Raw genomic sequence first — 72,089 nt, 5'->3', positions numbered from 1 at the left:
TAAAAACTAGATAGAAGCATTCTCAGAAACTTCCCTGTGCCGTATGCATTCAACTCACGGACTTAAAACTTCCTTTTGAAAGAGCAGATTTGAAACACTTTTTTTGTAGAAACTGCAAGTGGATATTTGGAGCGCTTTGAGGCCTATGCAAGAAAAGGAAATATCCCCACATAAAAAGTAGACAAAAGCATTCCCCGAAACTTCTTTGTGATGAATGCATTCACCTCACAGAGTTGAACCTTCCCTTTGATGGAACAGTTTTGAAACACTCTTTTTGTAGAATCTGCAAGTGGCTATTTGGAGCGCTTTGAGGCGTATGCTGGAAAAGGAAATATCTTCACATAATAAATAGACGGAAGCATTCACAGAAACTTCTCTGTGATGAGTGCATTCACCTCACAGAGTTCAACCTTCCTTTTGGTAGAACAGTTATGAAACACTCTCTTTGTAGAGTCTACAAGAGATTATTTGGAGCTCATTGAGGCCTACGCTGGAAGAGAAAGTATCTTCCCGGAAAAACTAAGCAGAATCATTCTCAGAAATAATTTTGTGATGAGTGCATTCAACTCACAGCCTTGAACCTTCCTTTTGATAGAGTAGTTTTGAAACACTCGTTTTGTAGAATCTGCAAGTGGATATTTGGAGTGCTTTGAGGTCTATGCCGGAAAAGGAAATATCTTCACATCAAAACTAGACAGAAACATTCTCAGAAATTTCTGTGTGATGAGTGCATTCAACTCACAGGGTTGAACTTTCCTTTTGCTAGAACAGTTATGAAACATTCTTTTTGTAGAATCTGCAAGTGTGTATTTGGAGCGATTTGAGGCCTATGCTGCAAAAAGAGAAATCTTCACATAAAAACTAGACAGAAGCATTCCCAAAAACTTCCCCGTGCTTCATGCATTCAACTCACAGACTTGAACCTTCCTTTTGATAGAGCAGTTTTGAAACACTCTTTTCGTAGAATCTGCAATTGGATATTTGGTGCGATTTGAGGCCTATGATGAAAAAGGGAATGACTTCACCTAAAAACTAGACAGAAGCATCCTCTGAAACTTTTTGTGATGAGTGCATTCAAACCACAGAGTTGAAACCTCCTTTTTTTTAGAACTGTTTTGTAACACTCTCTTTGTAGAATCTGAAAGTGGATACTTGGTGCGCTTTGAGGCCTATGCTGGAAATGGAAATATGTTCTCATAAAAACTAAGCAGAAGCATACTCACAGAGTTCTTAGTGATGAGTGCATTTAACTCACAGACATAAACTTTCCTTTTGATATAGCAGTTTTGACACACTCTTTTTGTAGAATCTGCAAGTGGATATTTGGAGCGCTATGAGGGCTACGCTGTAAAAGGAAATATCTTCACATAAAAACTATACAGAAGCATTCTCAGAAACATCTCTATGATGAGCGCATTGTACTCACAGACTTGAACTTTCTTTTTGATAGAGCAGTTTTGAAACACTCGTTTTGTAGAATGTGCAAGTGGATATTTGGTGTGCTTTGAGGCCTAATCTGGAAAAGGAAATATCTTCACATAAAAACTAGACAGAAGCATTCTCTGAAACTTCTTTCTGATGCGTGCATTCATCTAACAGACTAGAAACTTCCTTTTGATAGAGCAGTTTTGAAACACCCTTTTTGTAGAATCTACAAGTGGATATTTGGAGCGATTTGAGGCCTGTGGTGTAAAAGGGAATATCTTCACATAAAAACTAGAAGGAAGCATTTTCAGAAACTTCAGTGTGCTTTATGCATTCAACTCACAGACTTGAACCTTCCTTTTGAAAAAGCAGATTTGAAAAACTCTTTTTGTAGAAATTGCAAGTGGATATTTGGAGTGCTTTGAGGCCTATGCTGGAAAAGGATATATCCTCACATAAAAACTAGACAAAAGCATTCCCTGAAACTTCTTTGTGATGAATGCATTCAGCTTACAGAGTTGAACTTTCCTTTTGATAGAACAGTTTTGAAACACTCTTTTTGTGGAATCTGCAAGTGGATATTTGGAGAGCTATGAGACCTATGCTGGAAAAGGAAATATCTTCACATAAAAATTGGACAGAAGCATTCTTAGACACTTCTCTGTGATGAGTGCATTCAACTCAGAGAGTTCAACCTTCCTTTTGGTAGAACAGTTTTGAATCACTCTCTTTCTAGAATCTACAATAGATTATTTGGAGCTCATTTAGGCCTATGATGGGAAAGGGAATATCTTCCCATAAAAACTAAGCAGAATCATTGTCAGAAACATTTATGTGATGAGTGCTTTCAACTCAGAGACTTGAACATTCCTTTTGATAGAGCAGTTTTGAAACACTCTTTTTGTAGAATCTGCAATTGGATATTTGGAGTGCTTTGAGACCTATGCTGGAAAAGGAAATATCTTCACATAAAAATTAGACAGAAGCATTCTCAGACACTTCTCTGTGATGGGCGCATTCAGCTCACTGAGTTCAACCTTCCTTTAGGTAGAATAGTTTTGAATCACTCTCTTTGTAGAATCTACTATCGATTATTTGGAGCGCATTGAGGCCTACGATGGAAAAGGGAATATCTTCCCATAAAAACTAAGGAGAATCATTCTCAGAAACATTTTTGTGATGAGTGCATTCAACTCTGAGACTTGAACATTCCTTTTGAAAGAGCAGTTTTGAAACATTCTTTTTATAGAGTCTACAAGTGGGTATTTGGAGCAATTTGAGGCCTATGCTGGAAAAGGGAATATCTTCACATAAAAATTAGACAGAAGCATTCTCAGAAATTTCTTTGTGATGAGTGCGTTCAACTCACAGGGTTGAACTTTCCTTTTGATAGAACAGTTTTGAAACACTCTGTTTGTAGAATTTGCAAGTGGATATTTGGAGCGATTTGAGGCCTATGCTGCAAAAAGGGAATATCTTAACTTAAGAACTAGACAGAAGCATTCTCAGAGACTTCCTTGTGCCTTATACATTCAATTCACAGGCTTGAACCTTCTTTTTGGTAGAGCAGTTTTGAAACACCCTTTTTGTAGACTCTGCAAGTGGATATTTACAGCGATTTGAGGCCTACAGTGAAAAAGGGGATATCTTCACATAAAAACTAGATAGAAGCATTCTCAGAAACTTCCCTTTGCTTTATGCAGTCAACTAACAGACTTGAAACTTCCTTTTCAAAGAGCAGATTTTAAATACTCTGTTTGTAGAAACTGCAAGTGGATATTTGGAGCGCTTTGAGGCCTATGCTGGAAAAGGAAATATCCTCACATAAAAACAAGACAAAAGCATTCTCCGAAACTTCTTTGGGATGAATGCATTCAGCTCACAGAGTTGAACCTTGCCTTTGATAGAACAGTTTTGAAACACTCTTTTTTTAGAATCTGCAAGTGGATATTTGGAGCGCATTGGGACCTATGCTGGAAAAAGAAATATCTTCACATAATACCTAGACGGAAGCATTCTCAGAAACTTCTCTGTGATGAGTCATTTATGAAACACTTTCTTTGAAGAATCTATAAGAGATTGTTTGGAGCTCATTGAGGCCTGTGCTGGAAAAAGGAATATCTTCATATAAAAACTAGACAGAAGCATTCTGAGAAACTTCCCTGCGCTATTTGCATTCAACTCACACTCTTGAACCTTCTTTTTGAAAGAGCAGATTTGAAACACTCTTTTTGTAGAAACTGCAAGTGCATATTTGGAGTGCTTTGAGGCCTATGATGGAAAAGGAAATATCCTCACAGAAAAATTAGACAAAAGCATTCTCAGAAATTTCTTTGTGATGTGTGCATTTAATTCACTGAGTTGAACTTTCCTTTTGATAGAACAGTTTTGAAACAGTCTTTTTGTAGAATCTGCAAGTGGATATTTGGAGCATTTTGAGGTCTATGCTGGAAAAGGAAATATCTTCACATAAAAACTAGACAGAAGCAATCCCAAAAACTTCCCCGTGCTTCATGCATTCAACTCACAGACTTGAACCTTCCTTTTGATAGAGCAGTTTTGAAACACTGTTTTTGTAGAATCTGCAATTGGATATTTGGAGCGATTTGAGGCCTATGATGAAAAAGGGAATATCTTCACCTAAAAACTAGACAGAAGCATTCTCTGAAACTTCTTTGCGATGAGTGCATTCAACCCACAGAGTTGAAACCTCCTTTTTTTTAGAACTGTTTTGTAACACTCTCTTTGTAGAATCTGAAAGTGGATACTTGGTGCGCTTTGAGGCCTATGCTGGAAATGGAAATATGTTCTCATAAAAACTAAGCAGAAGCATACTCACAGAGTTCTTAGTGATGAGTGCATTTAACTCACAGACATAAACTTTCCTTTTGATATAGCAGTTTTGACACACTCTTTTTGTAGAATCTGCAAGTGGATATTTGGAGCGCTATGAGGGCTACGCTGTAAAAGGAAATATCTTCACATAAAAACTATACAGAAGCATTCTCAGAAACATCTCTATGATGAGCGCATTGTACTCACAGACTTGAACTTTCTTTTTGATAGAGCAGTTTTGAAACACTCCTTTTGTAGAATGTGCAAGTGGATATTTGGTGTGCTTTGAGGCCTAATCTGGAAAAGGAAATATCTTCACATAAAAACTAGACAGAAGCATTCTCTGAAACTTCTTTCTGATGCGTGCATTCATCTAACAGACTAGAAACTTCCTTTTGATAGAGCAGTTTTGAAACACCCTTTTTGTAGAATCTACAAGTGGATATTTGGAGCGATTTGAGGCCTGTGGTGTAAAAGGGAATATCTTCACATAAAAACTAGAAGGAAGCATTTTCAGAAACTTCAGTGTGCTTTATGCATTCAACTCACAGACTTGAACCTTCCTTTTGAAAGAGCAGATTTGAAAAACTCTTTTTGTAGAAATTGCAAGTGGATATTTGGAGTGCTTTGAGGCCTATGATGGAAAAGGATATATCCTCACATAAAAACTAGACAAAAGCATTCCCTGAAACTTCTTTGTGATGAATGCATTCAGCTTACAGAGTTGAACTTTCCTTTTGATAGAACAGTTTTGAAACACTCTTTTTGTGGAATCTGCAAGTGGATATTTGGAGAGCTATGAGACCTATGCTGGAAAAGGAAATATCTTCACATAAAAATTAGACAGAAGCATTCTTAGACACTTCTCTGTGATGAGTGCATTCAACTCAGAGAGTTCAACCTTCCTTTTGGTAGAACAGTTTTGAATCACTCTCTTTCTAGAATCTACAATAGATTATTTGGAGCTCATTTAGGCCTATGATGGGAAAGAGAATATCTTCCCATAAAAACTAAGCAAAATCATTGTCAGAAACATTTATGTGATGAGTGCTTTCAACTCAGAGACTTGAACATTCCTTTTGATAGAGCAGTTTTGAAACACTCTTTTTGTAGAATCTGCAATTGGATATTTGGAGTGCTTTGAGACCTATGCTGGAAAAGGAAATATCTTCACATAAAAATTAGACAGAAGCATTCTCAGACACTTCTCTGTGATGGGCGCATTCAGCTCACTGAGTTCAACCTTCCTTTAGGTAGAATAGTTTTGAATCACTCTCTTTGTAGAATCTACTATCGATTATTTGGAGCGCATTGAGGCCTACGATGGAAAAGGGAATATCTTCCCATAAAAACTAAGCAGAATCATTCTCAGAAACATTTTTGTGATGAGTGCATTCAACTCTGAGACTTGAACATTCCTTTTGAAAGAGCAGTTTTGAAACGTTCTTTTTATAGAATCTACAAGTGGGTATTTGGAGCAATTTGAGGCCTATGCTGGAAAAGGGAATATCTTCACATAAAAATTAGACAGAAGCATTCTCAGAAATTTCTTTGTGATGAGTGCGTTCAACTCACAGGGTTGAACTTTCCTTTTGATAGAACAGTTTTGAAACACTCTGTTTGTAGAATTTGCAAGTGGATATTTGGAGCGATTTGAGGCCTATGCTGCAAAAAGGGAATATCTTAACTTAAGAACTAGACAGAAGCATTCTCAGAGACTTCCTTGTGCCTTATACATTCAATTCACAGGCTTGAACCTTCTTTTTGGTAGAGCAGTTTTGAAACACCCTTTTTGTAGACTCTGCAAGTGGATATTTACAGCGATTTGAGGCCTACAGTGAAAAAGGGGATATCTTCACATAAAAACTAGATAGAAGCATTCTCAGAAACTTCCCTTTGCTTTATGCAGTCAACTCACAGACTTGAAACTTCCTTTTCAAAGAGCAGATTTTAAATACTCTTTTTGTAGAAACTGCAAGTGGATATTTGGAGCGCTTTGAGGCCTATGCTGGAAAAGGAAATATCCTCACATAAAAACAAGACAAAAGCATTCTCCGAAACTTCTTTGGGATGAATGCATTCAGCTCACAGAGTTGAACCTTGCCTTTGATAGAACAGTTTTGAAACACTCTTTTTTTAGAATCTGCAAGTGGATATTTGGAGCGCATTGGGACCTATGCTGGAAAAAGAAATATCTTCACATAATACCTAGACGGAAGCATTCTCAGAAACTTCTCTGTGATGAGTCATTTATGAAACACTTTCTTTGAAGAATCTATAAGAGATTATTTGGAGCTCATTGAGGCCTATGCTGGAAAGAGGAATATCTTCATATAAAAACTAGACAGAAGCATTCTGAGAAACTTCCCTGCGCTATTTGCATTCAACTCACACTCTTGAACCTTCTTTTTGAAAGAGCAGATTTGAAACACTCTTTTTGTAGAAACTGCAAGTGCATATTTGGAGTGCTTTGAGGCCTATGATGGAAAAGGAAATATCCTCACAGAAAAATTAGACAAAAGCATTCTCAGAAATTTCTTTGTGATGTGTGCATTTAATTCACTGAGTTGAACTTTCCTTTTGATAGAACAGTTTTGAAACAGTCTTTTTGTAGAATCTGCAAGTGGATATTTGGAGCATTTTGAGGTCTATGCTGGAAAAGGAAATATCTTCACATAAAAACTAGACAGAAGCATACCCAAAAACTTCCCGGTGCTTCATGCATTTAACTCACAGACTTGAACCTTCCTTTTGATAGAGCAGTTTTGAAACACTCTTTTTGTAGAATCTGCAATTGGATATTTGGAGCGATTTGAGGCCTATGATGAAAAAGGGAATATCTTCACCTAAAAACTAGACAGAAGCATTCTCTGAAACTTCTTTGCGATGAGTGCATTCAACCCACAGAGTTGAAACCTCCTTTTTTTTAGAACTGTTTTGTAACACTCTCTTTGTAGAATCTGAAAGTGGATACTTGGTGCGCTTTGAGGCCTATGCTGGAAATGGAAATATGTTCTCATAAAAACTAAGCAGAAGCATACTCACAGAGTTCTTAGTGATGAGTGCATCCAACTCACAGACTTAAACTTTCCTTTTGATATAGCAGTTTTGACACACTCTTTTTGTAGAATCTGCAAGTGGATATTTGGAGCGCTATGAGGCCTACGCTGTAAAAGGAAATATCATCACATAAAAACTATACAGAAGCATTCTCAGAAACATCTCTATGATGAGCGCATTGTACTCACGGACTTGAACTTTCTTTTTGATAGAGCAGTTTTGAAACACTCCTTTTGTAGAATGTGCAAGTGGATATTTGGTGTGCTTTGAGGCCTAATCTGGAAAAGGAAATATCTTCACATAAAAACTAGACAGAAGCATTCTCTGAAACTTCTTTGTGATGCGTGCGTTCATCTAACAGACTAGAAACTTCCTTTTGATAGAGCAGTTTTGAAACACCCTTTTTGTAGAATCTACAAGTGGATATTTGGAGCGATTTGAGGCCTGTGGTGTAAAAGGGAATATCTTCACATAAAAACTAGAAGGAAGCATTCTCAGAAACTTCAGTGTGCGTTATGCATTCAACTCACAGACTTGAACATTCCTTTTGAAAGAGCAGATTTGAAAAACTCTTTTTGTAGAAATTGCAAGTGGATATTTAGAGTGGTTTGAGGCCTATGCTGGAAAAGGATATATCCTCACATAAAAACTAGACAAAAGCATTCTCTGAAACTTCTTTGTGATGAATGCATTCAGCTTACAGAGTTGAACTTTCCTTTTGATAGAACAGTTTTGAAACACTCTTTTTGTAGAATCTGCAAGTGGATATTTGGAGAGCTTTGAGACCTATGCTGGAAAAGGAAATATCTTCACATAAAAATTAGACAGAAGCATTCTCAGACACTTCTCTGTGATGAGTGCATTCAACTCACAGAGTTCAACCTTCCTTTTTGTAGAACAGTTATGAAACTCTCTCTTTGTAGAATCTACAAGGGATCATTTGGAGCACATTGGGGCCTATGCTGGAAAAGGAAGTATCTTCCCATTAAAAAAAAAGCAGAATCATTCTGAGATACTTTTTTGTGATCAGTGCATTCGATTCACAGACTTGAACCTTCCTTTTGATAGAGCAGTTTTGAAACACTCTTTTTGAAGAATCTTCAAGTGGATATTTGGAGCGCTTTGAGGCCTATGCTGGAAAAGGAAATATCTTCACATAAAAACTAGACAGAAGCATTGTCAGACACTTTTCTGTGATGAGTACATTCAACTCACAGAGTTCAACCTTCCTTTTTGTAGAACAGTTATGAAACACTCTCTTTGTATAATCTACAAGGGATCATTTGGAGCACATTAAGACCTATGCTGGAAAAGGGTGTATCTTCCCATAAAAAAATAAGCAGAATCATTCTGAGATACCTTTTTGTGATGAGTGCATTCAACTCACAGACTTGAACATTCCTTTCGATAGAGCAGTTTTGAAACACTCTTTTTGTAGATTCTGCAAGTGGGTATTTTGAGCGCTTTGAGGTCAAAGATGGAAAAGGAAATATCTTCATATAAAAACTAGACAGAAGCATTCTCAGAAATTACTTTGGGATGAGTGCATTCAACCCAAAGAGTTGAACCTTCCTTTTGATAGAACAGTTTTGAAACACTTTTTTTGGAGAATCTGCAAGTGGATATTTGGAGCAATTTGAGGCCTATGCTAGAAAAGGAAATATCTTCACATAAAAACTAGACGGAAGCATTCTCAGAAATTTCTTGGTGATGAGTGCATTCAACTCACAGGTTTGAACTTGCCTTTTGATAGAACAGTTTTGAAACACTCTGTTTGTAGAATTTGCAAGTGGATATTTGGAGAGATTTGTGGCCTGTGCTGCATAAAGGGAATATCTTAACTTTAGAACAAGACAGAAGCATTCTCAGAGACTCCCCTGTGCTTTATGCATTCAAATCACAGGCTTGAACCTTCCTTTTGATAGAGCAGTTTTGAACCACTCTTTTTGTAGAATCTGCAAGTGGATATTTGGAGTGATTTGAGGCCTATGATGAAAAAGGAAATATCTTCACCTAAAAACTAGACAGAAACATTCTCAGAAACTTCTGTGGGATCAGAACGTTCAACCAACAGAGTTGAACCTTCCTTTTGATAGACTAGTTTTGAAACACACTTTTTGTAGAATCTGCAAGTGGATGTTTGGAGGGCTTTGAGGCCTATGCTGGAAAGAAAATATCTTCACCTAAAAACTAGACAGAAGCATTCTCAGAAACTTCTTTGTGATGAGTGCATTCAACTCACAGTGTTGAAAGTTCCTTTTGATAGAACAATTCGACACAATCTTCTTATAGAATCTGCAAGTGGATATTTGGATTGCTTGAGGCCTATGCTGGAGTAAGAAATAATTTCACATAAAAACTATATTGAAGCATTCTCAAAAACATCTTTGTGATGTGTGCCTTCAACTCACAGAATTGTAACTTCCTTTTGATAAAGCAGTTTTGAAACACCATATTGTAGAATCTGCAAGTGGATAGTTTTAGCACTTTGAGGCCTAGCCTGGAAAAGGGTCTATCTTCACGTAAAAACTGGACAGAAGCATTCTCAGAAACTTCCCTGTGCTTTATGAATTCAACTCACAGACTTGAACCTTCCTTTTGATAGAACAGTTTGGAAAAACACTTTTTGTAGAATCTGGAAGTGGATATTTAGAGCGCTTTGAGGCCTATGCAGGAAAAGGAAATACCATCACATAAAAACTAGACAGAAGTATTCTCAGAAACTTCTTTGTGATGTGTGCATTCAACTCACAGATTTGAACCCTGCTTTTCAAAGAGCAGTTATGAAACACCCTTTTTGTAGGATCTGCAGGTGGACATTTTTGGCGCTTTGAGGCCAATGCTGGAAAAGGAAATATGTATACATAAAAACTAAACAGAAGCATTCTCAGAAACTTCTCTGTGTTTTATGATTTCAACTCACAGAGTTGAATCTTCCTTTTGATAGCGCAGTTTTGAAACACTCTTTTGTAGAATCTGCAAGTGGATATTTGGAATGCTTTGAGGCCTATGCTCGAAAAGGAAATTTCTTCATATAAATACTAGACAGAAGCATGCTCAGAAACTTCTTTGTGATGAGTGCATTGTACTCACAGACTTTAAATTTCCTTTTGATAGAGCAGTTTTGAAACAGTCTTTTTGTAAAATATGAAAGTGTATATTTGGTGCGATTTGAGGGCTAAGATGGAAAAGGAAATATCTTCACATAAAAACTGGACAGAAGTATTCTCCGTATTTTCTTTGTGATGTGTGCATTAAACTAACAGAGTAGAACCTTCCTTTTGATAGAGCAGTTTTGAAACCCTCTTTTTGTAGAATCTGCAAGTGGATATTTGGAGCGATTTGAGGCCTATGGTGAAAAAGGGGATATCTTCGCATAAAAACTAGATAGAAGCATTCTCAGAAACTTCCCTGTGCCGTATGCATTCAACTCACGGACTTAAAACTTCCTTTTGAAAGAGCAGATTTGAAACACTTTTTTTGTAGAAACTGCAAGTGGATATTTGGAGCGCTTTGAGGCCTATGCAAGAAAAGGAAATATCCCCACATAAAAAGTAGACAAAAGCATTCCCCGAAACTTCTTTGTGATGAATGCATTCACCTCACAGAGTTGAACCTTCCCTTTGATGGAACAGTTTTGAAACACTCTTTTTGTAGAATCTGCAAGTGGCTATTTGGAGCGCTTTGAGGCGTATGCTGGAAAAGGAAATATCTTCACATAATAAATAGACGGAAGCATTCACAGAAACTTCTCTGTGATGAGTGCATTCACCTCACAGAGTTCAACCTTCCTTTTGGTAGAACAGTTATGAAACACTCTCTTTGTAGAGTCTACAAGAGATTATTTGGAGCTCATTGAGGCCTACGCTGGAAGAGAAAGTATCTTCCCGGAAAAACTAAGCAGAATCATTCTCAGAAATAATTTTGTGATGAGTGCATTCAACTCACAGCCTTGAACCTTCCTTTTGATAGAGTAGTTTTGAAACACTCGTTTTGTAGAATCTGCAAGTGGATATTTGGAGTGCTTTGAGGTCTATGCTGGAAAAGGAAATATCTTCACATCAAAACTAGACAGAAACATTCTCAGAAATTTCTGTGTGATGAGTGCATTCAACTCACAGGGTTGAACTTTCCTTTTGCTAGAACAGTTTTGAAACATTCTTTTTGTAGAATCTGCAAGTGTGTATTTGGAGCGATTTGAGGCCTATGCTGCAAAAAGAGAAATCTTCACATAAAAACTAGACAGAAGCATTCCCAAAAACTTCCCGGTGCTTCATGCATTCAACTCACAGACTTGAATCTTCCTTTTGATAGAGCAGTTTTGAAACACTCTTTTCGTAGAATCTGCAATTGGATATTTGGAGCGATTTGAGGCCTATGATGAAAAAGGGAATGACTTCACCTAAAAACTAGACAGAAGCATCCTCTGAAACTTCTTTGTGATGAGTGCATTCAACCCACAGAGTTGAAACCTCCTTTTTTTTAGAACTGTTTTGTAACACTCTCTTTGTAGAATCTGAAAGTGGATACTTGGTGCGCTTTGAGGCCTATGCTGGAAATGGAAATATGTTCTCAGAAAAACTAAGCAGAAGCATACTCACAGAGTTCTTAGTGATGAGTGCATTCAACTCACAGACATAAACTTTCCTTTTGATATAGCAGTTTTGACACACTCTTTTTGTAGAATCTGCAAGTGGATATTTGGAGCGCTATGAGGGCTACGCTGTAAAAGGAAATATCATCACATAAAAACTATACAGAAGCATTCTCAGAAACATCTCTATGATGAGCGCATTGTACTCACAGACTTGAACTTTCTTTTTGATAGAGCAGTTTTGAAACACTCCTTTTGTAGAATGTGCAAGTGGATATTTGGTGTGCTTTGAGGCCTAATCTGGAAAAGGAAATATCTTCACATAAAAACTAGACAGAAGCATTCTCTGAAACTTCTTTCTGATGCGTGCATTCATCTAACAGACTAGAAACTTCCTTTTGATAGAGCAGTTTTGAAACACCCTTTTTGTAGAATCTACAAGTGGATATTTGGAGCGATTTGAGGCCTGTGGTGTAAAAGGGAATATCTTCACATAAAAACTAGAAGGAAGAATTCTCAGAAACTTCAGTGTGCTTTATGCATTCAACTCACAGACTTGAACCTTCCTTTTGAAAATGCATATTTGAAAAACTCTTTTTGTAGAAATTGCAAGTGGATATTTGGAGTGCTTTGAGGCCTATGCTGGAAAAGGATATATCCTCACATAAAAACTAGACAAAAGCATTCCCTGAAACTTCTTTGTGATGAATGCATTCAGCTTACAGAGTTGAACTTTCCTTTTGATAGAACAGTTTTGAAACACTCTTTTTGTAGAATCTGCAAGTGGATATTTAGAGAGCTATGAGACCTATGCTGGAAAAGGAAATATCTTCACATAAAAATTAGACAGAAGCATTCTCAGACACTTCTCTGTGATGAGTGCATTCAACTCAGAGAGTTCAACCTTCCTTTTGGTAGAACAGTTTTGAATCACTCTCTTTCTAGAATCTACAATAGATTATTTGGAGCTCATTTAGGCCTATGATGGGAAAGGGAATATCTTCCCATAAAAACTAAGCAGAATCATTGTCAGAAACATTTATGTGATGAGTGCTTTCAACTCAGAGACTTGAACATTCCTTTTGATAGAGCAGTTTTGAAACACTCTTTTTGTAGAATCTGCAATTGGATATTTGGAGTGCTTTGAGACCTATGCTGGAAAAGGAAATATCTTCACATAAAAATTAGACAGAAGCATTCTCAGACACTTCTCTGTGATGGGCGCATTCAGCTCACTGAGTTCAACCTTCCTTTAGGTAGAATAGTTTTGAATCACTCTCTTTGTAGAATCTACTATCGATTATTTGGAGCGCATTGAGGCCTACGATGGAAAAGGGAATATCTTCCCATAAAAACTAAGCAGAATCATTCTCAGAAACATTTTTGTGATGAGTGCATTCAACTCTGAGACTTGAACATTCCTTTTGAAAGAGCAGTTTTGAAACATTCTTTTTATAGAGTCTACAAGTGGGTATTTGGAGCAATTTGAGGCCTATGCTGGAAAAGGGAATATCTTCACATAAAAATTAGACAGAAGCATTCTCAGAAATTTCTTTGTGATGAGTGCGTTCAACTCACAGGGTTGAACTTTCCTTTTGATAGAACAGTTTTGAAACACTCTGTTTGTAGAATTTGCAAGTGGATATTTGGAGCGATTTGAGGCCTATGCTGCAAAAAGGGAATATCTTAACTTAAGAACTAGACAGAAGCATTCTCAGAGACTTCCTTGTGACTTATACATTCAATTCACAGGCTTGAACCTTCTTTTTGGTAGAGCAGTTTTGAAACACCCTTTTTGTAGACTCTGCAAGTGGATATTTACAGCGATTTGAGGCCTACAGTGAAAAAGGGGATAAATTCACATAAAAACTAGATAGAAGCATTCTCAGAAACTTCCCTTTGCTTTATGCAGTCAACTCACAGACTTGAAACTTCCTTTTCAAAGAGCAGATTTTAAATACTCTTTTTGTAGAAACTGCAAGTGGATATTTGGAGCGCTTTGAGGCCTATGCTGGAAAAGGAAATATCCTCACATAAAAACAAGACAAAAGCATTCTCCGAAACTTCTTTGGGATGAATGCATTCAGCTCACAGAGTTGAACCTTGCCTTTGATAGAACAGTTTTGAAACACTCTTTTTTTAGAATCTGCAAGTGGATATTTGGAGCGCATTGGGACCTATGCTGGAAAAAGAAATATCTTCACATAATACCTAGACGGAAGCATTCTCAGAAACTTCTCTGTGATGAGTCATTTATGAAACACTTTCTTTGAAGAATCTATAAGAGATTATTTGGAGCTCATTGAGGCCTATGCTGGAAAAAGGAATATCTTCATATAAAAACTAGACAGAAGCATTCTGAGAAACTTCCCTGCGCTATTTGCATTCAACTCACACTCTTGAACCTTCTTTTTGAAAGAGCAGATTTGAAACACTCTTTTTGTAGAAACTGCAAGTGCATATTTGGAGTGCTTTGAGGCCTATGATGGAAAAGGAAATATCCTCACAGAAAAATTAGACAAAAGCATTCTCAGAAATTTCTTTGTGATGTGTGCATTTAATTCACCGAGTTGAACTTTCCTTTTGATAGAACAGTTTTGAAACAGTCTTTTTGTAGAATCTGTAAGTGGATATTTGGAGCATTTTGAGGTCTATGCTGGAAAAGGAAATATCTTCACATAAAAACTAGACAGAAGCATTCCCAAAAACTTCCCCGTGCTTCATGCATTCAACTCACAGACTTGAACCTTCCTTTTGATAGAGCAGTTTTGAAACACTCTTTTTGTAGAATCTGCAATTGGATATTTGGAGCGATTTGAGGCCTATGATGAAAAAGGGAATATCTTCACCTAAAAACTAGACAGAAGCTTTCTCTGAAACTTCTTTGCGATGAGTGCATTCAACCCACAGAGTTGAAACCTCCTTTTTTTTAGAACTGTTTTGTAACACTCTCTTTGTAGAATCTGAAAGTGGATACTTGGTGCGATTTGAGGCCTATGCTGGAAATGGAAATATGTTCTCATAAAAACTAAGCAGAAGCATACTCACAGAGTTCTTAGTGAGGAGTGCATCCAACTCACAGACTTAAACTTTCCTTTTGATATAGCAGTTTTGACACACTCTTTTTGTAGAATCTGCAAGTGGATATTTGGAGCGCTATGAGGCCTACGCTGTAAAAGGAAATATCATCACATAAAAACTATACAGAAGCATTCTCAGAAACATCTTTATGATGAGTGCATTGTACTCACAGACTTGAACTTTCTTTTTGATAGAGCAGTTTTGAAACACTCCTTTTGTAGAATGTGCAAGTGGATATTTGGTGTGCTTTGAGGCCTAATCTGGAAAAGGAAATATCTTCACATAAAAACTAGACAGAAGCATTCTCTGAAACTTCTTTGTGATGCGTGCATTCATCTAACAGACTAGAAACTTCCTTTTGATAGAGCAGTTTTGAAACACCCTTTTTGTAGAATCTACAAGTGGATATTTGGAGCGATTTGAAGCCTGTGGTGTAAAAGGGAATATCTTCACATAAAAACTAGAAGGAAGCATTCTCAGAAACTTCAGTGTGCGTTATGCATTCAACTCACAGACTTGAACATTCCTTTTGAAAGAGCAGATTTGAAAAACTCTTTTTGTAGAAATTGCAAGTGGATATTTGGAGTGGTTTGAGGCCTATGCTGGAAAAGGAAATATCTTCACATAAAAACTAGACGGAAGATAGGGGGAGGAGCCAAGATGACCAAATAGGAAAAGCTCTAGTCAACAGCTCCCAGCTTGAGCGACGCAGAAGACGGGTGATTGCTGCATTTCCATCGGAGTTACCGTATTCATCTCACTAGGTAGTGCCAGACAGTGGGCGCAGGTCAGTGGGTGAGTGCACCGTGCACCAGCTGAAGAAGTGGCGAGGCATTGCCTCACTCGGGAAGCACAAGGGGTCAGGGAGTTCCCTTTCCAGGGGTGACAGAGGGCACCTGGAAAATCGGGCCACTCCCACCCAAATACTGTGCTTTTCCAATGGGCTTAGGAGACGGTGCCCCAGGAGAGTATAGCCCACACCTGGCTCAGAGGGTCCTATGCACACGGAGTCTCGCTGATTGTTATCACAGCAGTCTGAGATCAAAGAGCAAGTCGGCAGCGAGGCTGGGGAAGGGCGCCCGCCATTGCCCAGGCTCACTTAGGTAAACAAAGCAGCCAGGAGGCTTGAACTGGGTGGAGCCCACCACAGCTCAAGGAGGCCTACCTGCCTCTGTAGGCTGCACCTCTGTGGGCAGGGCACAGACAAACAAAAAGACAGCAGTAACCTCTGCAGGCTTAAATGTCCCTGTCTGACAGCTTTGAGGAGAGCAGTGGTTCCCCCAGCATGCAACTGGAGATCTGAGAATGGGCTGACTGCCTCCTAAAGTGGGTCCCTGACCCCTGAACCCCGAGCAGCCTAACTGGGAGGCACCCCCCAGCAGGGGCAGACTGACACCTCACACGGCCGGCCAGTTACTCCAACAGACCTGCAGCTGAGGGTCCTGTCTGTTAGAAGGAAAACTAACAGAAAGGACATCCACACCAAAAACCCATCTGTACATCATCATCATCAAAGACCAAAAGTAGATAAAACCACAAAGATGGGGAAAAAACAGAGCAGAAATACTGGAAACTCTAAAAAGCAGAGCACCTCTCCTCCTCCAAAGGAACGCAGTTCCTCACTAGCAATGGAACAAAGCTGGACAGAGAATGACTTTGACGAGCTGAGAGAAGAAGGCTTTAGACGATCAAATTACTCCGACCTATGGGAGGATATTCAAACCAAAGGCAAAGAAGTTGAAAACTTTGAAAAAAATTTAGAAGAATGTATAACTAGAATAACCAATACAGAGAAGTGCTTAAAGGAGCTGATGGAGCCAAAAACCAAGGCTCGAGAACTACTTGAAGAATGCAGAAGCCTCAGGAGCCGATACGATCAAATGGAAGAAAGGGTATCAGCTCTGGAAGATGAAATGAATTGCAATGAAGTGAGAAGGGAAGTTTAGAGAAAAAAGAATAAAAAGAAACGAGCAAAGCCTCCAAGAAATGTGGGACTATGTGAAAAGACCAAATCTACGTCTGATTGGCGTACCTGAAAGTGACGGGGAGAATGGAAAGAAGCTGGAAGACACTCTGCAGGATATTATCCAGGAGAACTTCCCCAATCTAGCAAGGCAGGCCAACATTCAGATTCAGGAAATACAGAGAATGCCACAAAGGTACTCCTCGAGAAGAGCAACTCCAAGACACATAATTGTCAGACTCACCAAAGTTGAAATGAAGGAAAAAATGTTAAGGGCAGCCAGAGAGAAAGGTCGGATTACCATCAAAGGGAAGCCCATCAGACTAACAGCACATCTCTTGGCAGAAACCCTACAAGCCAGAAGAGAGTGGGAGCCAATATTGAACATTCCTAAAGAAAAGAAATTTCCACCCAGAATTTCATATCCAGCCAAACTAAGCTTCATAATTGAAGGAGAAATAAAATACTTTACAGACAAGCAAATGCTGAGAGATTTTGTCACCACCAGGCCTGCCCTAAAAGAGCTCCTGAAGGAAGCGCTAAACATGGAAAGGCACAACAGGTACCAGCCACTGCAAAATCATACTGAAATATAAGGACCATTGAGACTAGGAAGAGACTGCATCAACTAACGAGCAAAATAACCAGCTAACATCATAATAACAGGATTAGATTCACACATAACAATATTAACTTTAAATGTAAATGGACTAAATGCTCCAATTAAAAGACACAGACTGGCAATTTGGACAAAGACTCAAGACCCATCAGTGTGCTGTATTCAGGAAACCCATCTCACGTGCAGAGACACACATAGCCTCAAAATAAAAGGATGGAGGAAGATCTACCAAGCAAATGGAAAACAAAAAAAGGCAGGGGTTGCAATCCTAGTCTCTGATAAAACAGACTTTAAACCAACAAAGATCAAAAGAGACAAAGAAGGCCATTACATAATGGTAAAGGGATTAATTCAACAAGAAGAGCTAACTATCCTAAATATATATGCACCCAATACAGGAGCCCCAAAATTCACAAAGCAAGTCCTGAGTGACCTACGAAGAGGCTTAGACTCCCACACATTAATAATGGGAGACATTAACACCCCACTGTCAACATTAGACAGATCAACGAGACAGAATGTCAAAAAGGATACACAGGAATTGAGCTCAGCTCTGCACCAAGCGGACCTAATAGACATCTACAGAACTCTCCACCTCAAATCAACAGAATATACCTTTTTTTCAGCACCACACCACACCTATTCCAAGATTGACCATATATTTGGAAGTAAAGTTCTCCTCAATAAATGTAAAAGAACAGAAATTATAACAAACTATCTCTCAGATCACAGTGCAATCAAGCTAGAACTCAGGATTAAGAATCTCACTCAAAACCGCTCAACTACATGGAAACTGAACAACCTGCTCCTGAGTGACTACTGGGTACGAAATGAAGGCAGAAATAAAGATGTTCTTTGAAACCAACAAGAACCAAGACACAACATACCAGAATCTCTGGGATGAATTCAAAGTAGTGTGTAGAGGGAAATTTATAGCACTAAATGCCCAGAAGAGAAAGCAAGAAAAATCCAAAATTGACACCCTAACATCACAATTAAAAGAACTAGAAAAGCAAGAGCAAACACATTCAAAAGCTAGCAGAAGGCAAGAAATAACTAAAATCAGAGCAGAACTGAAGGAAATAGAGACACAAAAAACCCTTCAAAAAATCACTGAATCCAGGAGCTGGTTTTTTGAAAGGATCAACAAAATTGATAGACTGCTAGCAAGATTAATAAAGAAAAAAAGAGAGAAGAATCAAATAGATGCAATAAAAAATGATAAAGGGGATATCACCACCAATCCCACAGAAATACAAACTAGCATCAGAGAATATTACAAACACCTCTACTCAAATAAACTATAAAATCTAAAAGAAATGGATAAATTCCTCAACACATACACCCTCCCAAGACTAAACCAGGAAGAAGTTGAATCTCTGAATAGACCAATAACAGGAGCTGAAATTGTGGCAATAATCAATAGCTTACCAACCAAAAAAAGTCCAGGACCAGATGGGTTCACAGCCGAATTCTACCAGAGGTACAAGGAGGAGCTGGTACCATTCCTTCTGAAACTATTCCAATCAATAGAAAAAGAGGGAATCCTCCCTAACTCATTTTATGAAGCCAGCATCATCCTGATACCAAAGCCTGGCAGAGACACAACAAAAAAGAGAATTTTAGACCAATATCCTTGATGAACATTCATGCAAAAATCCTCAATAAAATACTGGCAAGCAGAATCCAGCAGCACATCAAAAAGCTTATCCACCATGATCAGGTGGGCTTCATCCCTGGGATGCATGGCTGGTTCAATATATGCAAATCAATAAATGTAATCCAGCATATAAACAGAAACAAAGACAAAAACCACATGATTATCTCAATAGATGCAGAAAAGGCCTTTGACAAAATTCAACAACCCTTCATGCTAAAAACTCTCTATAAATTAGGTATTGATGGGACATATCTCAAGATAATAAGAGCTATTTATGACAAACCCACAGCTAGTATCATACTGAATGGGCAAAAACTGGAAGCATTCCCTTTGAAAACTGGCACAAGACAGGGATGACCTCTCTCACCACTTCTATTCAACATATTGTTGGAAGTTCTGGCCAGGGCAATTAGGCAAGAGAAGGAAATCAAGGGTATTCAATTAGGAAAAGAGGAAGTCAAATTTTCCCTGTTTGCAGATGACATGATAGGATATCTAGAAAATCCCATTGTCTCAGCCCAAAATCTCCTTAAGCTAATAAGCAACTTCAGCAAAGTCTCAGGATACAAAATCAATGTACAAAAATCACAAGCATTCTTATACATCAATAACAGACAAATAGAGAGCCAAATCATGAGTGAACTCCCATTCACAATTGCTTCAAAGAGAATAAAATACCTAGAAATCCAACTTACAAGGGAAGTGAAGGACCTCTTCAAGGAGAACTACAAATCACTGCTCAAGGAAATAAAAGAAGATACAAACAAATGGAAGAACATTCCATGCTCATGGGTAGGAAGAATCAATATCATGAAAATGGCCATCCTTCTCAAGGTAATTTACAGATTCAATGCCATCCCCATCAAGTTACCAATGACTTTCTTCACAGAATTGGAAAAAACTACTTTAAAGTTCATATGGAACCAAATAAGAGCCCGCATCGCCAAGTCAATCCTAAGCCAAAAGAACAAAGCTGGAGGCATCACACTACCTGACTTCAAACTATACTACAAGGCTACAGTAACCAAAACAGCATGGTACTGGTACCAAAACAGAGATATAGATCAATGGAACAGAACAGAGCCCTCAGGAATAATGCCACATATCTACAACTATCTGATCTTTGACTAACCTGAGAAAAACAAGCAATGGGGAAAGGATTCCCTATTTAATAAATGGTGCTGGGAAAACTGGCTAGCCATATGTAGAAAGCTGAAACTGGATCCCTTCCTTACACCTTATACAAAAATCAATTCAAGATGGATTAAAGACTTAAATTTTAGACCTAATACCGTAAAAACCCTAGAAGAAAACCTACGCATTACCATTCAGGACATAGGCATGGGCAAGGACTTCATGTCTAAAACACCAAAAGCAATGGCAACAAAAGCCAAAATTGACAAATGGGATCTAGTTAAACTAAAGAGCTTCTGCATAGCAAAGGAAACTACCATCAGAGTGAACAGGCAACCTACAAAATGGGAGAAAATTTTCGCAGCCTACTCATCTGACAAAGGGCTAATATCCAGAATCTACAATGAACTCCAACAAATTTACAAGAAAAAAACAAACAACCCCATCAAAAAGTGGGCGAAGGACATGAACAGACACTTCTCAAAAGAAGACATTTATGCAGCCAAAAAACACATGAAAAAATGCTCACCATCACTGGCCATCGGATAAATGCAAATCAAAACCACAATGAGATACCATCTCACACCAGTTAGAATGGCAATCATTCAAAAGTCAGGAAACAACAGGTGCTGGAGAGGATGTGGAGAAATAGGAACACATTTACACTGTTGGTGGGACTGTAAACTAGTTCAAACCTTGTGGAAGTCAGTGTGGCGATTCCTCAGGGATCTAGAACTAGAAATTCCATTTGACCCAGCCATCCCATTACTGGGTATATACCCAAAGGACTATAAATCATGCTGCTATAAATACACATGCACACGTATGTTTATTGCAGCATTATTCACAATAGCAAAGACTTGGAACCAACCCAAATGTCCAACAATGATAGACTGGATTAAGAAAATGTGGCACATATACACCATGGAATTCTATGCAGCTATAAAAAATGATGAGTTCATGTCCTTTGTAGGGACATGGATGAAATTGGAAATCATCATTCTCAGTAAACTATCACAAGAACAAAAAACCAAACACCGCATATTCTCACTCATAGGTGGGAATTGAACAATGATAACACATGGACACAGGAAGGGGAACATCACACTTCAGGGACGGTTGTGGGGTGGGGGGATGGGGGGAGATAGCATTGGGAGATATACCTAATGCTAGATGACGAGTTGGTGGGTGCAGCGCACCAGCATGGCACATGTATACATATGTAACTTACCTGCACGTTGCGCAAATGTACCATAGAGCCTAAAGTATAATAATAATAATAACGATAATAATAATAATAATAATAATAAACTAGACGGAAGCATTCTCAGATACTTCTCTGTGATGATTGCATTCAACTCACAGAGTTCAACATACCTTTTCATAGAACAGTTTTGAAGCACTCTCCTTGTAGAGTCTACAAGAGATTATTTGGAGTGCTTTGAGGTCTGTGCTGGAAAAGGAAATATCTTCCCATAAAAACTAAGCAGAACCATTATCAGAAACATTTTGTGATGACTGCATTCACCTCACGGACTTGAACCTTCCTTTTGAAGGAGCAGTTTTGAAACACTCTTTTTGTAGAATCTGCAAGTGGATATTTGGAGCACTTTGAGGCCTATGCTGGAAAAGGGAATATCTTCACAAAAAAAGTGACAGAAGCATTCTCAGAAATTTCTTTGTGATGTGTGCTTTCAATTCAAAGAGTTGAACCTTCCTTTTGATAGAACAGTTTTGAAACACTCTTTTTGTAGTATCTGCAGGTGGATATTTGGAGCGATTTGAGGCCTATGCTGCAAAAAAGTGAAAATCTTCACATAAAAACTAGATAGAAGCATTCTCAGAAATGTCTTTGTGATGACTGCATTCAACCCACAGAGTTGAACTTTCATTTTGATAGAACAGTTAAAAACACTCTTTTTGTAGAATCTGCAAGTGGATATTTGGAGTGATTTGAGGCCTATGCTGCAAAAAAAGAATATCTTCACATAAAAACTAGACAGAAGCATTCTCAGAAACTTCCCTGTGCTTTATGCATTCAACTCACATACTTGGACCTTCCTTTTGATAGAGCAGTTTTGAAATACTCTTTTTGTAGTATCTGCAAGTGGATATTTGGAGCGATTTGAGGCCTATGATGAAAAAGGAAATATCTTCACCTAAAAACTAGACAGAAACATTTTCAAAAACTTCTTTGGGAAGTTTGCATTCAACTCACAGAGTTGAACCTTCCGTTTGATAGAACAGTTTTGAAACACTCTTTTTGTAGAACCTGCAAGGGGATATTTTAGTTCTTTGAGGTCTATGCTGGAAAAGGAAATATCTTCACATAAATACTAGACAGAAGAATTCTCAGAAACAACTTTGTGAGGAGTGCATTCAACTCACAGACTTGAACTTTGTTTCTGATAGAGCAGTTTTGAAACACTCTTTTTGTAGAATCTGCAAGTGAACATTTGGAGTGATTTGAGGCCTATGCTGGAAAAAGGAATATCTTCACATAAAAATTAGACAGAAGCATTCTGAGAAACTTGCCTGTGCATTATACATTCAACTCACAGACTTGAACCTTCCTTTTGAAAGAGCAGATTTGAAACACTCTTTTTGTAGAAACTGCAAAAGGATATTTGGAGGGCTTTGAGGCCAATGCTGGAAAAGGAAATATCCTCACATAAAAACTAGACAAAAGGATTCTCAGAAACTTCTTTGTGATGAGTGCATTCAACTCACAGAGTTGAACTTTCCCTTTGATAGAACAGTTTTGAAACACCCGTTTTTTAGAGTCTGCAAGTGGATATTTGAGCACTTTGAGGCCAATGCTGGAAAAGGAAATATCTTCACATAAAAACTAGTCCAAAACATTCTCAGACACTTCTCTGTGATGATTGCATTCAACTCACAGAGTTCAACATTCGTTTTGATAGATCAGTTTTGAAACACTCTCTTGGAAGAATCTGCAAGAGATTATTTGGAGCGCTTTGAGGCCTGTGCTGGATAAGGAAATATCTTCCCATAAAACATAAGCAGAAGCATTCTCAGAAACTTTTTTGTGATGAGTGCATTCAACTCACAGACTTGAACCTTCTATCTGATAGAGCAGTTTTGAAATGCTCTTTTGGTAGAATCTGAAAGTGGATATTTAGAGCGCTATGAGGCCTTTGTTGGAAAAGGAAATATCTTCACATAAAAACTGGACAGAGTCATTCTCAGAAACTTCTTTGTGATGTGTGCATTCAACTCACAGTGTTGAACCTTCCTTTTGAAACAGCAGTTTGAAACACACTTTTAGTAGAATCTGCAAGTGGATATTTGGAGCGCTTTGAGGCCTTTTATGGAAAAGGAAATATCTTCACATAAAAACTAAACAGATGCATTCTCAGGAACTTCTTTGTGATGTGTGCACTCAACGCACAGAATTGAACATGACTTTTGATAGAACAGTTTTGAACCAACCTTTTTGTAGAATCTGCAAGTGGATATTTGTAGCGCTTTGAGGCCTCTGCTGGAAAAGGAAATATCTTCACATTAAAACTAGAGAGAAGTATTCTGAGAAACTTCTTTGTGATGAGTACATTCAGCTAACACAGTTGAACCTTCCTTTTAATAGAACTGTTTTGAAACACTCTTTTTGTAGAATCTGCAATTGGATATTTGGAGAGCTTTGAGGCCTATGATGGAAAAGAAAATATCTTCACATAGAAACTAGACAGAACCATGCTCAGAAACTTCTCTGTGATGAATGCATTGAAGTCAAAGGGTTGAACCTTCCTTTTGATAGAGCAGTTTTGAGACACCCTTTTTGTAGAATCTTCAAGTGAATATTTGGAGCTCATTGAGGCCTATGCTGGAAAAGGAAATACCTTCACATAAAAACTAAACAAAAGCATTCTCAGAAAATTCTTTGTGATGTGTGCATTCAATTCACAGAGTTGAACAGTATTTTTGATGGAGCAGTTTTAAAACACCCTTTTTTCAGAATCTGCAAGTGGATATTTTGAGCGCTTTGAGGCCTATGCTGGAAAAGAAAATATCTTCACATAAAAACTAGACTGAAGCATTCTCAGAAACTTCTTAGTGATGAGTGCATTCAACTCACGGATTTGAACCTTCGTTTTGATAAAGCAGTTTTGAAGCAAACTTTTTGTAAAATCTGCAGGTGGATATTTGGAGTGCTTTGAGGCCTACACTGGAAAAAGGAATATCTTCACATAAGAACTTGACAGAAGCATTCTGAGAAACTTCCCAGTGCTTTATGCATTCAAATCAAAGAGTTGAACCTTCCCTTTGATAGCGCAGGTTTGAAACACTCTTTTTGTAGAATCTACAGATGGATATTTTGAGTGCTTTGAGGTCTATCCTGGAAAAGGAAACAACTTCACATAAAAACTAGATTGAAGCATTCTCAGAAACTTCTTTGTAATGTGAGCATTCATCTCACAGAATCGACCCTCCCTTTTGACAGAGCAGTTTTGAAACACCCTTTTTGTAGAAACTACAAGTGGATATTTGTAGGCCTTTGAGGCCTATGCTGCAAAAGGAAATATCTTCACATAAAAACCAGAGAGAAGCGTTCTCAGAAACTTCTTTGTGATGATTGCATTGAACTCACTGAGTTGAAACTTTCTTATGATAGGGCAGTTTTGAAACACTCTTTTTGTAGAATCTGCAAGTGGATTTCTGGAGCGCTTTGAGGCCTACCCTGGAAAAGGAAATATCTTCACATAAAAAGTAGACAGAAGAATTCTCAAAAACATCTTTGTGATGAGTGCATTCAACTCATGGAAGTGAACTTTCCTTTTGATAGAGCAGTTTGAAATACTCTTTCAGTGGAATCTGAAAGTGGATATTTGGAGTGCTATGAGGCATTTGCTGGAAAACGAAATATCTTCACATAAAAACTAGACAGAAGCGTTCTCAGAAACTTGTTAGTGATGGGCGCATTCAACTCACAGAGTTGAAACTTCCTTTTGAAACAGCAGTTTTGAAACACACTTTTAGTAGAATCTGCAAGTGGATATTTGGAATGCTTTGAGGCCTATGCTGGAAAAGGAAACGTCTTCACAGAAAAATTAACAGAAGCATTCTCAGAAACTTCTTTATCATGTGGGCATTAAACTCTCAGAGTTGGACCTTCCTATTGATAGAACAGTTTTGCATCACTGTTTTTACAGAATATGCAAGTGTATATTTGGAGCGCTTTGAGGCTTATGCGGTAAAAGGAAATAACTTCACATAAAAATGAAGCAGAAGCATCCTCACAAACTTCTTTGTGATGTGTGCATTCAACTCACAGAGTTGAACCGTACTTTTGATAGAGCAGTTTTCAAACACCCTTTTTGTAGGCTCTGCAAGTGGATATTTGCTCGGCTTTGAGGCCTATACTGGAAAAGTAAATATCTTCACATAAAAACTAGACGGAAGCATTCTCAGAAACTTCTTTTTGATGAGTGCGTTGAACTCACAGAGTTTAACTTTGCTTTTTAAGAGCAGTTTTGAAACACCCCTTTTATAAAATCTGCAAATTGATATTTGGAGTGCTTTGATGCCTATGATGGAAAAAGAAATATCTTCACATAAAAATTAGACAGAAGCATTCTGATAAACTTCTATGTGATGAGTGCATTCAAATCTCAGAGTTGAACCATCCTTTTGAAAGAACAGTTTTGAAACACTCTTTTTGTAGAATCTGCAGTTGGATATTTGGAGCGATTTGAGGCCTATCCTGGAAAGGGTTATATCTTTATATAAAAACTAGACAGTAGCATTCTCAGAAACTTCTTTGTGATGAGCACATTCATCTCACAGAGGTGAGACTGCCTTTAAATAGAGCAGTTGTGAAACACTCTTTTTGTAGAATCTACAAGTGTATATTTGGAGTGCTTTGAGGCCTATGCTGGAAAAGGAAACATGTTCACACAAAAATTAGACAGAAGCATTCTCAGAAACTTCTTTGTGATAAGCGCATTCATCTCACGGAGTTAAGCCTTCCTTTTGACAGAGAAGTTTTGAAATACTCTTTTTGTCGGATCTGCAAGTGGATATTTGGGGTGCTATGAGGCCTATGCTGGAAAAGGAAATATCTTCACATAAAAACAAGACAGAAGCATTCACGAAAATTTCTTTTTTATGAGTGCATTCAACTCACAGAGTTGAACCTTCCTTTTCATAGAACAGTTTTGAAACACTCTTTTTGTAGAATCTGCAAGTGGATATTAGGAGTGTTTTGAGGCCTATGATGGAAAAGGAAATATCTTCACATAAAAACTAGACAGAAGTATTCTCAGAAACTTCTCTGTGATGAGTGCACTGATCACCCTGAGATAAAACTTTCTTTCTATTGAACAGTTTTGAAACACTCTTTTTGTAGAATCTACAAGTGGATATTCAGAGCCCTTTGAAGCCTATGCTGCAAAAGGAAATATCTTCACATAAAAACTAGACAGAAGAATTTTCAGAAATATCTTTGTGTTGAGTGCATTCAACTCACAGACTTGAACTTTCCTTTTGATAGAGCAGTTTTGAAAAATTCTTTTGGTAGAATCTGAAAGTGGATATTTGGAGTGCTATGAGGCTTATGCTAGAAAATTGAATATCTTCACATAAAAACTAGACAGAAGCATTCTCAGAAACTTCTTTGGGATGTGCGCATTCAACTCACACAGTTGAACCTTCCTTTTGAAACAGCAGTTTTGAAACACACTTTTAGTAGAATCTGCAAGTGGATATTTGGAATGCTTTGAGACCTATGCTCAAAAAGTAAATATCTTCTCATAAAAAATAGACAGATGAATTCTCAGAAACTTCTCCATGATGAGTGCTTTCAACCCACAGAGTTGAGCCTTCCTTTTGAGAGAACAGTTTTCAAACACACTTTTTGTAGAATCTGCATGTGGATATTTGGAGCGGTTTGAGGCCTATGATGGAAAAGGAAATATTTTCTCATGAAAACCAAACAGAAGAATTTCAGAAACTTCTTTGTTATATGTGCATTCAACTCACAGAGGTGAACCATACTTTTGATAGAGCAGTTTTGAAACACCCTTTTTGTAGTATCAGCTAGTGGATATTCGGAGCGCTTGGAGACCTATACTGGAAAATTAAATATCTTCAAATAAAAACTAGACAGAAGCATTATGAGTAACTTCTTTGTGATGAGTGCATTCAACTCACAGAGTTTAAAATTCTTTTTCATAGAGCAGTTTTGAAACACCCTTTCTGTAAAATCTGCAAGTGGATAGTTAGAGCTCTTTGAGGCCTGTGCTGGAAATGGAAACATCTTCACATAAAAACTGAACAGAAGGATTCTGAGAAACTTCAATGTGATGAGTCCATTCAACTCTCAGAGTTGAACCCACCTTTTGATAGGACAGTGTTGAAACACTCTGTTTCAATAATCTGCAAGTGGATATTTGGAGCACTTTGAGGCCTATGCTGGAAAAGGAAATATCTTCACATTAAAACTAGACAGTAGCATTCTCAGAAACTTCTTTGTGATGAGCGCATTCAACTCACCGATTTGAGCCTTCCTTTTGATAGAGCAGTTTTGAAACCCTCTTTTTGTGGAATCTGCAAGTGGATATTTGGAGCACTTTGAGGCCTATGCTGGAAACAGAAATATCTTCACATAAAAACTAGACAGAAGAATCCTCAGAAACTTCTTTGTGTTGAGCACATTCAATTCACAGAGGTGAGCATTCCTTTTGATAGAGCAGTTTTGAAACACTCTTTTTGTAGAATCTGCAAGTGGATATTTGGAGCGCTTTGAGGCCTATTCTGGAAAAGGAAATATCTTCACATAAAAACTAGACAGCAGTATTCTCAGAAACTTCTCTGTGTTGAGTGCATTGAACTTCCTGAGTTGAACCTTTCTTTTGATAGAACAGTTTTGAAACACTCTTTTTGTAGGATCTGCAAGTGGATATTTTGAGCGCTTTGAGACCTAAGCTGGAAAAGGAAATATGTTCACAAAAAACTAGATGTAAGAATTCACAGAAACATCTTTATGATGAATGCATTTAACTCACAGACTTGAACTTTCTTTTAATAGAGCAGTTTTGAAACACTCTTTTGGCAGAATCTGAAAGTGGATATTGTGAGTGCTATGAGGCCTATGCAAGAAAAGGAAATATCTTCACATAAAAAATAGACAGAAGCATTCTCAGAAACTTCTTTGTGATGTGCACATTCAACTCACAGAGTTGAAACTTCGTGTTGAAACAGCAGTTTTGAAACACACTTTTTGTAGAATCTGCAAGTGGATATTTGGAATGTTTTGAGGACTATGCTGGAAAAGGAAATATCTTCACATAAAAACTAAACAGAAGCATTCTAAGAAACTTCTTTGTGATGTGTGCATTCAACTCACAGAGTTGAACCTTACTTTTGATAGAGCAGATTCAAAGCACCCTTTTTCTAGTATCTGCAAGTGGATATTTGGAGTGGTTTGAGGCCTATGCTGGAAAAGGAAATATCATGACATAAAAACTAGACAGAAACATTCTCAGAAACTTCTATGTGATGAGTGCATTCAACAAACACAGTTGAACTTTCCATTTGATATAGGAGTTTTGAAACACCGTTTTGGTGGAATCTGCAAGTGGATATTTGGAGCGCTTTTTGGCCTATGCTGGAAAAGGAAATATCTTCACATAAAAACTAGAGAGAAGCATTCTCAGAAACTTCCCTCTGCTTTATGCATTCAACTCACAGACTTGAACTTTCCTTTTGATGCAGCAGTTTTAAAACACTCTGTTTGTAGAATCTACACGTGGATATTTGGAGCGCTTCGAGGCCTATGATAGAAAGGGAAATATCTTCACATAAAAACTCGATGGAAGCATTTTAAGGAACTTCTTTGTGATGACTGAATTCAATTGACAGTCTTGAACCATCCTTTTGATAGAGGAAATTTGAAACACTCTTTTTTTAGAATCTTCAAGTGGATACTTGGAGCACTTTGAGGCTTATGATTGAAAAGGAAATATCTTCACATAAAAACTAGACAGAAGCATTTTCAGAATCTTCTCTGTGATGAGTGCATTCACCTTACAGAGTTGTACTTTTCTTTTCATGCAAAAATTTTGAAACACTCTTTTTATAGAATATGCACCTGGATATTTGCAGCTTTTTGAGGCCTATGCTGAAAAAGGAAATATTTTCACATAAAGACTAGACAGAAGCATTCTGAGAAACTTCTTTGTGATGTGCACATTCATCTCACAGAGGTGAACCTTCCTTTTGGTAGAACACATTCTTTGAAACATTCTTTTTGTAGAATCTCCAAGTTATTATTTGGAGCGCTTTGAGGCCTTTGCTGGAAAAGGAAAAAACTTCACATAAAAACTAGATTGAAACATTCTCAGACACTTCTTTGAGATGTGTGCATTCAACTTACATGCTTGAACCTGCCTTTTGATCGAGCAGATTTGAAACACTCTTTTTGTAGAATCTGCAAGTCGATATTTGGAGCACTTTCAAGCCTATGCTGGAATAGGAAATATCTTCACATAAAAACAAGACAGAAGCTCTATCGGAAACTTCTTTTTGATGAGTGCATTCAACTCACAGAGTTGAACCTTCCTTTTGATAGAACGGTTTTGAACCACTCTTTTTGTAGAATCTGCAAGTGGATATTTGGAATGCTTTGAGGCCTAAAATGGAAAAGGAAATATCTTCACATAAAAACTAGACAGAAGCATTCTCATAAACTTCTCTGTGATGAGTGCATTGAACTACCTCAGTTGAAATTTTCTTTTGATAGAAAAGTTTTGAAACACTCTTTTTGTAGAATCTGCAAGTGGATAATTGGAGCACTATGAGACCTATGCTGGAAAACAAAATGTCTTCCCATAAAAGTTATACAGAAGAATTCTGAGAAACATCTTTGTGATGAGTGCATTCAACTCACAGAGTTGTACTTTCCTTTTGATAGAGCAGTTTTGAAAAACTCTTTTGGTAGGATCTGAAGGTGGATATTTGGAGCGCTATGAGGCCTATGCTATAAAAGAAAATATCTTCACATAAAAACTAGACAGAAGCATTCTCAGAAACTTCTTTGGATGTGCGCATTCAACTCAGAGAGTTGAACCTTGCTTTTGAATCAGCAGTTTTGAAAAACACTTTTAGTAGATTCTGCAAGTGGATAGATTGAATGCTTTGAGACCTAAGCTGGAAAAGGAAATATCTTCACATAAAAACTAGATTGAAGCATTCTCAGAAACGTCTTTCTTATGTGGGCATTCAACTCACAGACGTGAACCTTCCTTTTGATAGAGCAGTTTTGAAACACTCTTTTTGTAGTATTTGCAAGGGTATATGTGGAGCCCTTTGAGGCCAATGCAGGAAAACGAAATATCTTCACATAAAAACAAGACAGAAGCATTCTCAGAAACTTGTTTGTGATGTGTGCATTCAACTCACAGTGTTGAACCTTCCTTTTGATAGAGCAGTTTTGAAACACGCTTTTTGTAGAATCTGCAAGTGGATATTTGGAGCGATGTGAGGCCAATGCAGGAAAAGGGAATATCTTCACTTAAAAACTAGACAGAAGCATTCTCAGAAACTTCTGTGTGCTTCATAAATTCAACTCACAGGATTGAAACTTCCTTTTGATAGAATAGTTTTGAAACACTCTTTTTGTAGAATCTGCAAGTGGATATTTAGAGGGATTTGAGGCCTATGCTTGAAAATGAAATATCTTCACATGATAAGTAGACAGAAGCATTCTCAGAAAGTTCTTTGTGATGTCTGCATTCAACTTACAGAGTTGAACATTTCTTTTGATAGAGCTGTTTTGAAACATCCTTTCTGTGCAATCTGCAATTGGATATTTGGAGCGATTTGAGGCCTATGATGGAAATAGAAATATCTTCACATACAAACAAGACAGAAACGTTCTCAGAAACTTCTTTGTGATGAGTGCATTCAACTCACGGTGTTGAACCTTCCTTTTGATAGAACAGATTTGAAATACTCTCTTAGTAGAATCTACAAGTGGATATTTGGAGCGTTTTGAGGCCTATGCTGGAATAGGAAATATCTTCACAAAAAAACTAGACAGAAGCATTCTCAGAAACTTTTTGTGAAGAGTGCATTCAACTCACTGATTTGAACTTTCCCTTTTGATCGGACAGTTTTAAAAAACCCCTTTTGGAGAATCTACAAATGGATATTTGGAGTGCTTTCAGACCTATGCTGGAAAAGGAAATCTCATCACATAAAACTAGACAGAAGCATTATCAGAAACTACTTTGTAATGGGTGCATTCAACCCACAGTGTTGAACCTTCCTTTTGATAGGACAGCTTTGAAACACTCTTTTTGTGGAGTCTGCAAGTGGATATTAGGAGGGCATTGAGGCCAATGGTGAAAAAGGCAATACCTTCACATTAAAAGTAGACAGAAGCATTCTCAGAAACGTCTTTGTGATGAGTTCATTCAGCTCACAGAGTTGAACTTTATTTTTGATAGAGCAGTTTTGAAACACTTTTTTTGTAGAATCTGCAAGTAGATATTTGGAGCACTTTGAGGCCTTTGCTGAAAAAGGAAATATCTTCACATAAAAACTGGACAGAAGCATTCTCAGAAACTTCTTTGTGATGAATGCATTCAACTCACAGAGTTGAACCTTCCTTTTGATAGAGCTGTTTTGAAACACCCTTTCTGTACAATCTGCAATTGGATATTTGGAGCGATTTGAGGCCTATGCTGAAAAAGGGAATATCTTCACATAGAAACTAGACAGAAGCATTCTCAGAAACATCTTTGTGATGTGTGCATTCAACTCACATAATTTAACACAACTTTTCATACAGCAGTTTTGAAACACTCTTTTTGTAGAATCTGCAAGGGGAGAATTGGACCAATTTGAGGCTTTCATTGGAAAAGGGAATATCTTCAGATAAAAACTTGACAGAAGCATTCAAAGAAACTTCTTTGTGATGTGTGCATTTAGCTCAAAGAGTTGAACCATCCTTTTGGTAGAGCAGTATTGAAACACTCTTTTTGTACAATCTGCAATTGGATATTTGACCTATTTGAGGCCTTCATTGTAAACGGGAATGTCTTCACATAAAAACTAGACAGAAGCATTCTCAGAAACTTCATTGTGATGTGGGCGTTTAACTCAAGTGTTGAACCTTTCTTCTGATTGAAGAGTTTTGAAACACTCTTTTTGTAGAATCTGCAACTGGATATATGGACTGCTTTGAGGCCTTCATTAGTAATGGGAATAATTTCGAATAAAAATTAGACGGAAGTATTCTCAGAAACTAATTTGTGATGTGTGCATTCTACTCGCATAATTGAACCTTCCTTTTAATAGAGTAGTTTTGAGCACTCTTTTTGTAGAACCTGCAAGGGGATATTTGGAGCATTTTGAGGCCTTTGTTGGAAATGAGAATATCATCAAATAAAAACTGGACAGAAGCATTCTCAGAAAATTCTTTGTGATGTGTGAATTGAACTCACAGATTTGAAGCTTCCTTTTGATAGACCAGTTTTAAAACACCTTTTTTGTAGAATCTACAAGAGAACATTTGGAGTGCTTTGAGGCCTACACTGGAAAAGGAAATATCTTCACATAAAAACTAGACAGAAACTTCTTTGTGATGTGTGCATTCAACTCACAGAGTTCAACTTTCCTCTTGATATAGCAGTTTTGGAACACTCTTTTTGTGAAATCTGCAATTGGATATTTGAAGCACTTTGAAGCTTTAGTTGGAGAAGGGAATATCTTCAAATAAAAGCTAGACAGAACAATTCTCAGAAACTACTGTGTGATGTGTGTATTCAACTCACAGAGATGAACCTTTCTTTTGAGAGAGTAGTTTTGAAACACTCTTTTTGTGGAATCTGCAAGTGGACATTTGTAGTGCTTTGAGGGCTACGGTGGAAAGGAAATATCTTCAAAATAAATCTAGACAGAAGCATTCTCAGAAACTTCTTTGTGATGTTTGCATTCAACTCACAGAGCTGAACATACCTTTTCACAAAGCAGCTGTGAAACACTCTTTTTGAAGAACGTGCAAGTGGATATTTAGACCCAATTGACACCATCTTTGGAAACGGGAATATCTTCACATAAAAACTACACAGAAGCATTCTCAGAAATTACTTTGTGATGTGTGCATTCAACTCACGGAGTTGAACCTTCCTTTTGATAGAGCAGTTTTGAAACCCTCTTTTTGTATAATCTGCAAGGGGATATTTGGACCGTGTAGAGGTGTTCATTGGAAACGGGAAAATCTTCACATAAAAACTGCACAGAAGCATTGTCAGAAACTACTTTGTGATGTGTGCATTCTACTCGCAGAGTTGAAACTTCCTTTTGATAGAGCAGTTTCGAACCACTCTTTTTGTAGAATCTGCAAGGGGATATTTGTAGCGTTTTGAGGTCTTTGTTGGAAACGGGAATATCTTCACATAAAAACTGGACAGAAGCATTCTCAGAAATTCCTTTTGATGTGTGCATTCAACTCACAGACTTGAACATTCCTTTTGATACAGCAGTTTTGAAACAACTTTTTTTTAGAACCTGCAAGAGGACATTTTAGGCGCTTTGAGGCCTTCAGTGGAAAAAGAAATATCTTCTCATAAAAACTAGACAGAAGCATTCTCAGAAATTTCTTTCTGATGTGAGCATTCAACTCACAAAGTTGAACCTTCCTTTTGATAGAGCAGTTTTGAAACACTCTTTTTGTAGAATTTGCAAGGGGATATTTAGACCAATTTGAGGCCTTTGATGGAAACGGGAATATCTTCACATAAAAATTGTACAGAAACATTCTCAGAAACTTCTTTGAGATGTGTGCATCCAACTCTCAGAGTTGAAGCTTCCCTTTTATAGAGCAGATTTGAAACTCTCTTTTTGTACAATTTGCAATGGGATATTTGGACAGTTTTGGGACTTCTTTGGAAACGTGTATATCTTCAAATAGAAACTAGACAGAAGCATTCTCAGAAGCTTCTTCATGATGAGTGCATTCAACTCACAGAGTTGAGCCTTCCTTTTGATAGAGCAGTTTTGAAACACTCTTTTTGTAGAAACTGCAGGTGGTTATTTGGAGCACTTTGAGAGCAATGGTACAAAAGGAAATATCTTCACATAAAAACTAGACAGAAGCGTTCTCATAACTTCTTTTTGATGTGTCCACTCAACTCACTGAGTTGAACCTTCCTTTTGATAGTCCAGTTTTGAATCACTCTTTTTGTAGAATCAGCAAGTGTATATTTTGAGTGCTTCAAAGCCTTCACTGGAAATGAAAATGTCTTCAAATAAAAACAAGACAGAAGCATTCCCAGAAACTACTTTGTGATGTATGCATGCAACTCAAAGAGTAGAACATTTCTTTTGATAGAACAAATTTGAAACACTCTGCTTTTAGAATCTGCAAGTGGACATTTGTAGAGCTTTGAGGGCTGTAGTGGAAAATGAAATAACTTCAAATAAAAACTAAACAGAAGCATTCTGAGAAACTTCTTTGTGATATTTGCATTCAACTCACAGACTTGAACCTTTCTATTGATAGAGCAGTTTTGAAACACTTTTTTTGTAGAATCTGCAAGTGGACATTTGGGGCGCTAGGAGGCCTTCGGTGGAAAAGGAAATATCTTCACATAAAAACTACACAGAAGCATTCTCAGAAACTTCTTGGAGATGTGTGCATCCAACACACAGATTTGAACCTTCCTTTTGATAGAGCAGTTTTGAAACACTCTTTTTGTAGAATCTACAAGTGGATATTTCGAGCACTATGAAGCATTTGCTGGAAAAAATATCTTCAAATAAAAAGTAGACAGAAGCATCCTCAGAATGTACCTTCTGATGTGTGCATTCAACTCACTGAGGTGAACCTTCCTTTTGATAGAGCAGTTTTGAAACACTCTTTTTGTAGAATCAGCAAGTGCATGTTTTGAGCCCTTCAAAGCCTTCATTGGAAATGAAAATATCTTCAAATAAAAACAAGACAGAAGCATTCTCAGAAACTACTTTGTGATGTGTGCATGCAACTCAAAGAGTAGACCATTTCTTTTGATAGAACAAATTTGAAACACTCTGCTTTTAGAATCTGCAAGTGGACATTTGTAGAGCTTTGAGGGCTGTGATGGAAAATGAAATAACTTCAAATAAAAACTAGAAAGAAGAATTCTGAGAAACTTCTTTGTGATATTTGCATTCAACTCACAGACTTGAACTTTCCTTTTGATAGAGCCGTTTTGAAACACTTTTTGTAGAATCTGCAAGTGGACATTTCGGGCGCTTTGAGGCCTTCGGTGGAAAAGGAAATATCTTTACATAAAAACTAGACAGAAGCATTCTCAGAAGCTTCTTGGCAATGTGTGCATTCAGCACACAGAGTTGAACCTTCCTTTTGATAGAGCAGTTTTGAAACACTCTTTTTCTAGGATCTGCAAGTGGATATTTGGAGCACTATGATGCATTTGCTGGAAACGGGAATATATTCAAATAAAAAGTAGACAGAAGCATCCTCAGAAAGTATCTTGTGATGTGTGCATTCAACTCACTGAGATGGACCTTCCTTTTGATAGAGCAGTTTTGAAACACTGTTTTTATAGAATTTGGAAGTGCCTATTTGGAGTGAATAGACCTATGCTGGAAAAGGAAATATCTACCTATAAAAAGTAGAGAGAAGCATTCTCAGAAAATTCTTCTTTGTGATATGTGCAATCAGCTTTCACTTTTGAAACCTCCTTTTGATAGAGCAGTTTTGAAACACTGTTTTTGCAGAATCTGCAAGAGGATATTTGGAGCGGTTTGAGTCCTATGCTGGAAAAGGATATATCTTCCCATAAAAAGTAGAGAGATGTATTCTCAGAAACTTCATTTTGCTGCGTGCATTCAACTCACAAAGTTGTACCTTCCTTTGGATAGAACAGTTTTGAAACACTCTTTTTGCAGAATTTGCAAGTATATACGTGGAGCGCTTTGAGACCTATGCTGGAAAAGGAAATAACTTCCCATAAAAAGTAGAGAAAAGCATTGTGAATAACTTCTTTTTGATGTGTGCATTCAGCTCACAGAGTTGAACCTTCCTTTTGATAGAGCAGTTTTGAAACCTTCTTTTTGTAGAATCGGCAAATGAATATTTGAAGCTCTTTAAGGCCTATGCTGTAAAAGGAAACATCTTCACATAAAAAACTAGACAGAAGCATTCTCAGAAACTTCTTTGTGATATGTGCAGTCAATTCATAGAGTTGAATCTACCTTTTGATAGAGCAGTTTTCAAACACTCTTTGTGTAAAATCTGCAAGTGGATATTTGGAGCGATGGCGGCCTCTGGTGGAAAAGGAAATATCTTCATACAGAAAGTAGACGGAAGCGGTCTCAGAAACTAATTTGTGGTGTTTGCTTTCAACTCACAGACTTGTACCTTCTGTTTTGTAGAGCAGTTTTGAAACACCTTTTTTGTAGAATTTTCGATTGATTATTTACAGCGCTTTGAGGCCTATGCTGGAAAAGGAAATATCTTCACATAAAAACAAGAGAGAAATGTTTTCACAAACTTCTTTGTTTTGTGTGCATTCAACTCCCAGAGTTGAACTTTTCTTTTGATAGAGCAGCTTTGAAACACTGATTTTGGAGGATCTGCAAGTGTATATATGGAGTGCTTTGAGGACTATGCTGGAAAAGAAAATATCTTCACATAAAAACAAGACAGAAGGATTCTCAAAATTTCTTTGTGACATGTGCATTCAACTTATAGAGTTAAACCGTCCTTTTGATGCAGCAGCTTTGAAACATTCTTTTTTAAGAAGTTGCATGTGAATACTTAGAGCACTTTGAGGCCTAAGCTGGAAAAGGAAATATCTTCACATAACAACTAGAGAGCAGCATTTTCAGAAATTTCTTTGTGATATACACGTTCAACACACAGAGCTGAAACACCCTATTGATACAGCAGTTTTGAAACACTCTTTTTGCAGAATCTGCAAGTGGATATTTGGAGCGCTTTGAGGCCTAAGCTGGAAAAGGGAATATCCTCACATACAAACAAGAGAGAAACATTCTCAGAAACTTCTTTGTGATGTGTGCATTCAATTCACAGTGCTGAACATTCCTTTTGATAGAGCAGATTTGAAACACTCTTTTTCTAGAATCTGCAGGTGGATATTTGGAGCACTTCGAGGCCTACGCTGGAAAAGGAAATATCTTCAATTAAAAACTATACAGAAGAATTCTGAGAAATTTCTTTGTGATGACTCCATTCAATTCACAGAGTTAAACCTTCCTTTTGAGAGAGCAATTTAGAAACACTATTTTTGTAGAATCTGCAAGTGAATATTTGGAGCGCTTTGAGGCCTATGCTGGAAAAGGGAATACCTTCACCTAAAAACTAGACCGAAGCATTCTAAGAAACTTCTTTTTGGTGTGTGCATTCAACTAACAAAGTTAAACCTTTGTTTTTATAGAGCAGTTTTGAAACACTCTTTTTGTAGAATCTGCAAGTGGATATTTGGAGTGTTTTGAGGCCAATGCTGGAAAAGGAATTGTATTCACATAAAAACTAGACAGCAGCATTATCACAAACTTCTTTGTTCTGTGTGCATTCAACCTGCAGAGTTGAATCTTCCTTTTGATAGAGCAGTTTTGAAACAATCTTTTAGCAGAATCTCCAAGTCAATATTGGGAGGGCTTATAGGCCCATGCTGGAAAAGGAAACATCTTCATATAAAAACTAGACAGAAGCATTCTCAGAAACTTCTTTGTGATGTCTACATTCAAGTCATAGAGTTGAACCTTCCTTTTGATAGAGCAGTTTTGAAACACTCTTTTTGTAGAATCTGCAAGTGGATATTTGGAGCAATTGTGCCTCTGGTGGAAAAGGAAATATCTTCATATAGAAACTAGACGGAAGCCTTCTCAGAAACTAATATTTGGTGTGTGTTTTCAACTCACAGACTTGTACCTTCTGTTTTATAGAGAAGTTTTGAAAAACCTTTTTGGTAGAATTTTCAATTGGTTATTTGCAGCGCTTTGAGGCCTATGCTGGAAAAGGAAATATCTTCACTTAAAAATTAGAGAGAAGCGTTTTCTCAAACTTCTTTGTGATGGGTGCATTCAACTCCCAGAGTTGAACTTTTCTTTTGATAGAGCAGTTTGGAAACACTGTTTTTAGAGGATCTGCACGTGTATATATGGAGTGCTTTGAAGACTATGCTGGAAAAGGAAATATCTTCACATAAAAACAAGATACAAACATTCTCAAAAATTTATTTGTGACGTGTGCATTCAACATATAGAGTTAAGCTGCCCTTTTGATACAGCAGCTTTGAAACACTCTTTTTGTAGTATTTGCGTGTGAATACTTAGAGCACTTTGAGGCCTAAGCTGGAAAAGGGAATATCCTCACATACAAACAATAGAAAAGCATTCTCAGAAACTTGTTTGTGATGAGTGCATTCAATTCACAGTTCTCAACATTCCTTTTGCTAGAGCAGTTTTGAAACACTCTTTTTCTAGAATCTGCAGGTGGATATTTGGAGCACTTCGAGGCCTACGCTGGAAAAGGAAATATCTTCATTTAAAAACTACACAGAAGCATTCTGAGAAATTTCTTTGTGATGACTCCATTCAATTCACAGAGTTAAACCTTCCTTTTGAGAGAGCAATTTAGAAACACTATTTTTGTAGAATCTGCAAGTGAATATTTGGAACACTTTGAGGCCTATGCTGGAAAAGGGAATACCTTCACCTAAAAACTAGACCGAAGCATTCTAAGAAACTTCTTTTTGGTGTGTGCATTCAACTAACAAAGTTAAACCTTTGTTTTTATAGAGCAGTTTTGAAACACTCTTTTTGTAGAATCTGCAAGTGGATATTTGGAGTGTTTTGAGGCCAATGCTGGAAAAGGAATTGTATTCACATAAAAACTAGATAGCAGCATTATCACAAACTTCTTTGTTCTGTGTGCATTCAACATGCAGAGTTGAATCTTCCTTTTGATAGAGCAGTTTTGAAACAATCTTTTAGCAGAATCTCCAAGTCAATATTGGGAGCGCTTATAGGCCCATGCTGGAAAAGGAAACATCTTCATATAAAAACTAGACAGAAGCATTCTCAGAAACTTCTTTGTGATGTCTACATTCAAGTCATAGAGTTGAACCTTCCTTTTGATAGAGCAGTTTTGAAACACTCTTTTTGTAGAATCTGCAAGTGGATATTTGGAGCGATTGTGCCTCTGGTGGAAAAGGAAATATCTTCTTATAGAAACTAGACGGAAGCCTTCTCAGAAACTAATATTTGGTGTGTGTTTTCAACTCACAGACTTGTACCTTCTGTTTTATAGAGAAGTTTTGAAAAACCTTTTTGGTAGAATTTTCAATTGGTTATTTGCAGCGCTTTGAGGCCTATGCTGGAAAAGGAAATATCTTCACTTAAAAATTAGAGAGAAGCGTTTTCTCAAACTTCTTTCTGATGGGTGCATTCAACTCCCAGAGTTGAACTTTTCTTTTAATAGAGCAGTTTGGAAACACTGTTTTTAGAGGATCTGCACGTGTATATATGGAGTGCTTTGAAGACTATGCTGGAAAAGGAAATATCTTCACATAAAAACAAGATACAAACATTCTCAAAAATTTATTTGTGACGTGTGCATTCAACATATAGAGTTAAGCTGCCCTTTTGATACAGCAGCTTTGAAACACTCTTTTTGTAGTATTTGCGTGTGAATACTTAGAGCACTTTGAGGCCTAAGCTGGAAAAGGGAATATCCTCACATACAAACAATAGAAAAGCATTCTCAGAAACTTCTTTGTGATGAGTGCATTCAATTTACAGTGCTCAACATTCCTTTTGCTAGAGCAGTTTTGAAACACTCTTTTTCTGGAATCTGCAGGTGGATATTTGGAGCACTTCGAGGCCTACGCTGGAAAAGGAAATATCTTCATTTAAAAACTACACAGAAGCATTCTGAGAAATTTCTTTGTGATGACTCCATTCAATTCACAGAGTTAAACCTTCCTTTTGAGAGAGCAATTTAGAAACACTATTTTTGTAGAATCTGCAAGTGAATATTTGGAACACTTTGAGGCCTATGCTGGAAAAGGGAATACCTTCACCTAAAAACTAGACCGAAGCATTCTAAGAAACTTCTTTTTGGTGTGTGCATTCAACTAACAAAGTTAAACCTTTGTTTTTATAGAGCAGTTTTGAAACACTCTTTTTGTAGAATCTGCAAGTGGATATTTGGAGTGTTTTGAGGCCAATGCTGGAAAAGGAATTATATTCACATAAAAACTAGACAGCAGCATTCTCACAAACTTCTTTGTTCTGTGTGCATTCAACATGCAGAGTTGAATCTTCCTTTTGATAGAGCAGTTTTGAAACAATCTTTTAGCAGAATCTCCAAGTCAATATTGGGAGCGCTTATAGGCCCATGCTGGAAAAGGAAACATCTTCATATAAAAACTAGACAGAAGCATTCTCAGAAACTTCTTTGTGATGTCTACATTCAAGTCATAGAGTTGAACCTTCCTTTTGATAGAGCAGTTTTGAAACACTCTTTTTGTAGAATCTGCAAGTGGATATTTGGAGCGATTGTGCCTCTGGTGGAAAAGGAAATATCTTCTTATAGAAACTAGACGGAAGCCTTCTCAGAAACTAATATTTGGTGTGTGTTTTCAACTCACAGACTTGTACCTTCTGTTTTATAGAGAAGTTTTGAAAAACCTTTTTGGTAGAATTTTCAATTGGTATTTGCAGCGCTTTGAGGCCTATGCTGGAAAAGGAAATATCTTCACTTAAAAACTAGAGAGAAGCGTTTTCTCAAACTTCTTTGTGATGGGTGCATGCAACTCCCAGAGTTGAACTTTTCTTTTGATAGAGCAGTTTGGAAACACTGTTTTTAGACGATCTGCACGTGTATATATGGAGTGCTTTGAAGACTATGCTGGAAAAGGAAATATCTTTACATAAAAACAAGATACAAACATTCTCAAAAATTTATTTGTGACGTGTGCATTCAACATATGGAGTTAAACCATCCTTTTGATACAGCAGCTTTGAAACACTCTTTTTGTAATATTTGCATGTGAATACTTAGAGCACTTTGAGGCCTAAGCTGGAAAAGGGAATATCCTCACATAAAAACAATAGAGAAGCATTCTCAGAAACTTCTTTGTGATGAGTGCATTCAATTCACAGTGCTGAACATTCCTTTTGCTAGAGCAGTTGTGAAACACTCTTTTTCTAGAATCTGCAAGTGGATATTTGGAGTGATTTGAGGCCTATGCTGGAAAAGGAAATATCTTCACTTCAAAATTAGACAGAAGCATTCTGAGAAACTTCTTTTTGATGTCTGCATTGAATTCATAGAGTTGAACCTTCCTTTTGGTAGAGCAGTTTTGAACCACTATTTTTGTAGAATCTACAAGTGAATATTTGGAGCGCTTTGAGGCCAATGCTCTAGAAGTAAGTATCTTCACCTAAAACCTATACACACACATTCTAAGAAACTTCTTTTTGATGAGTGGATTCAACTAACAAATTTGAACTTTTTTTGATAGAGCAGTTTTGAAACACTCTTTTTATAGGATCTGCAGGTGAATATTTGGAGTGCTTTGAGGCCAGTGCTCCAAAAGTAAATATCATCAAATAAAAACTAGACAGAAGCATTGTCAGAAACATCTTTATGATGTGTGCATTCAACTCACAGAGTTGAAGCTTCTTTTTGATAGATTAGTTTTGAAACACTCTTTTTGTAGAATCTGTAAGAGGATATTTGGACTGATTTGAGGCATTCGTTGGAAAAGGGAATATCTTCACTGAAAACTAGACAGAAGCCTTCTCAGAAACTTCTTTGCGATGTGTGCAATCAACTCACCGAGTTGAACCTTCCTTTTGGTAGAGCAATTTTGAAATACTCTTTTTGTAGAATATGCAAGTGGACATTGGGAGCACTTTGAGGCCTTCTGAGGAAAAGGAAATGTCTTCACATAAAAACTAGACAGAAGCATTTTCAGAAACTGGTTTGTGATGTGTGCATTCAAGTCACTGAGTTGAACTTTCCTGTTGATCAGCAGTTTTGTAACACTCTTTTTGTAAAATCTGCAAGTGGATATTTGGAGCACTTTGAATCCTTCATTGGAAAAGGGAATATCTTAAAATAAAAACATGACTGAAGCATTCTCAGAAACTTCTTTGTGATGTGCACATTCAACTCCAGAGTTGAACCTTCCTTTTGATAAAGCAGATATAAAACACTGTTTTTCTAGGATTTGCTATGGACATTTGTAGTACTTTGTGGGCTATGTTGGAAAATGAAATATCTTCAAATAAAAACTAGACAGAAGCATTCTCAGAAATATCCTTGTGATGTTTGCATTCAACTGACAGAGTTGAACATACCTTTTAATAGAGGAGTTGTGAAACACTATTTTTGAGATACCTGCAAGTGGAAATTTGAAATGATTTCAGGCCTTTGTTGGAAACGGAATATCTTCACATAAAAACTAGACAGAAGCATTCTCATAAACGTCTTTGTGATGTGTTCATTCAATTCACAGAGTTGAACTTTTCTTTTGATAGAGCAGTTTTGAAACAATGTTTTTGTAGGGTCTGCAAGGGAATATTTGGACATATTTGAGGCCTTCTTTGGAAACTGGAATATCTTCGCATAAAAGCTGGACAGAAGCATTCTTAGAAATTTCTTTGTGATATGTGCACTCAACTCATAGAGTCAAATCTTCCTTTTGCTATATCAGTTTTGAAACCCACTTTCTGTAGATTCTGCAAGAGGACATTTGGAGCGCTTTAAGGCCTTTGGTGGAAAAGGAAATATCTTCACATACAAACTAGACAGAAACATTATCAGAAACATCTCTGTGATGTGTGCATCCAACTCAATGATTTGAGTCTTCCTTTTGATAGAGCAGTTTTGAAACACTCTTTTTGCAGAATCTGCAAGTGGATATTTGGAGCTCTTTGAATCCTTCATTGGAAACGGGAATATCTTCAAATAAAAACAAGACAGAAGCATTCTCCGAAACTACTTTGTGATATGTATATTCAACTCACAGAGTTCAACCCTTCTTATGATAGAGTAGTTTTGAAATGCTCTTTTTGTAGAATCTGTAAGTGGACATTTGCAGCTCTTTGAGGGCTCTGGTGTAAAAAGAAATATCTTCATATAAAAACTAGACAGAATAATTCTCAGAAACTTCTTTGTGATGTTTTCATGCAATGCACACAGTTGAACACATCTTTTCATAGAGCAGTAGTGAAACACTCTTTTTTAAGAAACTGCCAGTGGTTATTTGGACAGATTTGAGGGCTTCATTGGAAACAGGAATATCTTCACAGAAAAACTAGACAGAAGCATTCTCAAAAACTTCTTTCAGATGTGTGCATTCCCCTCACAGAGGTCCACGTAACTTTTCATAGAGCAGTTTTGAAACACTCTTTCTGTGGAGTCTGCAAGTGGATATTTAGACCTGTTTGACGCCTTCATTGGAAACGGGAATATCCTCACATAAAAACTAGACAGAAGCATTCTCAGAAACTTCTTTTTCATGTGTGACTTCAACTGACAGATTTGAAACTTCCTTTTGATAGAGCAGTTTTGAAACATTTTGTGTAGAATCTGCAATTGGACAGTTTGAGAGCTTTGAGGCCTTTGGTGGAAAGGGAAATATCTTCACATAAATACTTGACTGAAGCATTCTTAGAAACTTTTTGGTGATGTATGCATTCAACTCACAGAGTTGTACCTTTCTTTTCATAGAGCAGTTTTGAAACACTCTTTTTGTAGAATCTGAAAGAGGACAATTTGTAGGACTTTGAGGGCTGTGGTGGAAAAGGAAATATCTTCCAATAAAAACCAGACAGAAGCATTCTCAGAAACTTCTTTGAGATGTTTGCATTCAACTCACAGAGTTGAACATTCCTTTTGATAGAGCAGTAGTGAAACAGTCTTTTTGAGGAACCTGCAAGTGGATATTTGGACCCATTTGGGGCCTTCATTAAAAACAGGAATATCTTCACATAAAAACTGGACAGAAGCGTTATCAGTAATTTCTTTGTGATGTATACTTTCAATTCACGGAGCAGAACATAAGTTTTCATGGAGCAGTTTTGAAACACTCTTTTTGTATAATCTGCAAGTGGATATTTGGACCGTTTCAGGGCTTCATTAGAAACGGAATTATCTTCCCATAAAAACTACACAGAAGCATTCTCAGAAACTTCTTTGTGATGGGTGCATTCAACTCAGAGATTTGAACATAACTTTTCATAGAGCAGTTGTGAAACAGTCTTTTCGTAGAATCTGTAAGGGGATATTTGGACCGATTTGAGGCCTTCATTGGAAACTTGAATATCGTCACAAAAAAACTAGACAAAAGCATTGTCAGAAACTTCTTTGTGATGTGTGCATTCAACTCAAAGACTTAAACCTTCATTTTGATAGGGCAGTTTTGAAACCTTTTTTTGTGGAATGTGAATGTGGACAATTGGAGCACTTTGAGGCCTTCAGTGGAAAAGGAAATATCTTCACATAAAAACTAGACTGAGCATTCTCAGAAAGTTCTTTCTTTTGTGTGCACTCAACTTACAGAGTTGAACTTTCCTTTTGATAGAGCCGTTTAGATACAGTTTTTTTGTGGTATCTGAAAGTGGACATTTGGAGCACTTTGAGTCCTCCGGTGGAAAAGGAAATATCTTCACATGAAAACTAGACAAAAGCTTTCTCAGAAACTTCTTTGTGAAGTGTGAATTCAACTCAGTGGGTTGAATCTTCCTTTTGATAGAGTAGTTTTGAAACAGTTTTTTGTAGAATCTGCAAGCGGATATTTAGAGGGCTTTGAAGCCTTCGTTTGAAATGGGAATATCTTCAAATAAAAACTAGACTGAAGCACTCTCAGAAACAACTTTGTGATATGGCCATTCAACTCACAGAGTTGAACCTTTCCTTTGATAGAGCAGTTTAGAAACTCTCTTTTTTGTAGAATCTGAAAGAGGACGTTTGTAGCACCTTGAATGCTATCGTGGAAAAGGAAATATCTTCAACCAAAAACTACACAGAAAAATTCTGAAACAACTTTGGAATGTTTGCATTCAACTCACGGAGTTGAACATACATTTTCTTAGTGCAGTTGTTAAACATTCTTTTTGAAGTACCTGCAAGTGGATATTTGGAATGATTTGAGGCCTTCATTGAAAACGGGAACTTCTTCACATATAAACTAGACAGAAGTATTCTCACAAACTACTTTGTGATGTGTGCATTCAACTGATGGAGTTGAACATAACTATTCATAGAGCAGTTTTGAAACACTCTTTTTGTAGAATCTGCGAGAGCATATTTGGACAGTGTGAAGCCTTCATTGGAAACGGGAATATCTTCACATAAAATCTAGACAGAAGCGTTCTCAGAAACTACTTTGTGATGTGTGCATTCGACTAACAGAGTTGAACATAACTTTTCATAGAGCAGTTTTGAAACACTCTTTTTGTAGAATCCGAAAGGGGATATTTGGACCGATTGGAGGCTTTCGTTGCAAACGGGAATATCTTCAGATAAAAACAAGACCTGAGCACTGTCAGAAACTTCTTTGTGATGTGCATTCAGCTCACAGAGCATAAACTTTCTTTTGATAGAGCAGTTTGAAACCTTTTTTTTATGGAATTTGCAAGTGGACATTTGGAGTGCTTTGAGGTCTTTGGTGGAAAAGGCAACATCTTCCCATAAAACTAGACAGAAGCAATCTCAGAAACTTCTCTGTGATCTGTGCATTCAACTCACAGAGTTGAACCATCCTTTTCATAGAGCAGTTTTGAAACACATTTTTTGTAGAATCTGGAAGTAGACAATTGGAGTGCTTAGAGGACTTCATTGGAATAGGAAATCTCTTCACATAAATACTAGACAGAAGCATTATCAGAAACTTCTCTGTGTTGTGTGCATTCAACTCCAAGAGTTGAATCTTCCTTTTGATTGAGCAGTTTTGAAACACTCTTTTTGTAGTATCTCCAATTGGATACTTGGAGAGCTTTGAAGCCTTCATTGGAAACGGGAATGTGTTCAAATAAAATCAGAAGCATTCTCAGAAATTACTTTGTGATGTGTGCATTCAACTCACAGAGATGAACATTTCCTTTGATAGAGCAGCTTTGAAACACTCTTTTTGTAGAATCTGCAAATGGACATTTGTATTGCTTTGAGGGCTATGGTGGAAATTGAAATATCTTCAAATAAAAACTAGACGGAAGCATTCACAGAAACTTCTTTGTGATATTTGCATTCACCTCACAGAGTTGAACATGTCTTTTCATTGAGTAGTTGTGAAACACTCTTTTTGAAATCCTGCAAGTGGATAATTTTACCAATTTGAGGCCTTCGTTGTAACCGGGAAAATCTTCACATAAAAACTAGACAGAAACTTTCTCAGAAACTTCTTTGTGATGTGTGCATTCAACTCACAGAGTAGAACATAAGTTTTCATAGGACAGTTTTGAAACACTCTTTCTGTAGAATCTGCAAGTGGATATTTGGACGGTTTGATTCATTCATTGGAAACGGGAATATTTTCCCATAAAAATTAGACAGCATTCCCAGAAACTTCTTTGTGATGTGTGCATTCAACTCACAGAATTGAACATAACTTTTCATAGAGCAGTTTTGAAACACTCTTTTTGTAGAATCTGCAAGTGGACAATTGGAGCACTTTTAGGAAATTGGTGGAATATGAAATAGCCAAATAAAAAGTAGACAGAAGCATTATCAAAAACTTCTTTGTGATGTGTGCATTTAACTCACAGAGTTCAACATAATTTTTAATAGAGCAGCTTTGAAACACTCTTTTTGTAGAATCTGCAAGTGGACATTTGGGGCACTTTGAGGCGTTCAGTGGAACAGGAAATATCTTCACATAAACACTAGACAGAAGCATTCTCAGAAACCCCTTTGTGATGTGTGCATTCAATTTACTGAGCTGAAACTTCCTTTTGATAGAGCAGGCTTGAAAATCTCTTTTTGTAGAATCTGCAAGTGGATATTTGGAGCACTTTGAATCCTTCCTTGGAAACGGGAATATCTTCAAATATAAACTAGACAGAAGCATTCTCAAAAACTGCATTGTGATGTGTGCATTCTTCTCCCAGAGTTAAACTTTCCTTTTGATAGAGCAGTTATGAAACACTCTTTTTGTATAAACTGCAGGATGATGTTTGCACCATTTTTAGGTCTTCATTTGAAACGCATATACATTCACATAAAAAGTAGACAGAAGCATTCTCAGAAACTTCTTTGTGATGTGTGCATTCAACTCACAGATTTTAACATTCTTTTTGATAGAGCAGTTTCAAAACACTTCGTTTGTAGAATCTGCAAGTGGACATTTGAAGCACTTTGAAGCCTTCTGTGGAAAAGGAAATATCTTCACATAAAAACTAGACAGAAGCATTCTCAGAAACTTATTTGTGATGTGTGCATTCTGCTCACAGAGTTGAACATATCTTTTCATAGAGCAGTTTTGAAACACTCTTTTTGTAGAGTCTGCAAGGGGATATGTGGACCGATTTGAGACCATTTTTGGTAACGAGAATTTCTTCACATAAAAAATTGAGGGAGGCATTCTCAGAAACTGCTTTGTGAAATGTGCATTCTACTCACAGAGTTTTACCTTCCTTTTGATAGAGCAGTTTTGAAACCAACTTTTGTAGAATCTGCAAGTGGATATTTTGAATGCTATGGTTCCTTCATTGGAATCCGGAATATCTTCAAATAAAAAATAGACGGAAGCATTCTCATAAACTACTTTGTGATGTGTGCATTCATCTCACAGAGTTGAACCTTTCTTTTGATAGAGCAGTTTTGAAAAACTCTTTTTACAGAATCTGCATGTGGACAATTGTAGCGCTTTGAGGGCTATGGTGGGATAGGAAATATCTTCAAATTAAAACTAGACAGAAATATTCTAAGAAACTACTTTGTGATTTTTGCATTGAACTCACAGAGTTGAACATTCCTCTTCATAGAGCAGTTGTGAAACACTATTTTTGGAGAACCTGCAACTGTATACTTGGACCAATTTGAGGCCCTCATTGGAAACGGGAATATCTTCACATAAAAACTAGACAGAAGCATTCTTAGAAATGTCTTTGTGATGTGTGCATTCAACTCACAGAGTTGAACCTGCCTTTTGATACAGCAGTTTTGAGACACTGTTTTTGTAGAATCTGCAAAGCGATATTTGGACCGATTGCGTTCCTTCATTGGAAAGGGGAATATCTTCATAAAAATCTAAGCAGAAACATTCTCACAAACTCCTTTGTGATGTGTGCATTCAACTCACAGAATTGAGAATACCTTTTCGTAGAGCAGTTGTGAAACACGCTTTTTGAAGAACCTGCAAGTGGATATTTGGGCCAATTTGAGGACTTCATTGGAAACGTGTATATCTTCACATAAAAACTGGACAGAAGCATTCTGAGAAACTTCTTTGCGATATGTGCATTCAACTCACAGAGTTGAAACTTCCGTTTGATAGAGCAGTTTTTAAACACTCTTTTTGTAGAATCTGCAAGGGGATATTTGAACCAATTTGAGCCCTTCGTTGAAAACGAGAATATCTGCACATAAAAATTGGACAGAAATATTCTCAGAAACTTCTTTCTGAGGACGTCATTCAACTCACAGATTTGAACCTTCCTTTTGATAGAGCAGTTTTGAAACATTTTTTGTAGAATCTGCCAGTGGACATTCAGAGTGCTTTGAGGACTTCAGTGGAAAAAGAAATATCTTCATATAAAAATTAGACAGAAGCATTCTTTGAAACTACCTTTTGATGTGTGCATTCAACTCACAGAGTTGAACATTCCTTTTGATACAACAGTTTTGAAACACTCTTTTTGTACTATCTGCAAGTGGACATTTGGAGCGGTTTGAAGCCTTCTTTGGTATCGTGAATATCTTCAAATAAAAACTAGACAGAAGCATTCTCAGAAAGCCCTTTGTGGTTTGTACATTCAACTTACAGAGTTGAGCTTTCCTTTTGATAGAGCAGTTTTGAAACAATGTTTTTGTAGAATCTACAAGTGGATATTTAGAGTGCTTTGAGGCCTATGTTAGTAAAGGAAATAACTTCACATAAAAACTAGACAGAAACATTCTCAGAAAATTCGTTGAGATGTGTGCATTCAACTCACAGGGTTGAATATAACTTTTCATAGAACATTTGTGAAACACTGTTTTTGAAGGACCTGCAAGTGGATATTTGGACCGATTTGAGGCTTTCATTGGAAATGGAAATATCTTCACTTAAAAATTCCCCAAAAGCATTCTCAGAAACTTCTTTATGATGTGTGCATTAAATTCACAGAGTTAAACATAGGTTTTCATAAAGCAGTTTTGAAACACTCTTTTTGTAGAATCTGCAAGTGGATATTTGCACTCCTTTGAGGCCTTCATTGGAGACAGGAATATCTGCACATAAAAACTAGAGAGACACATTCTCAGAAACTTATTTGTGGTGTGTGCATTCAATTCACAGAGTTCAACCTTACTTTTGATAGAGCAGATTGAAACACTCTTTTTGTAGTATCTGCAAGGGGATATTTGGACCGTTTTGAGGACTTTGTTGGAAAGGGGAATATCTTCACATAAGAACTAGACAGAAGCATTCTCAGAAACCTCCTTGTGTTGTGCACATTCAACTCACAGAATTGAACCTTCCATTTTATAGAGCAGTTTTGAAACACTTTTTGTGTAGAATCTGCTAGTGAATGTTTGCTGCGCTTAGAGACATTCGGTGGAAAAGGAAATATCTCCACATAAAAACTAGACAATAGCATTCTTAGAAACTTCTTTGTGATGTGTGCATTGAACTCACAGAGTTGAATCTTCCTTTTGATAGAGCAGCTTTGAAACTTTCTTTTTGTGGAATCTGCAATTGGACATTTGCAGCACTTTGAAACCTTCATTGGAAACGGGAACATCTTCCACTAAAAACAAGACAGAACCATTCTCAAAAACTGCTTTTTGATGTGTTCATTCAACTTACATAGCTGAACGTTACCTTTCATAGATCAGTTTTGATACACTCTTGTTGTCAAATCTGCAAATGGATATTTGTAGCACTTCGTGGGCTATGGTGGAAAATGAAATATCTTCAAAGAAAATTAAACAGAAGTATTCTCAGAAACTGCTTTGTGATATGTGCATTCAGCTCACAGAGTTGAACATAACTTTTCATAGAGCAGCTTTGAAACCATTTTTTGAAGAATCTGCAAGTGTACCATTGATCACTTTGAGGCCTTCAGTGGAAAAGGAAATATCTTCACATAACAACTAGACTGAAGCAGTCACAGAAACTTCTTTGTGTTGTGGGCGTTCAACTGACAGAGTTGAACCTTCCTTTAGATAGAGCTGTTTTGAAACACTGTTATTGTAGAATCTGCAAGTGGATATTTGGAGGGCTTTGAGTCCTACGCTGGAAAAGGAAATATCCTCACATAAAAACTAGACATAAGCATTCTCAGAAACTGGTTTGTGATGTGTGCATTCAACTCACAGAGTTGAACCTTCCTTTTGACAGAGCAGTTTCAAAACACTGTTTTTGTAGAATCTGCAAATGGATATTTGAAGAGCTATGTGGCCTATGCTAGAAAATAAATATCTTCACATAAAAACTAGACAGAAGTGTTCTCAGAAACTTATTTGTGATGTGTGCATTCAACTTACAGAGTTGAACTTTCCTTTAGATAGGGTAGTTTTGAAACACTGTTTTTGTAAAATCTGCAAGTGGATATTCAGCAGGCTTTGAGGCCTTTCCTGGGAAAAGAAATATCTTCACATAAAAACTGGACAGAAGGGTTCTCAGAAACTTCTTTGTGATGTGTGCATTCAACTCACAGAGTTGAATCTTACTTTTGATAGAGCAGTATCAAAACACACTTTCAGTAGAATCTGCAAGTGGATTCTTAGAGCACTTTGAGTCCTATGATAGAAAAGGAAATATCCTCACATAAAAACTAGACAGAAGCATTCTCAGAAACATCTTTGTGATGTGTGCATTAAACTCACTGAGTTGAACTTAACGTTTCATAGAGCAGTTTTGAATCACTCTTTTTGTAGAATCTTCAAGTGGACATTTTGAGTGCATTGACGCCTTAGGTGGAAAAGGAAATATCTTTACATAAAAACTACAGAGTAGCATTCTCAGAAATTTATTTATGATGCTTGCATTCACCTCATGGGGTTGAAAGTTCGCTTTCATTTAGCAGTTTTGAAACTCTCTTTTTGTAGAATTTGCAAGTGGATATTTGGAGTGCTTTGATGCCTAAGGTAGAAACGGAAACATCTTCATATAAAAACTACCCAGAAGCTTTCTCAGAAACTTCTTTGTGATGTGTGCATTCAACTGACATGGTATAACCTTCCTTTTTATAGAGCAGTTTTGAAACACTCTTTTTGTAGAATCTGCAAGTGGTTATTTGGAGCGGTTTGAAGCCTTCGTTGGAAACGGTAATATCTTCAAATAAAAACTAGACAGAAGCATTCTCAGAAACTACCTTGTAATGTGTGCTTTCAACTCACCAAATTGAGCATTTCTTTTGATAGAGCAATTTTGAATCTCACTTTTTGTAGAATCTGCTAGTGGATATTTTGAGTGCTTTGAGGCCTACATTAGAAAAGGAAATATCTTCACATAAAATCTAGAGAGATGCATTCTCAGGAACTTCTTTGAGATGGGTGCATTCAACTCACAGGGTTGAACCTTCCTTTTTATAGAGCAGTTTTGAAACACACTTTTTGTAGAATCTGCATTTGGCTATTTGGAGAGATTTGAAGCCTTCATTGGAAACGGGAATTTCTTCAAATAAAGAAGAGACAGAAGCATTCCCAGAAACTGTTATGTGATGTGTACATTCAACTCACAGAGTTGAACCTTTCTTTTGACAGATCAGTTTTGAAACACTCTTTTTGCAGCATCTTCAAATGGTTGCTTGTAGTGCTTTGAGAGCTGTGGTGGAAAAGGAAATATCTTCAAATAAAAACTACACAGAAGTATTCTCAGAAACTTCTTTGTTATGTGCACATTCAACTCACAGAGTTGAACACAGCTTTTCACAGAGCAGTTGTGAAACACTTTTTGAAGGACCTGCAAGTGGATATTAGGACCGATTTGAGGCCTTCATTGAATGGGAATGTCTTCACATAAAAACTAGACAGAACCATTCTCAGAAACTTCTTTGTGATGTGTGAATTCAATTCACATTTTTGTACAAAACTTTTCATACAACAGTTTTGATACACTCTTTTTGTAGAATCTGCAAGTGGATATTTAGATGACTTTGAGGCCTTCGTTGGAAAAGGGAATATCTGCAGATAAAAACTTGACAGAAGCATTCTCAGAAACTTCTTTGTGATGTGTGCATTCAACTCACAGAGTTGAAGCTTCCTTTTGATAGAGCAGTTTTGAAACACTCTTTTTGTCGAATCTGCAAGGGAATATTTTGACTGTTTTGAGGCTTTCAATTTAAACGGGAACACCTTCACATAAAAACTAGAGAGAAGCATTCTTAGAAACATCTTTGTGATGTGTGTATTCAACTCACAGAGTTGAACCTTTGTTTTGATAGAGCAATTTTGTAACACATTTTTGGTAGAATCTGCAAGAGGACATTTCGAGCCCTTTGAGACCTTTGGTACAAAAGGAAATATCTTCACATAAATACTATACAGAAGCATTGTCAGAAACTTTTTTGTGATGTGTGCATTCAAACTCACAGTGATGAGCCTTCCTTTTGATAGAGCAGCTTTGAAAGACTCTTATTGTAGAATCTCCAAGTGAAATTTGGAGCACTTTGAATCCTTCGTTGGAAACGGGAATATCTTCAAATAAAAACTAGACAGAAGCATTCTCCAAAACTACTTTGAGATGTACGCGTTCAATTCATGGAGTTGAGCCTTTCTTTTGATAGAGCAGTTTTGAAAACTCTTTTTGTAGAATCTGCAAATGGATATTTGGACTGCTTTGGGGCCTATGGTAGAAAAGGGAATACCTTAACATACAAACTAGACAGAAGCAGTCTCAGAAACATTTTTGTAATGTCTGCCTTCAACTTATAGAGTTGAACATTTCTTTTGATACAGCACGTTTGAAACAGTTTTATTGCAGAATCTGCAAGTGGACATTTGGAGTGCTTTGTGACCATTGGTGGAAAGGAAGCATCTTCACACAAAAAGTAGATAGAAGCATTCTCAGAAACTTCTTTGTTATGTGTACATTCAACTCACAGAGTTGAACCTTCCTTTTGATAGAGCAGTTTTGAAACACTTTTTTTTTAGAATCTACCAGTGGACATTTGGAGTGCTTTGAGGCCCTCGGTGGTAAGGGAAATCTCTTCACATAAAAACTACTCAGAAGCATTCTCAGAAACTTCTTTGTGATGTGTGCATTCACCTCACAGAGTTGAACCTTCCTTTTGGTAGGGCAGTTTTGAAACACTCTTTTTGTACAATCTGCAAATGGATATTTTGAGTGCTTTGAAGCCTTCGTTGGAAACGGGAATTTCTTCAAATAAGAACTTGACAGAAGCATTCTCAGAAACTGTTTTGTGTTGTGTGCATTCAACTCACAGTGTTGAATGTTTCTTTTGACAGGGAAGTTTTGAAACACTCTTTTTGTAGAATCTGCATATAGACATTTGTAAAGCTTTGAGGGCTATGGTGGAAAAATAAATATCTTCAAATAAAAACTAGAGAGAAGCATTATCTGAAACTTCTTTGTGATGTGTGTATTCAACTCACAGAGTTTAAACTTTCTTTTGATGGAGCAGGTTTGAAACACTCCTTCTGTAGTATCTGCAAGTGTATATTTGGAGTGCTTTGAAGACTTCATTGGAAACGGGAATATCTTCAAATAAAAACTAGACAGAAGCATTCTGAGAAACAAGTTTGTGATGTGTGTATTCAACTCACAGAGTTGAACATAACTTTTTATAGAGGAGATTTGAAAAACTCTATTTGCAGTATCTGAAAGGGGATATTTGGACCGTATTGAGGCCCTCATTGGAAACAGGAATCTCTTCCCATAAAAACTAGACAGAAGCATTCTCAGAAACTACTTCATGATGTGTACATTCAACTCACACAGTTGAAGCTTCCTTTTGATAGAGCAGTTTTGAAACCGTCCTTTTGAAGAATCGGCAAGTGGATATTTGGAGCACTTTGAATCCTTCATTGGAAACGGTAATATCTTCAAATAAAAACTAGACAGAAGCATTCTCAGAAACTTCTTGTGATGGGTGCATTCAACTCACAGAATTGAACTTTCCTTTTGATAGAGCAGTTTAGAAACACTCTTTGTGTAGAATCCAAAGGTAGATATTTGAACCGATTTGAGGCCTTGGTTGGAAACGGGATTAAATTCACATAAAAACTAGACAGAAGCATTCTCAGAAACTTCTTTGTGATAAGTGGATTCAACTCACAGAGATGAAACTTCCTTTTGGTAGAGCAGTATTGAAACACTCCTTTTGTAGAATCTGCAAGTGGACATTTAGAGCTTTTTGAGGACTTCGGCAAAAAAGGAAATACCTTCACATAAAAACAAGATAGAAACATTCTCAGAAACTTCTTTGTGATGTGTGCATTCAACTCACAGAGTTAAACCTTCCTTTTGATAGAGCAGATTTGAAACGCTCTTTTTGTAGGATCTGCAAGTGGATAATTGGAGCGTTTTGAAGCCTTTGTTGGAAACGGGAATACCTTCAACTAAAAACTAGACAGTAGCATTCTCAGAATCTACTTTGTGATGTGTGCATCCAACTCATAGAGTTGAACATACCTTTTCATAGAGAAGTTGTGAATCATTCTATTTGAAGAACCTGCAAGTGGATATTTGGACTGCTTAGAGGCCTTCATTGGAAATGGGAATATCTTCACATAAAAACTAGACAGAAGCATTCTCAGAAACGTCTTTTTGATGTGTGCATTCAACTCACGGAGTTTAGCATAACTTTTGATTGAGCAGTTTTGAAACACTCTTTTTGTACAATCTGCAAGGGGCTACTTGGACCGTTTTGAGGCCTTCTTTGGAAACAGGAATATCTTCATATAAAAACTAAACAGAAGCATTGTCAGATACTTCTTTGTGATGTGTGCATTCAACTCACAGAGTTGAACCTTTTTTTTGATGTAACAGTTTTGAAACACATTTTTTGTAGAATCTGCAAGTGGACATTTAGAGTGCTTTGAATACTTCGTTGGAAGTGGGAATATCTTCAAATAAAAACTAGACAGAAGCATTCTTAGAAATTAGTTTGTGATATGTGCATTCAACACACAGAGTTAAACATTTTCTTTGATAGAGCAGTTTTGTAACACTACTTTTGTAGAATCTGCAAGTGGACATTTATAGCTTTTAGAGGACTGGCGTGGAAAAGGAATTATCTTCAAATAAAAACTAGACAGAAGCATTCTCAGAAATTTCTTTGTGATGTGTGCATTCAACTCACAGAGTTGAACTTTCCTTTTCATAGAGCAGTTGTCAAACACTCTTTTTGAAGAAACTGTAAGTGGATGTTTGTACCGATTTGAGGCATTCCTTGGAAACACGAATATCTTAACATAAAAACTAGACAGAAGCATTCTCAGAAATTTCTTCATGATGTGTACATTCAACTCAGGGTGCTGAACATAACTTTTCATAGAGCAGTTTTGAAGCACTCTTTTTGTAGAATCTGGAAGTGGATATTTGGAGCGCTTGAGCCTTCATTGGAAAAGGGAATATTTTGAAATAAAAAACAAACAGAAGCCTTCTCTAAAACAACTGTGTGATGTGTCCATTCAACTCAGAGAGTTGAACCTTTCCTTTGATAGAGCAGTTTTGAAATACTCTTTGTAGAATCTGAAAGAGGACATTTGAAGTGCTCTGAGGTCTATGGTGGAAAAGGAAATATCTTGAAATGAAAACTAGACAGAAGCTTTCTCAGAAACTTCTATGTGATGTTTGCATTCAACTCGCAGAGTTGAACATACGTTTTCCTAGTGTAGTTGTGAAACACTCCTTTTGAAGAACCTGCAAGTGGTTATTTAGACCGTTTTGAGGCCTTCATTGGAAACGGGAATATCTTCACATAAAAACTAGACAGAAGCATTTTCAGAAACATTTTGTGATGTGGGCATTCAACTCAGAGGGTTGAACATAACTTTTCACAGAGCAGTTTTAAAACACTCTTTTTGTAGAATCTGCAAGTGGATATTTGGAGTGCTTTAAGACTTTGTTGGAAACGGGAATATCTTCAAATGACTACCAGACAGAAGCATTCTCAGAAACTTCTTTGTGATGTGTGCATTCAAATCACAGAGTTGAACCTTTATTTTCAGAGAGCAGTTTTGAAACACACTTTTTGTAGAATCTGCAAGTGGATATTTGGCGTACTTTGAAGCCTTTTTGGAAATGGGAATACCTTCAAATAAAACCTAGAAACAAGCATTCTCAGAAAGTACTTTGTGATGCATGCATTCAAATCACAGAGTTAAAACTTCCTTTTCATGTAGCAGTTTTGAAACACTCTTTTTTAGGAATTTGCAATTAGATATTTGGAGATCTTTGAAGCCTTCATTGGGAACGAGAATATCATCAATTTAAAACTGGACAGAAGCATTCTCAAAAACTACTTTCTGATATGTGCATTCAAATCACAGAGTTCAACCTTTCTTTTGATAGAGCAGTTTTGAAATACTCTTTTTGTAGAATCTGCAGATGGTTATTTGGAGCACTTTGAGGCCTATGGTAGTAAAGGAAATATCTTCACAAGAAAACTAGACAGAAGCATTTTCAGAAACTTCTTTGTGATGTGTGCCTTGAACTCACAGAGTTCAACGTAACTTTTCATTGAGCAGTTTTGAAACAATCTTTTTGTAGAATCTGTAAGTGGATATTCCCGTTGGAAACGGGAATATGTTCACATAAAAACTACAAAGAAGCATTCTCAGAAACTTATTTGTGATGTGTGCATTCAACTCACAGAGTTGAACCTTCCTTTTGATAGACAAGTTTTGAAACACTTTTTTTGTAGAATACACAAGAAGACATTTGGAGTGCTTTGAGGCCTTCAGTGAAAAATGAATTATCTTCACAAAAAAACTAGACAGAAGCATTCTCAGAATTTCTTTGTGATGTGAGCATTCAACTCACAGAGTTAAACCTTCCTTTTGATAGAGCAGTTTTGAAACTCTCTTTTTGTACAATTTGAAAGGGGATATTTAGACCGTTTTGGTGTCTTCATTGGAAATGGGTATATCTTCAAATAGAAACTAAACAGAAGCATTCTCAGAAACTACTTTGTGATGTGTGCATTCAACTCACAGAGTTCAGCCTTCCTTTTGATAGAGCAGTGTTGAAACACTCTTTTTGTAGAGTCTGCAGGTGGATATTTGGAGCTCTTTGCGACCTATGGTAGAAAAGGAAATATCTTCACATAAAAATTACACAGAAGCATTCTCAAAAACTTCTTTGGGATGTGTCAATGCAAAAAACTACTTTGGGATGTGTGAAGAGTTGAACCTTTCTGTTGATAGAGCAGTTTTGGGATACTTTTTAATAGATTCTGCAAGTGGACATTTTGAGCGTTTTGAGGCCATTTTTAGAAAAGGAAATATCTTCACATAAAAACTAGACAGAAGCATTCTCAGAAATTTTTTGATGTGTGCATTCAACTCACAGAGATGAACATAAATTTTCATAGAGCAGTTTTGTAACACTCTATTTGTAGAATCTGCAACTGGATATTTGGACAGCTTTGACCCCTTCATTGGAAACAGGAATATCTTCACACAAAAACTAGACAGAAGCATTCTCAGAAACAACATTGTGATGTGTGCATTCAACTCACAGATGGGAACATAATTTTTCATGGAGCAGTTTTAAAATGCTCTTTTTGTAGAATCTGCAAGGGCATATTAAGACTTCTTTGGAAACTTAGGACTTCTTTGGAAACTTAGGACTTCTTTGGAAACTTAGGGGCTTCTTTGGAAACTGGAATATCTAAACATAAAAACTAGACAGAAACATTGTCAGAAACTTCTTTGTGATGTGTGCAGTTAATGCACAGATTTGAACCTTCCTTTTGATAGAGCACTTTTGAAACACTCGTTTTGTAGACTCTGCAAGTGGATATTTGGAGCACTTTTAGGCCTATTGTAGAGATGGAAATATCTTTACATAAAAACTAAACAGAAGCATTCTCCGAAACTTCTCTGTGATATGTGCATTCACCTGACAGTATTGAACCTACATTTTGATAGAGCACTTTTGAAACACTCTTTTTGTAGAATCTGCAAATGAATATTTGGAGTGCTTTGAAGCCTTCGTTGGAAATAAGAATATCTTCAAATAAAAATTAGACAGAAGCATTCTCAGAAACAACGTTGTGATGCGTGCATTCAACTCACAGAGTTGAACTTGCCTTTTAATAAAGCAGCTTTGGAACACTCTTTTTGTAGAATTTGAATGAGGACATTTGTAGCACTTTTAGGGCTTTGGTGTAAAAGGAAATATATTCAAATTAAAACCAGAAAGAAGCATTTTCAGAAACTTCTTTGTGATGTTTGCATTCAACTCACCGAGTTGAACACACCGTTTCATAGAGCAGTTGGGAAATGCTGTTTTTGAAGAAACTGCAGTGGATATTTGGACCGATTTGAGGTCTTCATTGTAAACGAGAATATCTACACATAAAAACTAGACAGGAGCATTCTCAGAAACTTCTTTGTGATGTGTGCATTCAACACACAGAGTTGAACCTTTCTATTCATAGAGCAGCTTTGAAAACTCTTTTTGTAGAATCTGCAAGTGGATATTTGGACCGCTTTGAGGCTTTCACTGGAAAGGGGTATAATTTCACATAAAAACTAGACAGAAGCATTCTCAGAAACTTCTTTGTGATGTGTGCATTCAACTCACAGATTTGAACCTTCCTTTTGATAGAGCAGTTTTCTAACACGCTTTTTGTAGAATCTATAAGTGGATATTTTCAGCACCATGAAGCCTATGGTAGACAAGAAAATATCTTCACATAAAAACTAGGCAGAAGCATTCCCAGAAACTTCTTTATGATGTGAGAATTCCACTCACAGAGTTGAACATCTCCTTTGAGAGAGCAGTTTTGAATCACTCTTTTTGTAGAATCTGCAAATGTACATTTCTAGCTCTTTGAGAGCTATTTTGTAAATGGAAATATCTTCAAACAAAAACTTGACAGAAGCATTCTCAGAAACTTACTTGGGATGTGTCCATTCAACTCACAGAGGTGAACATAACTTTTCATTAAGCAGTTTTGGAACACTCTTTTTGTAAAATCTCCAAGTGAATATTTGGACTGCTGGGAGGTCTTTGTTGGAAACTGGAATATCTTCACATAAAAACTAGACAGAAGCATTCTCAGAAACTACTTTGTGACGTTTTCATTCAACTCACAGAGTTGAACCTTCCTTTTGATGGAGCAGTTTTGAAACACTCTTTTTGTAGAATCTGCAAGTGGATATTTCGACTGCTTTGAGGCCTTCATTGGAAACGGGAGTATCTTCAAATAAAAACTAGACAGAAATATTCTCAGAAATTTCTTTGGATGTGTGCATTAAAACTAGAGTGTTGAACCTTCCCTTTGATAGAGCAGTTTTGAAGCACTATTTTTGTAAAATCTGCAAGTGCAGATTTTCAGCACATTGAAGGCTTCATTGGAATCAGGAATATCTTCAAATGAAAACTGCACAAAGCATTCTCAGATACTACTTTGTGATATGTGCATTCAACTAACAGAGTTGAGCATTACTTTTGATAGAGCAGTTTTCAAACACTCTTTTTGTACTATCTGCATATTGATATTTGGAGCGCTTTGAGGCCTTTGGTAGAAAAGGAAATATCTTCACAGAAAAACTAGACAGAAGCATTCTCAGAAAAGTCTTTGTGATGTGTGTATTAAACTCAGACTTTAACATAGCTTTTCATAGAGCAGTTTGGAAAGACTATTTTTGTAGGTTCTGCAAGTGGATATTTGGACTGCTTTGATGCCTTCATTGGAAAAGGGAACACCTTCACATAAAAATTAGACAGAAGTATTCTCAGAAACGTCTTTGTGATATGTGCATTCAACTCACAAAGTTGAACCTTTCTTTTGATAGAGCAGTTTTGAAACACCTTTTTTTTAGAATCTGCAAGTGGACATTTGGAGTGCTTTGAAGCTTTCAGTGGAAACGGAAATATCTTAACATAAAACTAGACATAAGCATTCTCAGAAACGTCTTTGTGATGTGTGGATTCAACTCATAGAGTTGAACCTTCCTTTTGATAGAGCAGTTTTGAAACACTCTTTTGCAGAATCTGCAAGTGGATATTTGGAGCGATTTGAAGCCTTCCTTGGAAACGAGAATATCTTCATATAAAAACTAGGTAGAAGTATTCTCAGAAACTACTACGTGATGTGTGCACTCAACTCACAGAGTTGAAACTTTCCTTTAATGGAGCAGTTTTGAAACACTGTTTTTGTAGAATCTGCAAGCGCACAATTGATACGCTTTGAGGGTTATGATGGAAAAGGAAATATCTTCAAATAAAAACTAGACAGAAGCAATCTCAGAAACATCTTTGTCTTGTGTGCAGTGAACTCACAGAGTTGAACTTAACTTTTCATAGAGTAGTTTTGAAACAGTCTTTTTGTGGTATGTGCAAGGGGATATTTTGACCGTTTTGTGGCCTTCACTGGAAATGGAAATATCTTCACATAAAAACAAGGTTGGAGCATTCACAGAAACTTCTTTGTGATGTGTGAATTCAACTCAGATAATTGAACCTTACTTTTGATACAGCAGTTTTGAATAATTTTTTTGTATAATCTGCAATTGGACGTTTGGAGCACTATGAGGCCTTCCGTGGAAAAGGAAATATCTTCAAAGAAAAACTAGAAAGAAGCATTCTCAGAAACATCTTTGTTATGTGTGCATTCAACTCACAGAGTTAACTTTACTTTTGATAGAGCTGTTTTGAAACCCTTATTTGTAGAATCTGCAAGTTGACATTTTGAGTGCTTTGGGGCCTTCGGTGGGAAAGAAATATCTTCACATAAAATCCAGACAGAAGAATTCTCCAAAACTTCTTTGTTATGTGCGCATTCATCTCACAGAGTTGAATCTTCATTTTGATAGAGCAGTTTTGGAACACTCTTTTGGTGGAATTTGCAAGTGGATATTTGGAGCGCTTAGAAGCCTTTGTTGGAAAAGTGAATACCTTCAAATTAAAACTAGACAGAAGCATTCTCAGAAACTACTTTGCGATGCGTGCATTGAACTTACAGAGCTGAACCTTTCTTTTGATAGAGCAGTTTTGAAACACTCCTTTTGTAGAATCTGCAAGTGGATATTTGTAGCTCATTGAAAGCTAAGTTGGAAAAGGAAATATCTTCAAATAAAAACTAGACAAAGTATTTTCAGAAACTTCTTTGTGATGTGTGCATTCAACTCACAGAGTTGAAACATCCTGTTGATAGAGCAGTTTTGAAAAACTCTTTTTGTAGAATCTGCAAGGGTATATTTGGACTGTTTTGAGGCTTTCATTGGAACCGGAATATCTGCACATAAAAACTAGACAGAAGCATTCTCAGAAACTTCTTTGTGATGTGTGCATTCAACTCACAGAATTGAACCTTTTATTTGATAGAGCAGTTTTGAAAACTCTTTTTGTAGAATCTGCAAGTGGATATTTGGACCGCTTTGAGGCTTTTGCTGGAAACGGGAATAATTTCACACAGAAACTAGACAGAAGCATTCTCAGAAACTGCTTTGTGATGTGTGCGTTCAACTCACAGATTTGACCCTTCCTTTTGATAGAGCAGTTTTCTAACACGCTTTTTGTAGAATCTGCAAGTGGATATTTGGAGTGCCATGAAGCCTACGGTAGAAAAGAAAATGTCTTCACATAAAAATTGGACAGCAACATTCTCAGAAACTTCCTTATGATGTGTGCATTCCACTAACAGAGTTGAACCTCTCCTTTGAGAGAGCACTTTTGAAACAGTCTATTTGTAGAATCTGCAAATGGACATTTCTAGCACTTTGAGAGCTATGTTGAAATTGGAAATATCTTCATATAAAAACTAGGCAGAAGCATTCTCAGAGACTTATTTGTGATGTGTGCATTCAACTCACAGAGGTGAATATAACTTTTCATAGAGCAGTTTCAGAGCACTCTTTTTGTAGAATCTCCAAGTGAATATTTGGACCGCTGGGAGGCCTTTGGTGGCAACTGGAATATCTTCACATGACAACTAGACAGAAGCATCCTCAGAAACTTCTTTGTGACGTGTGCACTCAACACACAGAGTTGAACCTTCCTTTTGATGGAGCAGTTTTGAAATACTCTTTTTATAGAATCTGCAAGTGGATATTTGGAGCACTTTGAAGCCTTCGTTGGAAACGGAAATATCTTCAAATAAAAACTAGACAGAAGCACTCTCAGAAACCACTTTTTGATGAGTGCATTTATCTCACAGAGTTGAACCTTCTTTTAATAGAAAAGTTTTGAAACACTCGTTTTGTAGAATCTGCTAGTGGACATTTGTAGCGTTTTGAGGGCTATGTTGGAAAAGAAAATATCTTCAAATAAAAACTAGATAGAAGCATTCTCAAAAACTAATTTGTGATGATAGCATTTAACTCACAGAGTTGAAAATACCTTTTCATACAGCTGTTTTGAAACACTCTTTTTGAAGATCCTGCAAACAGATAATTTGAACGCTGTGAGTCCTTCATTGGAAACTGGAATACCTTCACATAAAAACTAGACAGAAGCATTTTCAGAAACTTCTTTGTGATGTGTGCATTCAACTCACAGAGATGAACATTCGTTTTTATAGAGCAGTTTTGAGACACTATTTTTGTAGAATCTGAAAGAGGACATTTCTTGGACTTTGAGGGTATGTTGGAAAAGTAAATACCTTCAAATAAAAACTAGAAAGAAGCATTCTCAGAATGTACTTTGTGATGCGTGCATTCAACTCACTGAGTTGAACATAACTTTTCATAGAGCAGTTTTGAAACCCTCTTTTTGTAGAATATGCAAGTGGATATTTAGACCACTTTGAGGTCTTCATTGGAAACAGGAATATCTTCACATAAAAACTAGACAGACACATTCTCAGAAACTTCTTTGTGATGTGTGCATTCAACTCAAAAGTTCAACATAACTTTTCGTAGAGCAGTTTTGAAATACTATTTTTGTAGAATCTGCAAGGGGATATTTGAACCGATTTGAGGCCTTCGTTGCAAACGGGATTATCTTCACATAAAAACCAGACAGAAGCATTCTCAGAAACTTCTTTGTGCTGTGTGCATTCAACTTACGAAGTTTAACCTTACTTTTGTTAGAGCAGTTTTGAAACCTTTTTTTTGTGGAATGTGCAAGTAAACAATTGGAGCGCCTTGAGGCTTTCGGTGGAAAAGGAAACGTCTTCACTTGAAAACTAGACAGAAACATTCTCCGAAACTTCTCTGTGATGTGCGCCTTCAACACACAGAGTTGAACCTTCCTTTTGATAGGGCAGTTTTGAAAAACTTTTTTTGTAGAATCTGCAAGTTTACATTTGGAGCGTTTTGAGGCCTTCAGTGGAAAAGGAAATATCTTCACATAAAAAGTAGACAGAAGCACTCTCAGAAACTTCTTTGTGATGTGTGCATTCAACTCACAGATTTGAACCTTCCTTTTGATAGAGCAGTTTTCTAACATGCTTTTTGTAGAATCTATAAGTGGATATTTTCAGCACCATGAAGCGTATGGTAGAAAAGGATATATCTTCACATAAAAACTAGACAAAACATTCTCAGAAACTTCTTTGTGATGTGTGCATTCACCTGACAGGGTTGAACCTTCCTTTTGATAGAGCAGTTTTGAAACACTCCGTTTGTAGAATCTGCAAGTGTATATTTGGAGTGCTTTGAAGCATTCGTTGGAAACCGGAATATTTTCAAATAAAATCTAGACAGAAGCATTCTTAGAAATAATTTTGTGATGTGTGCATTCAACTCACAGAGCTGAAATTTTTTGTTAATAGAGCAGCTTTGAAACACTCTTTTTGTAGAATCCCAAAGAGGACATTTGTAGCACTTTGAGGGCTATAGTGGAAAAAGGAATATATGAAAATTAAAACTAGACAGAAGCATTTTCAGAAACTTCTTTTTGATGTTTGCATTCAACTCACCGTGTTGAACACACCTTTTCATAGAGCAGTTGTGAAACACTGTTTTTGAAGAAACTGCAAGTGGCTATTTGGACCGATTTGAGGCCTTCATTGGAAACGGGAATATCTTCATATAAAAACTAGACAGAAGGATTCTCAGAAACTTCTTTCTGATGTGTGCATTCAACTCACATAGTTGAACATTCTTTTTGATACAGCAGTTTTGAAACACTCTTTTTGTAGGATCTGAATGGGGATATATGGACTGTTGTGAGGCCTTTATTGGAAACACGAATAACTTCACATAAAAGCTAGACAGAAGCTTTCTCAGAAACTTGTTTGTGACGTGTGCATTCAACTCACAAAGTTGAACCATTCTATGATAGAGTAGTTTTGAAAACTCTTTTTGTAGAATCTGCAACTGGATATTTTGACCGCTTTGAGGCTTTTGTTGGAAACGGGAATATCTTCACAAAAATACTAGACAGAAGCATTCTTAGAAACTACTTTGTGATGTGTGCATTAAACTCACAGAGTTGAACCTTCCTTTCGATGGAGCAGTTTTCTAACACTGTTGTTGTACAATCTGCAAGTGGATATTTGAAGTGCTGTGAAGCCTATGATAGAAAAGAAAATAACTTCACACAAAAGCTAGACAGAAGTATTCTCAGAAACTTCTTTGTGAGGTGTGCATTCCACTCACAGAGTTGAACCTTTCCTTTGATAGAGCAGTTTTGAAATACTCTTTTTGTAGAATCTGCAAATGGACGTTTCTAGTGCTTTGAGTGCTATGTTCTAAATGGAAATATATTTTAAAAAAACTAGACAGAAGCATTCACAGAAACTTTTTTGTGATGTGGGCATTCAACTCACAGAGTTGAACGTACCTTTCCATACAGCAGTTATGAAACACTCTTTTCGAAGAACCTGCAGGTGGATATTTGGACCAATTTGAGTCCTTCATTGGAAGCGGGAATATCTTCACATGAAAACCAGACAGAAGCATTCTCAGAAACATCTTTGTGATGTGTGCATTCAACTCACAGTGTTGAACATAACGTTTCATAGAGAAGTTTTGAAACACTCTTTTTGTAGAATCTGTAAGTGGATATTCGGACCTCTTTGAGGCCTTTGTTGGAAACGGGAATATCTTCACATAAAAACTAGACAGAAGCATTCTCAGAAACTTCTTTGTGATGTGTACATTCGACTAACAGAGTTGAACATAACTTTTCATAGAGCAGTTTTGAGACGCTCTTTTTGTAGAATCTGTAAGTGGATATTGAGACCACTTAGAGGCCTGTTTTGGAAACGGGAATATCTTCACATAAAAATTAGACAGAAGCATTCTCAGAAACGTCTTTTTGATATGTGCATTCAACTCACAGGTTTGAACAAAACTTTTCATAGAGCAGTTTTGAATCAATATTTTTGTAGAATCTGCAAGGGGATATTTGTACCATTTTGAGAACTTTGTTGGAAACGGGAATATCTTCACATAAAAACTAGACAGAAGCATTCTGTCTTTGTGATGTGTGCATTCAACTCACAGAGTTGAACCTTCCTTTTGATAGAGCGGTTTCGAAACACACTTTTTCTAGAATCTGCAACTGGATATTTTGACTGCTTTAAGGCCTTTGATAGAATAGGATATATCTTCACATAAAAACCAGAGGCATTATCAGAAACTTCTTTGTGATGTGTGCATTCAAATCACAGATTTGAACCTTCTTTTGATAGAGCAGTTTTGAAACACTCTTTATGCAGAATCTGCAAGTGGACATTTGTAGTGATTTGAGGGCTGTGATGGAAAGGGAAATATCTACAAATATAAACTAGATAGAAACATTCTCAGAAACTTCTTTGTGATATTTGTGTTCAACTCACAGAGTTGAAGATACCTTTTCATAGAACAGTTGTGAAACACTCTTTTTGAAGAACCTGCAAGTGGATATTTGTACTCATTTGAGGTCTAGGTTGGAAACGAGAATATCTTCACATAAAAATAGACAGAAACATTCTCAGAAAATTCTTTGTGATGTGTGCATTCAACTCACAGAGTTGAACACAACTTTTCCTAGAGCAGTTTTGAAACACTCTTTTTGTAGGATCTGCAAGTGGATATTTGGATTGCTTTGAGGCCTTCGTTGGAAAAGGGAGTTTCTTCACATAAAAACTAGACAGATGCATTCTCAGAAACATCTTTGTGATGTGTGCATTCAACTGACAGTGTTGAACCTTCCTTTTGATACAGCAGTTTTGAAAACCCCATTTGTAGAATGTGCAAGTGAGTATTTAGAGTGCTTTGATGACTTCGTTGGAAACCAGAATATCTTCAAATAAAAACTAGACATAAGCATTCTCAGAAACTACTTTGTGATGTGTGCATTCAACACACAGAGTTGAAACTTTCTTTTGATGGGGCAGTTTTGAAACATTATTTTGTTAATATCTGCAAGTGGATATTTGGAGTGCGTTAAAGCCTTCATTGGAAACGGGAATATCTCCAAATAAAACTAGTCAGAAGCATTCTCAGAATCTGCTTTGTGATGTATCCATTCAACTCACACAGTTGAACCTTTCTTTTGAGAGAGCAGTTTTGGAACACTCTTTTTGTAGAATCTGCAAGTGGACCTTTGTAGCGCTTTGAGGGTTATGGCGGAAATGGAAATATCTTCAAATAAAAACTAGACAGAAGAATTCTCAGAAACTACTTGGTGATGTTTGCATTCAACACACAGAGTTGAACATACCTTTTCTTAGAGCAGTTGTGAAACGGTCTTTTTGAAGAATCTGCAAGTGGATATTTGGACTGATTTGTGGCCTTCATTGGAAACAGGAATATCTTCACATGAAAACTAGAGAGAAGCATTCTCGGAAACTTCTTTGTGATGTGTGCATTCAACTCGCAGACTTGAACATTCCTTTTGATACAGCAGTTTTGAAACACTCTTTGTAGAACCTGCAGGTGGATATTTGCACCGTTTTGAGGCCTTAATTAGAAACGGGAAAATTTTCACTTAAAAATTAGACAGAATGATTCTGAGAAACTTCCTTGTTGTGTGTTCATTCTACTCACAGAGTTGAACTTTTCTTTTGATAGGGCAGTTTTGAAACCCTTTTTTTGTAGAATCTGCAAGTAGACATTTGGAGCGCTGTGAGGACTTCTGTGGAAAATAAAATATCTTCATATAAAAACTAGACAGAAGCATTCTCAGAAACTTCTTTGTGATGTGTGCATTCAAATCACAGAGATGAACCTTCATTTTGATAGAGCAGTTTTTAAACACTCTTTTTGTAGAATCTCAAAGTGGATATTTGTAGCACTTTGAAGACTTCATTGAAAACGAGAATATCTTCAAGTAAAAACTAGAGAGAAGCATTCTCAGAAACTACTTTGTGATGTGGACATTCAACCCACAGAGTTGAACCTTTCTTTTGATAGAGCAGTTTTGAAACACTTTTTTTTCTGTATCTGCAAGTGGACATTTATAGCATTTTGAGGGCTATGGTGGGAAAGGAAATATCATCAAATAAAAACTAGATAGCAGCATTCTCAGAAACTTCTTTGTAATGTGTGCATTAAACTGACAGAGTTGAACATTCCTTTTCATAGAGCATTTGTGAAACACTCTTCTTGAAGGAACTGCAAGGGTATATTTGTACGGATTTGAGGCCCTCGTTGGAAACGGGAATATCTTCACATAAAATCTAAACAGAAACATTCTCAGAAACTCCTTTGTCATTTGTGAATTCAACTCACAGAGTTGAACATACGTTTTCATAGAGCAGTTGTGAAATACGCTTTTTGAAGAACCTGCAAGTGGATATTTGGACCGGATTTGTGGTCTTCATTGGAAACGGGAATATCTTCATCTAAAAACTAGACAGAGGCATTCTCAGAAACTTCTTTGGGATGTGTGCATTCAACTCACAAAGTTGAACCTTCCTTTTGATAGAGCAGTTTTGAAGCACTCGTTTGTAGATTCCGCAAGTGGACATTTGTAGCCCTTTGAGGGCTTTGGTGCATAAGGAAATATCTTGAAATAAAAACTAGGCAGAAGCATTCTCAGAAACTTCATTTTGATGTTTGCATACAACTCACAGCGTTGAACATACCTCTTCATAGAGCAGGCGTGAAACACCCTTTTAGAAGAAACTGCAAGTGGATATTTGGACCCTTTTGAGGCCTTCGTTGGAAATGGGAATATCTTCGCATAAAAACTAGACAGAAGCATTCTCAGAAACTTCTTTGTGATGTGTGCATTCAACTGACAGAGTTGAACTTTCCTTTTGATAAAGCATTTTGAAACACTCTTTTTAGAACCTGCAAGTGGATATTTGGACCACTTTGAGACCCTTCGTGGTAAATGGGAATATCTTCAAATAAAAACTAGACAGAAGCATTTTCAGAAACTTCTTTGTGATGTGTTCATTCAACTTACAGAGTTGAACCTTCCATTTGATAGAGCCTTTTGAAAAACTCTTTTTGTAAAATCTGCAAGTGGATATTTGGACTGCTTTGAAGCCATCATTGGGAATATCCTCACATAAAAACTAGACAGAATCATTCTCAGAAACTTCTTTGTGATGTGTAAATTCAACTAACGGAGTTCAACTTTCCTTTTGATAGAGCAGTTTTGAAACACTCTTTTTGTAGGATGTGCAAGTGGATATTTGCACCGTTTTGAGGCCTTCATTGGAAAGGGGAATATCTTCATGTAAAAACTACACAGAAGCATTCTCTGAAATTTTTTTGTGATATGCACATTCAACTCGCAGAGTTGAACCTTCCCTTTGATAGAGCAGTTTTGAAACCCTCTTTTTGTAGAATCTGCAAGTGGACATTTGTAGCTCTTTGAGGCCTTCCATGGAAAAGGATATATCTTCATATAAAAACTATACAGAAAAATTCTCAGAAACTACTTTGTGATGTTTGCATTCAACTCACAGAGTTGAACATATATATTCATAGAGCAGTTTTGATACACTCTTTTTGTAGTATCTGCAAGTGGATATTTTGACCACTTTGAGGACTTCGTTGGAAACGGGAATATCTTCAAATAAAAACTAGACAGTAGCATTCTCAGAAACTTCTCTGTGATGTGTGTTTTGAACTCACAGTGTTGAACCTTGCTTTTGATAGAGGAGTTTTGAAACACTCTTTTTGTAGTATCTGCAAGTGGATATTTGGACCATTTTGAGGTATTCATTGGAAACTGTATTATCTCCAAATAAAAACTAGACAGAAGCTTTCTCAGAAACTTCTTTGTGATATATGCATTGAACTCAGAGTGTTGAACCTTCCTTTAGATAGAGCAGTTTTGAAACACTCTTCTTTTAGAATTTGCACGTGGATATCTGGACCTTTTTCATACCTTCATTGGAAATGGGGAGAACTTCACATAAAAAAGCAGACAGAAGCATTCTCAGAAACTTCTATGTGAGGTGTCCATTCAACTCAAAGAGTTGAAACCTCCTTTTGATAGTGCAGTTTTGACACAGAATTTTTGTAGTATTTGCAATTGGATATTAGGAGTGCTTTGAAGCCTTCATTGGAAACGGGAATATCTTCACATAAAAAGTAGACAGAAGCATTCTCAGAAACTTCTTTATGATATGCACATACAACTCACAGAATTGAACATTCCCTTACATAGAGCTGTTTTGAAACAGTTGTTTGTAGAATCTGCAAGTGGATATTTGGAATGCTTGGTGGCCTTCGTTGGAATCGGGAATATCTTCACATAAAAACTAGACAGAAGCATTCTCAGAAACTTCTTTGTGATTTGTGCATGCAACTCACAGAGTTGAACCTTCCTCTTCATAGAGCAGTTTTGAAACATTCTTTTTGTAGTATCTGCAATTGAATATTTTGAGCGCTTTGAAGCCTCTTTTGGAAACGGGAATATCTTCAAATAAAAACTAGACAGAAGCATTCTCACAAACTTCTTTGGGATGTGCGCATTCAGCTCACAGAATTGAAAATTCCCTTACATACAGCAGTTTTGATACAGTTTTTTGCAGAGTCTGCAAGTGGATATTTGGAGCGCTTTGAGGCCTATGGTGGAAAAGGAAGTATCTTCACATAAAATTTAGACAGAAGCATTATCAGAAACTTCCTTGTGATGGGTGCATTCAACTCATGGAATTGAACCCTCCTTTTAGTAGAGCAGTTTTGAGACTCTCTTTTTGTAGAATCTTCAAGTAGACATTTGGAACGCTTTGAGGCCTTCAGTGGAAAAGGGAATATCTTCACATTAAAACTAGAAAGAAGCATTCTCAGAAACTTCTTTGTAATGTGTGCATTCAACTCACATAGTTGAACCTTCCTTTTGATAGAGCAGTTTTGAAACACTCTTTTTGTAAAATCTGCAATTGGTTACATGGGTTGCTTTGAAGCCTTTGTTGGAAACGGGAATATCTTCACATATAAACTAGACAGAAGCATTCTCAGAAACTTCTTTGTTTTGATTGCAGTAAACTCACAGAGTTGAACCTTTCTTTTGATAGAGCAGTTTTGAAATAAACTTTTTGTAGAATCTCCAAGTTGACATTTAGAGCACTTTCAGGCCTTCGGTTGAAAAGGAAATATCTTCACATAAAAACTAGACAGAAGCATTCTCAGAAACTTATTTCTGTTGTTTGTGTTCAACTCACAGAGTTGAACATAACTTTTCATAGAGTAGTTTTGAAATTCTGTTTTTGTAGAATCTGCAAGTGGAAATTTGAAGTCCTTTGAAGCCCTCATTGGAAACGGAAATATTTTGGAATAAAAACTAGACAGAAGCATTGTTAGAAACTACTTTGTGATGTGTGCATTCAACTCAGAGAGTTGAACATTTCTTTTGATAGAGCACTTTTAAACACTCTTTTTGTAGAATCTGCACATGTACATTTGTAGTGCTTTGAGGGCTGTGGTGGAAAAGGTAATATCTTCTTATAAAAACTAGACAGAAGCATTCTCAGAAACTTATTTGTTATGTTTGCATTCAACTCACAAAGTTGAACATACCTATTCATAGAGAAGTTGTGAAACACTCTTTTTGTAGGATCTGCAAATGGATATTTGGACCGCTTTGAGGCCTTCATTGGATATGAGATTATCTTCACATAAAACTAAACAGAAGCATTCTCAGAAAATTCTTTGTGATGTCTGCTTTCAACTCACAGAGTTGAACATAACTTTTCATTGAGCAGTTTTGAAACACTCCTTTTGTAGAATATGCAAGTGGACTTTTGAAGCACTTTGAGGCCTTCAGTGGAAAGGGAATTATCTTCACATAAAATCTGGTCAGAAGAATTCTCAGAAACTGCTTTGTGATGTGCACATTCAACTCACAGAGTTGTAACTTTCTTTTAATGGAGCAGTTTTGAAACACTCTTTTTGTAGAAACTGCAAGTGGATATTTGGTGCTCTTTGACCTCAATGATGGAAAAGGAAATATCTTCACATAAAAACAACACAGAAGTATTCTGAGAAACTTCTTTGGGATGTGTGCATTCAACTCAAATAATTCAGCCT

Source organism: Pongo abelii, chromosome 15 (genome assembly GCF_028885655.2).
Source record: "Pongo abelii isolate AG06213 chromosome 15, NHGRI_mPonAbe1-v2.0_pri, whole genome shotgun sequence".
NCBI lineage: Eukaryota > Metazoa > Chordata > Mammalia > Primates > Hominidae > Pongo > Pongo abelii.
The sequence above is the reverse complement of the archived record's forward strand: the minus strand, read 5'-3'. Positions refer to the sequence as shown.